Source organism: Crinia signifera, chromosome 11 (assembly GCF_055691185.1).
Source record: "Crinia signifera chromosome 11, ASM5569118v1, whole genome shotgun sequence".
In the NCBI taxonomy this organism is placed as follows: Eukaryota; Metazoa; Chordata; class Amphibia; order Anura; family Myobatrachidae; genus Crinia; species Crinia signifera.
The window spans coordinates 68,172,681-68,244,769 of NC_139227.1; the positions used below are offsets into that span (position 1 = coordinate 68,172,681).

General features: G+C 44.9%; 2 protein-coding genes across 4 annotated transcripts; one reads left to right on the top strand and one right to left on the bottom strand.

Moving 5' to 3' along the window:
• Nucleotides 1-11,009: 11,009 nt before the first annotated feature.
• C11H11orf98 (chromosome 11 C11orf98 homolog) lies at nucleotides 11,010-26,185 on the bottom strand. The gene is made up of 4 exons (XM_083165453.1): nucleotides 26,035-26,185; nucleotides 24,867-24,991; nucleotides 12,540-12,637; nucleotides 11,010-12,290 (listed from the first exon to the last, which is right to left on the bottom strand). The coding sequence occupies exons 1-4, from the start codon at nucleotides 26,071-26,073 to the stop codon at nucleotides 12,127-12,129; spliced, it is 426 nt and encodes a 141-aa protein (XP_083021579.1). The 5' UTR covers nucleotides 26,074-26,185; the 3' UTR covers nucleotides 11,010-12,126.
• CSKMT (citrate synthase lysine methyltransferase) lies at nucleotides 25,989-41,438 on the top strand. Of its 3 annotated transcripts, none has more exons than XM_083165451.1 (3): nucleotides 25,989-26,348; nucleotides 36,954-37,095; nucleotides 39,558-41,438. In XM_083165451.1, exons 2-3 carry the CDS (start codon nucleotides 37,005-37,007, stop codon nucleotides 40,208-40,210), a joined length of 744 nt encoding a protein of 247 aa, XP_083021577.1. In that variant the 5' UTR covers nucleotides 25,989-26,348; nucleotides 36,954-37,004; the 3' UTR covers nucleotides 40,211-41,438. The 3 variants fall into 3 exon arrangements, with proteins under 3 accessions (XP_083021577.1, XP_083021576.1, XP_083021578.1); XM_083165450.1 differs by having other exon boundaries at nucleotides 25,997-26,353; XM_083165452.1 differs by lacking the exon at nucleotides 25,989-26,348 and adding an exon at nucleotides 26,390-26,426.
• Nucleotides 41,439-72,089: the final 30,651 nt, after the last annotated feature.

The window sequence follows — 72,089 nt, forward strand, 5'->3', positions numbered from 1 at the left end:
CGCCACACTATCTAAAATCAGCTTCACGCCGACGTGGATGGTGGGGGTATGAAAAGGTCGTAGGTCACGTACTGCCATTGGCGTTGATAGTGGGGGTGGCGTGGGGATGCTTTTAACATTGTAAGCACCCATTATGCTGCTTATGCAATTAATAATCTTATAGGGGGACCATTTAACATTGAAAACACCCAACATCGCATCGCATTGCATACCATTGTATTGCTTATGGTATGCGATGCGATGGGCGCGTTGCTAAGAAACAAGTACCCAAATTATGCAGCAAACTGCGATGCACATTACATGTTATGCCACACACCAATGCCCATTACACATTTTTCCACACACCGCAATGCCCATTACACGTCTTGCCACACACCATGATGCCATTTACACATTTTTGACACACTGTAATGCCCATTACCCCACACACCGTGATGCCTATTATCAGGGTCTTATTAAAAATGGGCCTGATGGAGCTGTAGCTCCAGGCCCACACTACAAATAGGTCCATTTTTTAGTTGAGGGCCAGGGCTTTCCAACGAGACCGGCCCCGCGTCACTAGCCCCCCGGGAACCGAAGATACCGCAGGGCAAAGCTGGGACGTTTCCCCATAGGATAACATGGGACCCGCTAATTCCGACCCCCACCCAGTTCCAACGGCTGCCAGTTCCCCCTCCGGCTCAAGGTTCATCTCAGTTGAACCCAAATTGCTGGGCCTTCACTCTGATACCAGGCTGGTCCATATTGGTTAATTGGTTCCAGAGATATTGCGGGTAAACCGATTTTTTTTCATTTCTGAAATGTAATTTCTGGCTGTTCATGTTGTTTGAGGGCAGATTTCTCTGGAGCCAAATGGTTTTACAGGACCGAAATCATTCGAAGCCCACTCAAAAGTTCTTCAATATGATACTGGTATCATGTAAATGGATCAGTTGGTTCTGAAGATACAGCCAATTGATTAAAGGGGGGGAGGGGGTGGTTTTCTTTCCCCCTCACACTGGAAAATGCAAGGACTAGGCTGGTGTGAAAGGGGCCAGCGCGGGTAAGTCCCTGCATTTTCTGGTGTAAAAAGGGGTATTTTTTTCAAATAGCTGGGTCCTGCAGTGCTCTGAATACAGCCGGGCAGCCCCCTGTTCTCTGCCTGGCTGTCACTTCTGCCTGGCGGCGGCTACATGGGATTAAATGTTCATTGCCAAGGGGCAATGAGCATGTATTCCCCCTTGGTAATGAGCATGTAATCCCACATGGCAATGAGCATGGAACCCCTGGCAATGAGCTGTTACAATCTGCCTCTAGTGGATCTGTGTAAATGTGCAGTTAATATATTCTGTTTGCAGTTTGTATGTTTTCCCCTGGAAAAGTACCCCGGGTTTTGCTGATCCAGCTCCCTGGGTTTCATGCATACCCTGCTTCTTGAGTGTGGCTGCATGCAAGGCTATATAGTTAGGTTCTCAGCATGCAGACGCTGACGGTTATAGTTCCCAGTGCAGTTCAGTTTGTCTTGGTTCCTGCTCCAGAGTGTTCCCTTGTATCCAGCGTCCTGTGCCCAGCCTTGCTTGTCTTACAGAGTCTGTGTTCTGGTCCCATTCAGGGCTCCTGCCTGCCTGTTCCTGAGCTGCAGTCCCCTGAGTTCCTTCTGCTGTGATACCCAGATAAGTCAGGGGTTCTCCCTGCAGCTCTTCTTTTATTTAAATTGTACTGTACCATCTTTGCATTGTTGCAGCAGCTCGCACTGGGGGTCTGGTTTGCCCTCTAGGGGATCATTCCTTCCCTGTGTGAAGTAGTCAGGGGTTTGTTATGTATTTACCACCTTAGTGCATTGTTGCACCCATGGGGTTACTTTTCCCATGCATTGGTAGGCTGGGTGTGTACGCCATCTCACCCCACCTTGCCGTTTGTCCCACTTCCTGCGGGCCACCTTGTCCCACTGAAGACCAGGTGGCACCGTCTGGGGCTGGACCTAATTCAGCCCCACAAACGTGGCTGTTATTGGTGAAGCCTTATGAAGCATATTGTGAATTTTTGCTCAATCCGTTTGGTATAGTGTGTATTTTGGCTCAATCCATGTGGCAAAATTTGAATTTTGCCTTAATCTGTGTGGCTTAACGTGAATTTTGACTCAATCCATGTGCCATAGTGTGAATTTTGGCTCACTCCATGTGGCATAATGTGTAAGATGCAAGTACAGTATAAGAGGGTTACTAATGTGTTGCATGTTTTGTATAAGGGGTATATGGTGTGGTAAACTTAGGTGACCACATAAAAGGTGCTGAAATATTGTCTACCAAGTTTTGGCTTTCAGTGTTTTTTTTATGACTGGAGTGCTGCCTCACCCTGCAAGCATTTTAGGCATTCTGCGGGTGCACCTTTGAAGGGCAACCGGCAATATGTCTCCATGCATTCTGTGAGTGTTGGAATTTGTAATATATATTACAATCTACTAGTGTCCATCAAAGGGGAAGAGTCCCAGCTTTTGGAATATACCCTCAGAAAAAACTCTAAAGCTGGGTACACATATGTACAATCGTCGGGCCGTTCTTCCAATCTGGGGGCAAACGGTCGTTCGATTGTATAGGTGTGTACGCTGTCCCAATTGCTGCTGTGCGATCGATAAACGGCCAAAAACGCTCTTGGCCGTCCACGGTCGGTCGGTCGAAGGTTCTTTGCTGCTTAATATTTCATCCGACAGGACGGCTCCATATCGGAACAAAAGTGAAGTGTGTACGCACGTTCGATCGATATGCTTGACAGTTTGACAAAGCACGGTGGTATGCTGCATTATGAGAGACCCTGTAACCCTTTGCCTGCTGTTTTAACTAATGTGTTTTTAATGCCTCACTGCCCAACACTTTAGAGGCATCACTTTAAGACATTAATCAATGTTGAAGTTTTAATAGAGTGTGCTGGAAGCTCTTTGCAGAGCACCATAACACACTATTAAAACTTCAACATTGATTAATGTCTTAAAGTGATGCCTCTAAAGTGTTGGGCAGTGAGGCATTAAAAACACATTAGTTAAAACAGCAGGCAAAGGGTTACAGGGTCTCTCATATTTCTTCTTGCGATTGTTTGGACGGGAGTACATCGGACGTCGCAAGTAAAATTGTACATATGTGTACGTGCAGAACGGTCGTATGTTTTGGACGGCCGAACGTGTATTCGATTCGATCGAACGGTCGCAAGAAAAATGAAATTGTACATATGTGTACCCAGCTTTAGTCAGACAGAACCTGAAATATCTGACTGGGAAAAGCAATTAACAGGCTTGGATGGAGACCACTGCTTTGAAGTCAGATATTTCCGTTCCCAAGGGCCGATTTGTAAAATTCTTGCACCCATTGAAATAGGACACCCTCAGTTTTCAGCCTAGGACCCTTAGACTTCTGGGGGGGGGGGGTTCTGGGAACTCAGACCCCCCCCCCCCCCTGCGTGCGCCACTGTAAGTATATGTAAAGCTTCTATTTTTCCTCTTTTATGTGCCAGGTCCCTGCATATGGCAACCTTTTTGCCATTTTCCACCCTATACTAAACACTTTGCATTTTTCCTACGCCAGCCCCTTGCCTTTTCCAGGCATATATGATTAGTTGAAAGTATTTACACAAATAGAGACACACCCATGAGCAGACCATCCAACCAGAACACTGGTCACGCCCCCCACATTATAATGTGCTGGCCACTACCCCTATTATTGCGCATAATAGGCCCTTGATAATTTTCCGATCCAGGCCCATTTAGACCTTAATCTGGCACTGGTCATACCTCCCAACAACATGACCCTCTCCAGGAGGGACACAAAGCTCTATTTCTGGACTTCCCTCCTAATTTAAAATTACTGCCTTTTTTCCTCCCACTCCCTGCTTAATCCATTCCAGTCTGGCTTCCGCCACTCCACTCCACTGAAACTGCTCTCACTAAGGGCCACCTTTTACAAACAATATTTGCGGCTAAATTCCCGAAAACACCGGTTTTGGGGGAGGTTAGCCACAAATATTAAGTATCCCCCTAATGTACCAAAGGGAACCGCAGCAGGAATGTCTGATACCTGCTGCGACACGCCCCCCCCCCCCCCTGCATCGCCGCCGGCCTCCTCCCCCATAGGTTTCTATGGGGAATGCGAAGCTGCCCGATGTATCAACATCGGGCAGCCTGGCTAGGGATGGCCATTGTTGCCATTGCCATTGATGGCAATTCTGCAACAGGCCATCGATAGTGCTAAACTATGCAATGGATGACCATCGATATTTTTACATATCGATGGTCATCCATTGTGTTTGATTGATTGGCCTGTGGGCCAATCAAAACACGGGGGCGGGGCTTCACGGGTGTCAGGGGGCGGAGCTATGCTCAGTGTCCCGGCACTTTGAAAAAAATAAATAAAGCACAACACCGTTTTGCTGTTCCATCGATGGAGGGAAACCATCTGGTTCTCCCCCATCGATGGCAAAAGTATTCAACATCACCCATGAACCATCGATGATTTCGAATCATCGATGGTCGATGGCCATCCCTAAGCCTGACTTCGTATACCTGGGCTATCGCCATTCTGAAGTGGCTATAGCCCATTGTAGCTTATGGGCTATAGGATCGCACCGCTGCAGCAGCGGTGTGGTCATGGGGGATCAGCAATAACCGTGCATGCGCAAACCCCCCGGTTTCCGGCTGAGCCCAACTTTTTTCGGAACCCTGTCCCTGCGCTTGTGGGATGATACATCCCAGTGCTCATATCGCATTTTTACAATGCGATCCTGGGTGGTAATATTCCACTTTTGATATTGATAAATGGGACCCTAAAGTCTGCAATGATCTTCATGCTGCCAAAGCTAAAGGCCACTACTCTACTTAACCCTTCTGTTGCTTTTGACTCTGTTGACCACCCCTTCCTTCTCCGAATCCTTCACTCCCTTGGTCTGCGTGATACTGCTCTCTCTTGGCTATCTTCCTACCTCTCTGACCACTCCTTCTCTGTCTCTTGTCATGACTCCACCTCCCCTGCACTTCTACTGACAGTAGGTGTCCCCCAAGGCTCTGTTCTTGGTCATCTCCTTTTCTCTCTATATGTCATCGCTAGGTAAGCTCATTCACTCATTCGACTTCCAATATCACCTCTATGCTGATGATATTCAAATCTTTCTCAGCCCAATCCGTCAGAACCGGATGAAGTGGCCAAATCACACTAGCTGAGGGGTAGCGTGGAGCCATGGCACTCGGAGCAAGCTCATGCAGCGGTGCCACCACATCCCATATAAACACAAACATGCAGACATTGCCCTAACATATAAGAACAAGGAAATAAAAAATATACAATGGTCCCCACAGGGCAAAAAAAACACATTATGCCCAATAGGGAAAAAACATACATACATTAGCTTCCACATGGGGTAAACACACATTGGCCCCCACAGGGGAAAACACAATAGATAGATATTCAATGATTGTCCCACAGCACCATTAAAAAAAAAAGTACAGACCGGGCCAGTGGGTTGAAACTTGGTCCCCCGCCTTCCCTGGGGTCCTCAGTATCTCACCTTCATCTTCAGCCCTTATCATCTTCCTCAGTCACAGACATATCACCTTCCTCAGTCACAGACATATTACCTTCCTCAATCCCCAGCCCCATGCAGGGCTGCTATCAGAAATCATGGGGCCCAGGACTAACCAAATAGGCAGTCCCCCTCCCCCTGGTGGGTGGTGGGGTTAAAATAGGGGAGACCAGTAATGTATGGATATGGGAGGGCTGCAACTGGAAGGACACAGGACAAATATAACTGTACCTGGGTTTTCAAAACTTTTTTAGCTTGGGGGACCAAAATGGCTAGTTACGTCTCTGAGGTAAGTCCTTTCCTGCATCAATACGTTTTGACAATAGTACAGTCTTCCTTAAGGTGTATCCACATGTTCACTGTCAGTCCTTTTATACCTGATGTCCAGTGGTGGTTTTAACCTATGAGTTGCAGCACCCCCAGGTAAAATCTGCCACTAAAATCTGCCTAAATTGAAGCCAGATGCAGCCTGTGCGACTGCTCTGGCTTCAATGTGACTGGCTGTGACTTCCTATTGGAAGTCCGACCTGCCAGTCACTCAAGGCAATCCCATTGGGAGGTGTTCCCTCCCTCCGTGATTCCTCTCTGTGCGTAAATGCGCGGCAACCCCCAAAACGGGTTCTGCACATTTGCAGTGCCGTGGACGGTACTGCGCATGTGGCGGACCTGGCAACCTGAATAAGCCTCCGGGGGTTGCTGCAAAGGCAGCCCATGGAGGCTTGGGCCAGCGCATGTACAGTATGTATGAAATTACTGCGCATGTGATGGCCCCGTGCAGGGGACCGTATGGTGCGGGGAGCGTGGCTGTGGCAACGGAGGGCCGCATTGCGCCAGACCCCCTCCTCCAAAAGTGTAAGAGCCGCCACTGCTGATGTCACAGTGAGTTTTTGTGGGCCCGGCTTGCAGTCTTGTGGACACTCAGTAGTTGTAATTTACCTGCTTTTATGTAATGCTTGTGTATAAATGGAGGTAGCGTGAGAACCAGAAAAGAGAGATTGGCCTGATCCATAACAGGGACACAGAATTTATCACATCAGGGGTATTCCCCAGGAACCCCCGCAATGAGATATGGACTTTTGGGGCGCCTGATATGCAGGTCACAGCCCCCTGCTCAGGCTCTCTATCTGGACTGGTAATTAGGTGATCTATAGAAGTTATACAAGTCCTAATAACTGTGATTGCTGAAGAATAATCAGAGTATTGGTGATTGGAGCTGAATATTGATGAGATATATATCCAGAAGACAATCCGAAGGGACCGGACAGGAGCGGAAGACTCAAATAAATATAGTACGAGATGAGAAACCAGAATGAGCCGACTGGAGCTGAAGACTGAAGAAATATAAATGAGTAAACGGACTCAGCAGAAAGGAGTTGAAGGCTGAATAATTATAAATCCAGAGGAGTAACCAAATTAACTGGACTGGAGCTGGAGACTGAAGTAAATCCAGGGAAATGACCAGACTACACAGTTTTTTTAGTCCACTGCATGTCTTGTGTAATGTATTATGTCGATGTCCTCTAGCGGTCACAGCTATGTCCGCTTATTGTTCTTTATTATTATGTGCATGCAAATCCATCTGTGGATGCTGTCATGTGCACTAGGCTTCTCTGGACTTCCTAGTCTAATAAATTCTTTGTAGGAGAAGGAGAAAGATTTGCACGGTGGATGCACACCAAAGAGAGAAATATTTAAAGAAGAAAATGTTCGTTACGGTTTTAAAACTTAAACTTTTATTCATTACCGTATATACTCGAGTATAAGTCGACCCGAATATAAGCCGAGGCACCTAATTTCACAACAAAAAACTGGGAAAACTTATTGACTCAAGTGGGACCATCACTCGAGTATAAGCCGAGGGGGGCTTTTTCAGCATAAAAAATGGGTACTTGTTTCCTAGCACGGCCACAATCGCGGCCATCGGGGGTAATTTTTAGTGGCCTGCGACGCGACCGACGCGATGCCCCCGATTTTTCCATTGAAATGCATTGAAAAATCGGGTCGGTCGCGTCGTGTGCACCTAAAAATGCTTAAATGGTCCAGACGCGATGCCCACGATTTCCCCATAGGGAACAATGTTAAATGCCTCAATTTACCCGCGATGACCACGATTTCCCATAGGAAACAATGTTAAATGGATCAATTTACCCAAATCAGCATAGGGAAGAATGGTAAATGGGCCAGAAACCCCAAAAAAACCCACAGAGCAGTGGAATGTCCCCCCAAAAGTAGTTGACGCCACCCCGCCATCAACGTGAACCCGAAGCGTGGCGAGCGCAGCGAGCCCGCGGTACGCGTCCTCCGACCTTTTCATGCCCTACTATCCACGTCGGCGTGGAGTTGAGAATAGAATAGAGCCCGAAGCGTGGCGAGCGCAGCAAGCCCCGCGAGGGGACGCGGATACCTTCACAGGTAAACGCGTCCCTTCGCGGGCTTTACAGGTGTCCGCGTCGCCATGGACACCTGGGAAGCCCGCGAGGGGACGCGTATAACTGTGAAGGTATCCGCATCCCCTCGCCACACTATTTTATTCTCAACTCCACGCCGACGTGGATAGTAGGGCATGAAAAGGTCGGAGGACGCGTACCGCCGCCCCTCGCGGTCTCGCTGCGCTCGCCACGCTTCAGGTTCACGTTGATCGCGGGGTGGCGTATAGTACTTTTGGGGGGACATTTCTATGTTCAGGGGTGTTTTTGGCCCATTTACCATTGTTCCCTATGATAATTTGGGTAAATTGAGCCATTTCACATTGTTTCCTATGGGAAATCGTGGTAATCGCGGGTAAATTGAGCCATTTAACATTGTTCTCTATGGGGAAATCGCGGGCATCGCGTCTGGCCCATCGCACCCGATTTTTTTAGCGGCCGCGATGGCCCCGATTTTACCCCCGATGACCGCGATTATGATCGTTGTGGCCGTGCTAGGAAACAAGTACCAAAAAATGTTCTGAAAAAGTAGGCTTATACTCGAGTATATATGGTAATTCGGTACTTATGTAGTATCTGGGCGTCCGATTTTGTGATTGTATGCTTTACCTTAAGGCATACAATCAGATGCGATGCGATTCGATTTTGCATAGGATTCAATGTTAAGAAGGTCCTGTTCATTTCCCCACTATCCAAGTGGGCATCGAGTTGATTTTATATAGCGTGGCGAGCGCAGCGAGCCCCGCAAGGGGACGCATATTTCTTAAAAAGTATTCTGTATCCGCTCACCACAGGTTTATATCCAACTCCATGCCCACTTGGATAGTGGGGAAAGAAAAAGGACCCCCTTTTCCCCATTGAATTCTATGTTAAAATGGACTCAGACCATTTTAACATTGAATCCTATGGAAAAATCTTGACCATTGCATACAATTTGGTCGCATGCGATGCGATTTCTAAATCGGACGCCCAGATACTACATAAGTACCGGTAATTCAAATAAAAAAAAGAGAGGACACGGTCTTGTGCAAACACATAGGATTGCACAGGGTGACTTCCTTCTCTTGTGAAAATATTTTCAGAGGTTAAACATTTTTAGGCGTAATACACACAACATATAATGTGAGGTGCAAATGCACACAAGAAAGTATAGTGTTTTTAGGGACTAAAAGAGTTTCCCTTGGACTTGTTACAATTTGGCAGTGCTGTGTTTCTTTATATATTTTATGAATCTTTATTTTTCAGCACTATTTGGAGAAATACCCCTATGAGAGGAAATAATCTAGTATCCCTTCTTTGGGAATCAATCCCCACTTGCAATGGGTTTTATGCCAATAAATGGATTTTATTTGGTATTATGTGTTTGATTTTTAACACACTGAATCCAGTCACCTTTGGTTGGTGATAAGCAGGTAATTATTAGTATACCCAGATGGTTTTGTTTTATAGTGGGTGAATATACACTTTCTGCTAGTCTTCTCTTCCTAATTCTGTTATGATGGATCTGTTGCCATCTATTGGGTATTTTCAACAATTACATACAGGCATGCCTTCAAAAACTGTGCAGGAGTGGTACTTTTTTTTTTAATTTGCATTTGAATATACTTTAGATCGAAATTGCCTGTGTTCTCCTGTGTTGGGTAATTTTCACTCCCTCTCACTGAGCTACTCTTAGCTGGTATGTATTTACTTTACAGCATTCTTTGGGATTTAATCTCCACTTAAAATATGTTTTCTCTGTAACCAAATGTTGTTTTTAGTGTTATGCTTAATAATTAGTATTAAGATCTTCTGTGCTTTCCTATGCTGGATAGCTTTCACAGGGCCTTATTCTAGTCCCTTCTTTCTGACAAAATCCTTCTAAAGCCCTGTACACACACGCATCGATTTGCTTTTGATTCTATGTTAGATAATAATCGAATCTATTAGATCTGGCATTAGATCTTTCCATTCGTTTTGAAATTAGCTCTGTACTTTTGCATTACATATCGAAATTCAAAATCAAATTTGATATACATTCATGGTCCATTGTACACATTCGATTCCCTAGATCAAATTCGATATTTCCTTGGCCGCACAGTAGATTTCGCTGTTCAATTTTGTCAAAACTGGAGCGCGCATCAATTTGAATGTAGATCGAAAGTGACACAGAAACCATTCGTTTTGGCTTCTATAAGCAAAATCGAAAAAATGGGGGGGGGGGGGGGGGGGTTAATAGAGGAATGTGTACAGGGCTTTAGATGGACAAAACCATTTGCACTGCAGGTGGGGCAGATGTTACTTGTGCAGAGAGAATTACACTTAGCGACCATATTGCCAGCGATAAATGCTCGTATGTACACACCTTTAGATGTGAATAAATGAGCACTATTTAAAATTAAATCAATATAAATAGTATGGGTAAAGTTAGGCAAGAAATAAGATAAAAAAGATAAACGGAACTTTAAAGAGAGCTTTAAACATCAACCAATTATTTCCTTACATGTGCCATTCAACCATTTTATTTTTATCTTTTTTTAATTTTGTTTAAGTTTACCATTTTTTTTTTTTTTTTAATTTATTCACGTCTAACAACTGTATCCATTTGACCTGCTTTCTACTGCACATTGGGGCAGTGCTCTACCGTATTTTAGTATATGTGCAATTTTGAGGGGTCTTATACAAACAAAAAATGGTTCACACGTCAACACAATAAAAAAAAAAAAGTTTTAAAACAAAAAAATTTAGAGCATTGATTTCATGGATTGGAGGTGCGATTTTATGGTGACTTGAGTGGTTCGATTTTGCAGAGACAATTATTAGTAAATGTTCAAAGTAATCCAGTTATTTTGTGATTTGAACAATCTCAAAAAGCGGCAAACTGACTACTGAGTGTTCTATAAATAGGAGACAATTCTTAAGAATAAAGTCTTCCATTAAGTTGCAAGTAGCTTTACATTTTAAGAAACAGTTATTGGATTTGATACTTTTCAAATAACATCCTATAGCGATGTGCATAGTGTAAAGTCTTACGTCCTCATCAGTGATTGTCATCAAAGTAAATGGAAGTTTCAGGTTTATTTCTACATGCAAGGTAGAAAATACATTTCCCTTGATACTGGATTATATTAATACAATGCTTACATAGTATTCATCAGAAACTGGTGTCTTAGCTAAAAAAAAAAAAAAAAGCCCACATTTTAAAACCACCATTTTACATTCACACAACGCCAACAGCCCATTGATGTGACAGGCACCTACAGAGATACCAGCAGCGGCCACAGTACCTCCCTGCAGTTGCTGTGCTGACCATGCCTTATTTACAGCAGCCAGATGGAAGGAACCTTCTATGCCAGTGATGGCTAACCTTGACACTCCAGCTGTTTTTGAACTACAGCATGCCTTGCATCAGTTTTAGCATGGCCAAATAGTAAAACGGCAGCAGGGCATGCTGAGATATGTAGTTCAACAAGAGCTGGTTTGTCAAGGTTAGCCATCACTGTTCTATGCAGTTGCGGCCTGATTCAGACCTGTTTGCTGGGCTGCGAGTGTTCAGAGTCCAGCAAGCAGGTAGCCGCTGCCCCGCCAAATGTATGCCCCCGTATACAGCTGCGAATGCACACAGGGGGGAAATTATTCACCATCAAATAGTTTTCCCCCTGCTTGCAGCTCTGCAGAGGCCGTGGGGAGAAGGAGGCCGCTGATGACATCAGTAGTCCTCCCTACCAACGGCTGGGGAATACCAGCAATTTTTGGGACACTCCCAGAAAACGCCAGCAAGAAAGCCCCCAAGGTGACGATCACGAAGGCTTACCTACGATCGCTACCTTTAGGCAGACGGCTCACGCATGCGCACCAAGTACCAATACGGTGTTTGATAATCACTCGCTTGCGAATTTGCAGCCCAGTGAATGACCTCCTTAGTACACATCTACAAGGATTGTGTATACCAACCAGTTCATGGAGACGGTGTGTATAAGAAACAGGATCATATTTTAGTACATACAGACTTATGTACCCAAAGTCATATAGAAGAAAGAGGCTGCTGTCAACAGCATTTTTAAAGAGATAAGGCACTTTTAGAAGTAATGGACTGGACTGCATCAGGTCCTTTTCGTGGCTTCGAATTATACTACACTACAATTATATTGTCCGCATCTGCATTCATTTATTTCTGGTGTCAATTTGAGTCAGGGATTACAGAATCACCCTTGCTGGCGGTTTCGGCTGTCACCTCTTCCATCTCCACATCCTTCGGAGATTTCTTAGATTTTCTTTTCGGGACGTTGCTTTCAACTTCCATCGCAGCGACAGATAATTTTTTGGGTTTTAATGTGGGTGCCACTAAGAAAGAAAAAGATACAGATATGTAAGAAAAGGCTCAATTAACCATTATCTACAAACTGCTTTGCTGTATAGGTGACAAAACCCAGACAACACTATAGGATTGAAAAAGAAACAGCTACATAAATAGGACTGGAAAGAGCAGAGTACCAAAGAGTTAGTAACCGATCAGGCAGGAGGAAGTTAGGTACATTCTATACACAGGATATCACATATCTTCCAGAGTAGAATATACAAACACTGCATTACAATCCATTTGATCCTTTTCTTTTTGTATATGCTGGAGCTGCTTCACCAGTTTTCTCTTCTTTTTCCCAGAAAGTGTGATATTTGCTCTTGCACTGGAACTGGAAATAAGAAAAACAATAGAATTAGCTATAGAATGGTCATTAAATTAAACAAAAGGAAATAAGTATTCTGAAAACCATTACTTGGGTCTAAAGCAAAGCCAAAAATATAAAAAGGCTAATAAGTTGTATACATGGAACTGCTGGTAAAAAAGGGGAAACCTACTCTCCTACTGGGATAGTTTCACCAACAGCAGGGTTCTACACTATAAAAGCAGTAACCCAGGTAGGTGACAGTAACCGCTCTATATATGGAACACAATCTATTAAGCCAGGCCTGGGGAACCTGTGGCTTTTCAGCTGTTGTGAAACTACACGTCCCAGGCATGTCTTGCCACAGTTTTGCTATTACAGAGTGCCAAAACAATGGCAAGGCATGCTGGGACGTGCAGTTTCCCAACAGCTGGAGAGCCACAGGTTGGCTAGCCCTGTATTAAAGCAACAATTTTCAGTTCCACAACATCTTTGGCTGCTGGATCTAAAGGGCCAATAATATTAAATAGAATATAGGATTGCACAGGTTGAAAATGCTTCTGAGGCACCTGCAATGGCTTAGACAAGCACTGCTAGTAAGCTTAACCAATGTATTTAAAAGGAAAGTACATAAATTGCTTTTTATAGGGTTAGAGGATGGTACTTGTGTACTAGCACGGCGCCCATCGCAGACCATAAGGCATGCGATGGTATGCGATGCTATGGCACCCAATGTTATACAATTTAAAATTGTATACCATCGAATTGTATGGCATTGTATGTCATTCTATCGCAGATATTGTATAAGCACCCTAAAGGGTTTTCCCATGTTAAAAGTGGCCCCTATAAGTTAAACATGTTGGGTGCTTACTATGTTAAAAGCACCCTCACTATCAACGCCAACCCTAAGCGTGGCGAGTAGGGCGGAGTGAAAAAACTGAAATTGAGAAATTAAAAAAATCGGCTAGTGTGGAAAAGTTGTGACTTGACCTGAATAAGAAACGAGCAAAAGCTTTTTGATCTGAGTCAACATCTTCTGTTCTGGCAAGAGGCCTAAAGTTTCACTTTTTAGGTGAAAATGACGAAACCTATGAAGATGCTCCAATCTAGTTATAATTATGTCAGGATGTCTTAGAGTGGTTCATTAATATACTTTAGCATAGTAAAAAACAGTACGAGCTTGTCCTAGTGCAAAGTGACTGACTGGCGGGAGAAAAAATCCCTAATAATTGACCCATTTTCATGGTCACAATTGTGAATATTGTGTGTTTTCTCCTGAACGTGTTTATAATAGAAGAAGCACAAATACTCTAAATTGAATTTCATTGACACTGTGTGAAATATAACACTGCATAATAGCCCTTAATCAGACCAGATCCCAGTACAAATTTGTTCTCAAAATGGGCAAAACAAATGCTGCATTGCAGGTGGGGCAGATGTAACGTGCTGAGAGAGTTAAATTTGGGTGGGGTTTGTTGAAACTAAAATCTAAATTGCAGCAGCTATTTACCCTGCACAGAAACAAAATAACTCAACACAAATCTAAAGGTGGCCATACATCTACAGATCGATTGTCAGATCTGGCTGGTTGGAACAAATACCTGGTAATATCTGAATGACAGTTTTTGGCAGTTTTCCAGCATTTCAAAGCAAAGTGCTCTCATCCATTACCAGTATTTTGTTCCAAACAGACAGATCGGACAATAAATCTGTAGATGTATGGCCACATTAACTCCCTCTGCACATGTTACATCTGCCCCACCTGCAGCTGCATTACAGCATATAATTATGCCAAAGATAAGCCAATATATTAACAGTTAAATACATTAAAGTGCATTATGCTGTAATAAGTATTGCTGATCAATCCTGCCTAGCAGGGCCGTCTTTTTGTATGGGCTTAATGGACACTAGCCCAGGGGCCCCCGGCGTATAAGGGCTGTATGTTGATAGCTGAGGATCCCCTTTTTCCAGGGATACCAAAATTTAGAAAATCGGCCCTGGGGAACTGCAGATATCCAACTTCAAAGCAGCAGTCCACATCTGACCTGTTAATTACAATTTCCAGTCATATTTCTCAGGTTCTCTCTGACACTAGCAGCTTGTCTCTATCATGCCCAGAACCAGAATATCAGCCTTCCAGCAGCCGGTCCCTGCTCCAGCTCCAAACGTCTGGTGTAGTTTTATATTTTTGTCAATGGATTGCTCTGGCTCCTGATCTCTGATACCCAAGTTCCCAGCACCTCCTGAAAGTTGGGACTCTAGGTTTTTATACTAGGCTAAGAAATCTATTTCCAGATAATGGCGATATCTGCAGTCAAACAAGCTGCCCTTCCACCGGAAAATGACGAATATTAAGCCCACTCCATTATCCAACCGTCCCCTGTGTATAAAACACCCCCTACCTCCCTGGAAGTCATTTACAAGGGACCCTTCATACAGCTCAGTGCCCCCTTCCACACGTTAGTGTTCACCCTCCCACCACCTGTGCAGTAAAGGAGTAATTAGCAGAAGTTACTGCTCCAGGTCCTACATGTTGAATGGAAGATAGAGCACCCCCTGCCACCCGTGGGACATCAAAGCTGCTGCTGATACCACCCCTAGGAGGGGAGAATGGGTAAGGGCCCCAGTGCATTGCTTTGCCCAGGTGCCCACACTGCTGTTAAGACGGCCCTGCTGCCTAGAAATGAACACAGTGCTGGACACCACTCATAGAATGATTAACCTGTTATTTTTTGAATCAATGTTCTTGTTTTTTTTCCCCCCTTAACATTAGATTTATTTGTTTATTTACAGTTTCTTATATAGCTCAGCAGATTCCTTTATGCTTTACAATAGTAGACAGTGATAAAACAAATTGGGTAATGACAGACAGACTTGGGGGTTAGAGGGCCCTGCTGCAAGCTTACAATTTATTACATCATAATACACTTCAACGTATTTAACAGTTAATATATTGGCTTATCTTTGGCATAATTATATGCTGTAATGCAGCCCAATCATGTTCCCAGTATAGGGGATGCAACACTGTTTTTCTGTCAATAAACAGAAGTGATATGTGAAATGATACATTAGACAGTTTACACTGTTACTTGTAATACTTATTGTAACAGTTACTGTTTTTCAATAACAGACTGCAACAGTTATTTCTTATTTATATACACAGGATTGTCTATCTTTGTATATGCACTGCAAAGAGAGCAGCATAAATCCAATTTCATGTATTTCAGTGACACTGTGTGAAATATAACACTGCATAATGGCCCTTAATCAGACCTGATCGCAGTACAAATTTGTTCTCAAAATGGGCAAAAAAATGCTGGACTGCAGGTGGGGCAGATGTAACATGTGCAGAGAGATTTAAGGTGGCCATACATCTACAGATTTATTGTCCGATCTGTCTGGTTGGAACAAAATCCTGGTAAAAGATGAGAGCAAATGACAGTTGACCATTTGCTTTGAAATGCTGAAAAACTGTCATTCAGATATTACCAGCTGTTTGTTCCAACCGGCCCAATCTGACAATCGATCTGTAAATGTATGGCCACCTTTAGATTTGTGTGAGTTATTTCGTTTCTGTGCAAGGTAAATACCGGCTGCATTATTTTTACACTGTAATTTAGATTTCAGTTTCAACACACCCCACCCAAATTTAACTCTCTCAGCACGTTACATCTGCCCCACCTGCAATGCAGCATTTGTTTTGCCCATTTTGAGAACAAATTTGTACTGGGATCAGGTCTGATTAAGGGCTATTATGCAGTGTTATATTTCACACAGTGTCACCGAAATTCCATTTAGAGTATTTGTGCTTCTTCTATTATAAACACATTCAGGAGAAAACACACAATATTCACAATTGTGACCATGAAAATGGGTCAATTATTAGGGATTTTTTCTCCCACCAAAGTCATTCACTTTGCACTAGGACAAGCTCGTACTCGCTTTCTCTAACGTCCTAGGGTATACTGGGGTTTAGGTAGACAATGGGTATAGATGGGTCCAAAGGAGCCGGTGCACTTTAATAAAAATTAACATCCTGTGTGCTGGCTCCTCCCCTCTATGCCCCCTCCCACAGCCCAGTTTAGAAAAAAGTGCCCTACGGGCCGGTAGCACACTCTGGAGCTCCAGAGTTTTTTATGTTATTTTTTCTAATTTTATTTTTATTTTTGCAGCAAGCTGTGCTTACTGCTGTCCTGATGGAGGGACACGGCACCAACCTCTTACAGGGTTAATGGTCCGTGTCCTGCTGCCGGGGTTTGGTCCCGGACGGTGTTGTTACCGCAGTCATTAAGGACTGACGAGCACACCTTCAGCCCGCCGCCCCATCAGAGTGACGAAACAGCGGTAATAAGTCTCCCGCTAAGGGGATTCTTGTAGCCGCGGCGGCGTGTATTTTACACACAGACGCGCCATGTTGGGGGCGGAGCCTCCCGGAGAGCGCGAAAGAGCAGCAGCAGCCGGCGCCATTACCGCTTGCTGAGAGCACCGCGACGACGCAGACAGAGACCGTACAACAGACTGGTAACACAGTGGGGTTGTGGGGGTCCGTGGGTGCTTGTAAGTGCCACACTTTTGTCCTCTGTAGGACCAAACTGCGTTTATTGTTAGCCCGGGTGCCTGCCTAACGCCCAGCTAAGGGCTTGTGTGCTGGCTCTTCCTCTCTGTCCCTTCTCGTTGCTTGGGGAAGTTACAGTTGCTCTGTGGGTACGGTATAGTTATATAAAGGCAATATATACTTCCGACAGCATGGCAGGGAAGAAGTCTGTATGTCAGTCATGCCACGCAAAATTCACCCCCCTGGTGGAGGGGTCTCTTGTGTGTGAAAGCTGTATGCCACCTGAGCAGGGTACTAGCAGCCAGGAGCCTGCTTGGTTGGATTCTATTAAGGGAATGATGTCTTCTATCTCTTCTGAATTAGCTGTGGCTAGACAGGAGAGACATGACTTACAGAAGTCTGTGGCTGATCTTAGAGCCACACCTGCTGCTCAAAGACCACCTAAGCTTCTCCCTCAAAAGCGTTCTTTGCCTGCTCTGCTTGGTACAGACACTGATGATGAGGAATTAGAAGAGGATGAGGTAGATATTCCTGAGGTAGTGGAGGAATCCCACTCTCAAGGGGTGGATGCTCTCATTTTTGCTATTAGAGAGGTCCTTAATCTTCCTGACAAGGAAGAGGAACAGACAGAACTAATGTTTTTCTCTACAAAAGAAAAATCCTCTGCCACTTTTCCTGTCTCTACAGAGCTTAATAGAAAATTTCAACAGTCTTGGGCTCACCCAGAAAAGAGATTTCAGGTGCCTAAAAGGTTCTTATCTATTTTTCCTTTCCCTTCTGAGGATAGAAAGTTGTGGGAGACCCCACCAGCAGTGGATACATCTGTATCCAGGCTCTCTAAAAAGATAGTGCTCCCAGTCCCTGGGGCAGTCTCTTTAAAAGATCCAGCTGATAGAAAGCTGGAAACTACATTAAAGGCTATCTATGTGGCATCTGGGGCAACTCAGAGACCAGTTATTGCAGGTTGTTGGATAACCAAGGCCATTAGCAAATGGGCTGAGGCAATTCAGGCAGATTTACAAGAGGATAACCCTCAAGTGGATATGCTGACCCTTTTGAGACATATCCAGGAATCTGCAGATTTCTTATGTGAAGCGTTAAAAGAGATTGGCGTAGTGGCAGCTCAGACAAACACTATGTCTGTTTCCGCCCGCAGAGTCTTATGGTTGCGACAATGGGCGGCCGACCCAGAGTCTAAGAGGGGTGTAGAGGCCCTACCTTTCACCGGGGAGGCTCTATTCGGTGAAGAACTAAATAAGTGGATTTCACAGGCAACTGCTGGAAAGTCCACTTACTTGCCGTCTGCCCCTCCACCCCCGAGGAGAAATTATTCAGGCCCCTCCTTGCAGTCCTTTCGGACCGCGAGGTTCAGGTCCAGAGGCCGTGGAGCCTCAAATGCAGTCAGAGGCACAAGAGGCAAGTCCCGCAGAACCCAGTCAGCAGTTCTGCCCGAGCAGGCTCACACCTCCACTCAGGAAAAGCCCTCAGCATGACTGTTCCCTTCGTCAGGGGGGGGACATTCCAGTGGGAGCACGGTTACTTCATTTCAGTCCGGTTTGGCGGGCGTCGGGCCTGGACCCCTGGGTGCTAGAAATAGTAACTCAGGGATACAGAATAGAGTTTGCCTCTATCCCGCCTCAAAAATTCTTCAAGTCAGCCTTACCAGTTTCACAAGAATCTCAAAGGAACCTTCTGGAGGCGGTTCGGAAACTAATAGATCAGGCTGTAGTAATTCCGGTACCTACCCATCTCAGGGGGAAGGGATACTACTCCAACGTATTCGTCGTACCCAAACCAGACGGTTCGGTACGCCCTATACTGAATCTTCGGTTTCTGAACATGCATCTCAAGACTTTCAAGTTCAAGATGGAGTCCTTGAGGGCGGTCATTTCGGGATTGGAGGAAAGGGAGTTCTTGGTGTCGTTAGACATAAAGGATGCCTACCTTCACATCCCGATATGGCCGCCACATCAGGCCTATCTTCGCTTCACGATTCTAAACGACCACTACCAGTTCAGGGCTTTACCGTTTGGCCTGTCTACAGCCCCTCGGATATTCACGAAGGTCATGGCAGAGATGATGCTTCTACTCCGCCGGGCCGGAGTGAATATTGTGCCATACCTGGACGACCTTTTAATAAAGGCCCCTACCAGAGAGCTACTGGAGGAGAGTGTCAGCACCACCTCCAGGATCCTGTCAACCCACGGATGGATACTGAATCTAAAGAAGTCGCAGCTAGTACCATCTCAAAGACTTCTCTTCCTAGGGATGATACTAGATACGGTGGCGCAGAAGGTCTTCCTGCCAACGGAGAAGGTTTTGGCCATCCAAAGGATGGTGCGGTTGGTTCTGAAACCGCGCAGGATATCTGTCCACTCCTGCATACAACTACTCGGGAGGATGGTAGCAGCATACGAAGCGATTCCCTACGGACGCTTCCATGCGAGGATTTTCCAACTGGACCTCTTAACCAAGTGGACGGGTTCTCACCTCCACATGCACTCCCTGGTCACTCTGTCATCGGAGACAAGAGTCTCTCTTCTGTGGTGGCTGAAGTCATCCAACCTGCTAGAAGGAAGGAAGTTCGGATTTTACCCATGGGTACTCCTAACAACAGATGCCAGCTTGAAGGGTTGGGGAGCAGTAACTCAAGGAGTTCACTTCCAGGGGCTATGGTCAGAACAGGAGGCCTCTCTCCCCATAAACATCCTAGAACTAAGAGCAATACATCAGGCCTTACTACAGGCCTCAGATCTGTTGAGAGGAAAACCAGTTCAAGTCCAATCGGACAATGTCACGGCAGTGGCATATATAAATTGCCAAGGGGGCACAAAAAGCAGGTCTGCCATGAGAGAAGCGGCAAAAATTCTAAGGTGGGCGGAAAACCACGCAGAAGCCATATCGGCCATCTTCATTCCGGGAGTACAAAACTTACTAGCGGATTATCTCAGCAGACATACTCTACACCCAGGGGAGTGGAGTCTACACCCTCAGATATTTCAAATGCTGGTGGACAGGTGGGGGTGTCCTCAGGCAGATATGATGGCCTCACAGATGAACAAGAAACTGCCGAGATATTGCTCCCGAACGCGGGATCCTCTAGCAGTGTCGGTGGACGCACTGACGGCGCCATGGCCCTTCAGTTTCATTTACCTGTTTCCCCCCATCCCATTGATCCCGAGAATTCTCAAGAGGATAAAACGGGAAAGGGTCCTGGTGATCTTCATCGCCCCATATTGGCCGCGCAGGACCTGGTTTGCGGACCTTCTGTCCCTGTCTCTGGAAGACCCTTGGCCTCTGCCACATCGACCAGACCTTCTACAGCAAGGGCCGTTCATTTATCACGACTTACGTCGGCTAAATTTAATGGCGTGGAGATTGAAAGGGAAATCCTAGCAAGAAAAGGCATCCCAAGTGCTGTTATTCCGACTATGCTCCAGGCTAGAAAAATAGTCACTTCAAAGCATTACTACAGAATCTGGAAGCGGTATGTCTCTTGGTGCGAAAGCCATAGATTTTCTCCTTCGGAATTCAAATTGGGAAGATTCCTTAGATTTTTACAGGCTGGTGTTGATCTGGGCCTTAGGCTGGGATCCATCAAGGTCCAAATTTCTGCACTGTCTATATTTTTTCAGAGACAGTTGGCGACTCTCCCAGAGGTGCAGACCTTCATCAAGGGGGTCCTACACATACAACCACCCTTCAAAAGTCCGGTGGCGCCTTGGGATCTAAACCTAGTTTTGGAATTCCTTCAATCATCCTGGTTCGAGCCTTTGAAGACAGCAGAAATAAAGTTCCTTACATGGAAAACGGTTCTGTTATTGGCATTAGCATCTGGTAGAAGAGTCTCCGAGCTGAGCGCACTATCTTGCAGAAGCCCATACCTAGTCTTTCATGCAGACAGAGCTGAGTTGCGTACAGGGCCGAAGTTCCTCCCGAAGGTGGTCTCGGCTTTTCATATTAACCAGCCCATTGTGGTTCCATCGGTTACTACTGGTTCTTCCACCCCTAAAGCTTTGGATGTGGTTAGAGCTTTGAGGACTTACGTTTCTCGAACAGCTCGTACAAGAAAGTCTGATGCTCTCTTCATTCTATATGATGCTAGAAAGATAGGATGTCCAGCGACAAAGCAGTCCATCGCCAGATGGATTAGATTAACCATTCAGATGGCCTATTCGCAGGCCTCGATTCCTGCTCCTGCCTCCATATCCGCTCACTCTACCAGGTCGGTGAGTGCCTCGTGGGCGGCTGCTCGGGGGACTTCATTACTACAGTTGTGTAGGGCAGCCACCTGGTCGGGGAACAATACCTTTGTAAGGTTTTACAGTTTTGATACTCTGGCATCAGAGGATCTACAGTTTGGAAACTCAGTGTTACAGGGACCTCAGCACTCTCCCGCCCGTTGTGGGAGCTTTGGGACGTCCCCATTGTCTACCTAAACCCCAGTATACCCTAGGACGTTAGAGAAAAGGGGATTTTGATTACCTACCGGTAAATCCTTTTCTCGTAGTCCGTAGGGTATACTGGGCTCCCTCCTCTGTGCTTCGTTCTACTGTTTGGCGTGTTTGACTGACCAGTTTCGTCAGTGTTATGCTGTTGGTAGTTAAGGTTAAAGTTATTCCTCCTCTCATAGTATGACCGTCTCCTTCGGGCACAGTTTTCTAAACTGGGCTGTGGGAGGGGGCATAGAGGGGAGGAGCCAGCACACAGGATGTTAATTTTTATTTAAGTGCACCGGCTCCTTTGGACCCATCTATACCCATTGTCTACCTAAACCCCAGTATACCCTACGGACTACGAGAAAAGGATTTACCGGTAGGTAATCAAAATCCCCTTTTTACTATGCTAAGGTATATTAATGAACCACTCTAAGACATGCTGACATAATTTTAACTAGATCGGAGCATCTTCATAGGTTTCGTCATTTTCACCAAAAAAGTGAAACTTCAGGCCTCTTGCCAGAACAGAAGATGTTGACTCAGATCAAAATGCTTTTGCACGTTTCTTATTCAAGTCAAGTCACAACTTTTCCACACTAGCCGATTTTGAATTTCTCAATTTCAGTTTTTTCACTCCGCCCTAGTGGCGAGCCCGCGAGGGGCGGCGGTACGCGTCCTACGACCTTTTCATACCCCCACTATCCACGTCGGCGTGGAGTTGATTTTATATAGTGTGGCGAGCGCAGCGAGCCCCGCGAGGAGACACAGAATACATGTAAAGTAATACGTGTCCGCTTGCCACACTTCGGGCTCGCCACACTATATAAAATCAACTCCACGACAACGTGGATAGTGGGGGGTATGAAAAGGTCGTAGGATGCGTACCGCTGCGCTCGCCACGCTTCGGGTTCACGTTCATAGTGGGGGTGGCGTGGGGGTGCATTTAACATTGTAAGCCCCCATTAGGGTGCTTATACAATTAAACATCGTATAGGGTGCTTATACAATTAAACATCGTATAGGGTGCTTATACAATTAAACATCGTATAGGGTGCTTATACAATTAAACATCGTATAGGGTGCTTATACAATTAAACATCGTATAGGGTGCTTATACAATTAAACATCGTATAGGGTGCTTATACAATTAAACATTGTATAGGGGGCTTATACAATTAAACATTGTATAGGGGGCTTATACAATTTGAAATCGCATCGCTGTGCATCGGGTGTATGCCATGCGATACGATGCGATTATATGTCATGCGACCAAATATCGTGGGCGCCGTGCTAGTACACAAGTACCTAGAGGATAATTTGTCTGCTCCAGTAGCTAGGGTAGTGTTTCCCCAAACTCTGCCATGACAATCCAAGATTTAAGGATACCTCAGTCAATCTGCCGGACTCCAGCATGGATAGCCTTAAAACTTAAATGTTAATAGCAAAGTTTGGCAAACTCTGAGCTAGGGTCTTGCATCTGCCTCTTAATCAATCCATCTACACAGTCTCCTTCATTAATTCATAGTTTTTTTTTACTTAAATTATACATTTATGCCTAAACAATTACATTATGCATTTTTTATGTAGGACAAAGTTGCAACTTAAAAAGGTGACCGTACAAACACCCCAAACATACAGATAGGTAGCTGGATGATTAACTGCATAACAGGAGCATATATTCATACCGTAAGAAGAAGGGTTATCGTATCATTCACATAATATCACCGTATAGTGTTAGTATCACAACAATACCCAAAGGCGCCATTCGGGCACTGACCTATAAAGGCAGTACAGAATATAAAATGGAATATCACTCAGACTAACATGTACAATACCCTCCCATATAGTAGGAATCACTTAGTATAGGTTGCATGGTTAACTGCAGTGTCCAAACAGAATGAAAATAGATACCATGAATCCAGCTACCAAGTATAAAAATAATAATAATAATAATAATAACCAAAGCAAACCTACCTCATAACCCCCCACCCTGTCCAACCCACCCTCAACTTGGATGTACTTGGATCCCGTAAAACAACCTACTTCTAACTCATTACCTATTATGAACTATATGGCCTTTAGCTAAACCGCATTGAATCTGCACTAACATTAGGATATGGACAGGTCTATGGAGCTAATCTATACCCCCCAAAAATCTACCTTACTCCTCCCACCCTATCCACTCACTCACGACCGTACAGTTTTAAATACAGTAACTATCTGTAGGAACTCCTGCACAAGCCGTATAGCATAACACATGACTATATATAATAATGCAGTAGTCATGCAAATTGTTTCAGTGTGCAGTGCGGTGGCCAACATTGCAATCAGGTGTTAGATTCCAAACGTGTGCAGATGCTGTTAAGATGTGTACACAGTCATTTATCACTGGCAATATGGTTGATGAGCGGCAGGGTGTCATTTTCATCAGCGATCATCTCTGGTCGCTGATGAAAACGGGACACGGAGCAATATATTGCTGAGCGATATACTGCACCGTGTGTACACAGCCTAAGCTCCACTGTGGCAGGGGCTTATGTCAATAATGATATATTCTCTGTAAAAAAAGCTCTTATATGTATGTGATCTAAATAAGAGTTAATCCTACAGCCAGAGAGACTGGGGGCATGGGCAGCAGCTCACAGAGCCGCTGGCCATGCCCCCACAGCCATAAAATCGGGGTATGGCTTTGCAGGAGGGTCATTAGTATGGACCACACACCCTTGGCGCTAGGTCACGACCTCAAAATATCAGCCCATGCACAGCGTCCTACTTCTGCCAAAGTTGGGGGTAGGAGTTTGGACTGCACTGCAGCCCCACCTCAGGAGCCGCCACTGCTCGGGTGTAATGTTGGATTTACTCAGAGCTCTCCATAGCAGACTACCCTGTAACAGAAGGCAGAATTAGAGATAGCCATCAACACTATTGCCATCAATGTTTGCCATAGATGGCAATAGTGCAAACTTCCATTGATGGTAGCATACTATGTAATGTATGACCATCAATAGTTAAAACTAGCAATGGCCATCCCTTTTATTTGGCTGACTAGCATGCGGCCAATCAAAGCCTTGGAGGAGGGAAACCATCTGGTTCTACCACCATCGATTTCAAAACTATTCTACATCAGTCATAAACAAACGATGACTCTGAATCATCGATGGTCGATGGCCATCCCTAGGCAAAATGTGACGCTCTCCCTGTGCAATATACTCGGTGAAAGTCAAAGCCCCCCACATTACTTTAAGCTGTTCATATAACTTACCTTCTCTTCTTCAGGTGATGAACAGTTATTAATCCTTTGTCCACGACTGCACCAATTATTTTGTGTCTCTTACGTTTCTCCCGACTAATCACACGGCGGCGTTTAAAGAGATTTTTTTGTAAATCCTGTGGCAACAAATAAGATTTTATTTTACTACAGTAGGAACTGAATAAAAATAGTACAAAAAAAAAAAAAAAAAAAATAAAACATTAAGGATGGGAAATAAGAGACAAAGGGCTAAGAGCTCTGCTTTCTAGCTTATAATGAATGGAAACTAAAAAAAAAAAAAAAATTAAAGAAAGAGGAAAGAAATCAGGGATGTGTAACAATTTGTTTCTTTGGGTCAGCTTTGAATATACAGTATAGATCAGATTCTGACTTGGCAGTAAAGCAAGAAAGAACAAGTTTTTTTTTTTTTTTACACCAAAAATCCCAGATGCGACCTGGCTTTTGGAAGACGGAACCGAGCCGGGTCAGATCCGGGATTTACACTGCTGTGCCCACCCGCAGTGTAGACTTCCCGGCACTAGACATCTTCAAGCGCCGGGACCGCCGATCGCCGTGTTGGGGGCAGCCCAGCACCAACGTAAGGGGTATAACTGAGCACTTTGGTAAAGCCATGTGGCACTGCAGGTGGGGCAGATTTTGTCAAGTCAGAGCAGGCTGTTGCAGGCCACTGCAGGGGAGACCGTTGCAGTCAAGATTGACTGCAACATTTCCTCTGTATATAAAGGGAAGGTTGATACTGAAGGGGATGGGGCCTGGGGGTGCCACAAATTGATTAATTATAACACTGGCGTCTTCTGCTGCCCCTAGAACTGCAGTGCAAGCGTCCTGGGTCCAACCCTGGTAGTTACCACCAGTGTTGAAGTCCCAGGTCAGTCATCACGGGATTTTGTGATTCCACTAAAAAAAAAAACAGGATCAAAATGGAAAAAGGTGCTGCTAGTGGAAATGTTGCTTTTCAAAGCCAGTATAAAAGAAGCTCTAGCTTCGCCCCTTATAGTCAGCCTTCCTTGTCGTGTCTGCCGAATCAGATGCAGCGTGGAACATGCCATTCCGTCAATCAGTTCTACTACTAGTTCGTGATTAAATTCCTTGCCATAGTCATAGCGAATGATCTGTAACTGTCACCCTCCTCATCCGCGCCAACCCATTCCCCCAATACCGTTTTTGGCCGATTGATCTTTCCTCCGGGAGCCCCCATGCTGCAGCCACTTGCGTCCGTGTACGAGCAGCTTCCGCCCTAGTTCCAAGCCTCGCTCCCAAGTGTCTATTATATTACCCAATCATCTGCCTGGAGACGGCTAAGAGCGCGACCATAGAGAGGTGCACCATGGCGCACTGGCTCCCTCCTCTGGATGGGAAGTGTGATTACCATTACTAATACTATGGAATAAGCGGCGAAGTCGAACGAACTTGCGTAATGGTGGTGGCCACAACGCACAACGTAGGCTGCTGCTGATATCATACCGGTTGCTTGTAATGTAAGTACATACAGACTTCATCTCCCCCTCTTCTTACAGCTGGGAGCGAGATGGCGGACGTAACACCAGACAGGTAGTGCAGCAAGATTTTTAATCCGCTTAAAAGTAAATGGGCAGGGTCGGGGTGAAGGTGACAGCAAGTTGCAGAGACTGCAGTGTATGTCTACAGGTAGGACTGGGGAATCTAAACATTTTGTCTCCGGTATTGATGTGTTGCATACGCACAGCTTTTTGCACTAAAATGATGGTATGTAATATGTGGAGGTTGTGTTCTGATTTTGTGACATGAGAAAGTAGCCCAAAACTTTACAAAATCATGATTCTACAAAGTGTGAACAATAATCCTGGGTACACACCAGAACGATTTGGTCTTAATTCTCCCCATTTTTATGTGATTTCTACTGATTGTGTGAAAAAGAGCAGAATTGGGCATGTTTTCAATGCGATTTCGATCCGATGTGCATCCCAGCCGGTTGTTTGGTTGCTTTGGAGATTTATCCCAATCGGACAGTCTGGTTGTGAACTGTAATTTTTGACTAAAGTTTGTATGAAATGTAACAGCGCAACAAAGTTGTTTTTTTACTTCCATCAAACACTTGTTATGGAGCACAACAGATGCCACTGGTCTTCTATGACTACAAGAGTGGTCTGTGACAGCAGCAAAGCTTTGACCATCTTGGCTGCTTTTGGAGAGGAAGCACTGTTCTGAACCACTGTGTTTTAGTAGTTTTCTTAAATTTCATTGTGGGAGACATTACCTGGAGAACAAGAAGCGCTGCGGACAACCTATGTCTGCCATCAGTGAGGACATCATTGCTGCTATGCGAACCAGAGTTGAGGTGGACCCAGGGATTAAAGCAGAGGCAAAAGGGGTCGGTACTCCATGGCCCCCCTCTAGCTAGGGGCCCCCTGTGGTTGGCATGTATTTAAATAAATTTTTAGCTAAAGGTTTTGTGCATGGGAGTGGGGTAGTTCTGCAGCTTCAGGATGCGGTTAATTTCCCGGCAATCGGAATCCCGGCGTTCAAAATCTCGACGCTGGAATCCCGATCGCCGAAATCCAAAAATTAGCGTGGCGAGCACAGCGAGCCTGCAAAGGGGGGGGGGGGGGGGGGGGGCGATCCACGTCCTCCCCTTGTCGGGATTCCAGCGTCTGGATTTTGAACACCGGGATTCCGACCGCCGGGATTCCATACAGAATCCTGCAGCTTAACCCTATCTGACAATGATTAATGGTGGTGAGCATGGGGTGCCAAGGCACACTGACTGCACAGTCAACTCCCAGTGTGCAGTGCATTACTGGGAGTTGACTAAGTCCCATGACACTTTGCACAAGAGGGCAGAGGCTGAGAGGTTTGTGCTGAGTTCTGATTGGTGGAGCTCATTACATGCTTCTCAGGCCCATGGAGGACAGCAGCAGCCTAGTCATGGGAGGGTTTTTAATCAGAGGCAGCACTGGGACTGTGAGGTCTCCTACAGTCCTACAGAGTAAGGTGCAGAGGGACAAATACAGTATAAAGGCTTTTCATGTGGTGTGTGTGCGTGTGTGTGTATATGTGTGTGTGTGTGTATATGTATGTATGTATGTATGTATGTATGTGTATATAATATATATATATATATATATATATATATATATATATATATATATATATATATATATATATATATATATGTGTGTGTGTGTATATCTATCTATCTATCTATCTATCTATCTATCTATCTGTGGGCTAATCTTTGTATAAGTCAGCCGAGAGAGCACACACCAAAAAGTTCAGCAAAGATAAATGGTTTAATACATCACCATTATGGCATACAGCAGGTCGACGTTTCGGACTAAACACAGTCCTTTTTCGAGACAAGCAACGCTATAACACAACAGCTCAGCAACAGTGCAGGAGGCAATGTGATGTGCTGAGCCTGGGGCGCCCCTAATAAAGGTCATTAAATACATTCATTTTGAACAGCTGAAAACAGCCAAATGCATCATACAACAGGAGCCTATGTGGCTCAATTCAAAGTACCTCATATCGCTGAGAATCCCCCAAGCGCGCCGGTGGATATTGCAGACAATAAAGGGTGTCCTGTCAGGACAGCCGGACACCGGATATGACGTCGGTGCGGTCCACCGATCCGTCATTCCCCTCAGGCAGTGGAGCAGAGAGAGCGCTCAGCTCGGACGCACGCAACCCGTAAGTGATCAGTCACTTCCGCAAAATGCGTTCCAGACGGCTGTAAGCGCGTTCTAACTGAGTAGACTGCGCTATATGTAGACCAGTGTGTCGTTAAAGTGCTAGTGACGTATGTCACCAATAAACAATGCACATAAGCGGACCTCAGTACTAGTAATAAAGTGGGGCACGGAGGGTGAGGTGGAGAGGGGCTTGGATGGGGGATTATCAGCAAGCAGAGGTATATATAGTGTCACCTACACTTTAACACAAATCAGGACGGGGTTGGGGCTCAAACAGAGTTAGCCCCATATTATGGACCAATATAGAGGCGCATCCAGGCCACCCCAAAATAGCCATGAAAGAGCATGATGATCAATTCTTCAACAAATACATACATATAATAAGAAATCAGACAAACACAAAAACACATACATGAAGTATTTACATATGTACAATGGTATAACACCTGTCCAAAAATTTTTTTAGGACAGATAAAGAGTTGGTCAGTGCCTATCGGAAACTATTACCCAAAGCCAGCAATCGGTTATGTGGACAGAAAGCAATTTAGAGGATTATGCTCGTTGAGCCCACGCGGGGTCACTGTATTAAGTCGATGTATCCATCGTGCTTCAAGGCGACGTAACAGCAGATTCCTGTCACCCCCTCTGGTCGAGTTAGGTACATGGTCCACCAGAATGCAGCGTAGGGTTGATGTCTGGTGTCCCAGGGCCAGATAATGTTTGGCCACTGGCTTATCTGAAACTCCTGTGGATAGTGCAGTCCTAATCGAGTAGCGATGATTCGCCATGCGATCTCGAAAGGACCGTGTCGTCATGCCGACGTAGTATAGTGTGCATGGACATATTAACACATAAATCACGTGTGTGCTGGTGCACGTCAGCCTATGCTTGATTTTAATGCTGTTTCCATTGTGGGGATGTCGAATTGAAGTCCCACTGTTCATGGAGTGGCATGTCGTGCATCCTGCACATTGAAAGCAGCCCCCTCTCATGGTCATTGTAGCTTGACCTGTCCCAAGCGGTGGGTACAGCGTGGGTCTCATTAAGAGCTGTTGTAGATTTCGTCCACGCCGATAGGAATTCATAGGTGGTTTAGATTTCTGCAGTTTGAGAGCTGGGTCGCTGGCCACCAATGGCCAATGCTTTCTATAGATATCCTGTGTCATATATGCTGTGTGGTCGTAATTGCCCACGCGCACTAACTGGGTGGACATGTCAGACCTTGATGTTGTTTTGTCCACTGGAGTGGTGTGTCTCTCTTGGGCTTTGCCCAAGCAGCGTTCAATGGTGGAACGTGAATACCCACGGGTGAAAAAACGTTCACTCATCTCAAGGATCTGCACTTCTGCAGCCGTCGCAGAGGAGTTGGTTCGTAAGACACGGAGAAATTGGGAAATTGGTAGGCTTTCTTTGAGTCGCACAGGGTGCTGACTACTGGCTTCAAGAAGGGTATTTCGATCTGTCTTTTTCCTGAAAAGCGTGTAACCCAACTTGTTGTTCTCACGGAACACCGTTACATCAAGGAAATCAACCGATTGCTGGCTCTGGGTATATGTAAACCGAATAGGCTCAGGCACTGTGTTAAGCCAACCAACCATTGACAAAAACATATCTTGTGATCCCGACCAGACCAGAAATACATCGTCAATATAACGCAGGTAACATATGAGCTGTGATTGGAAGCCATATATATATATACAACTTCGGGCACTCCAGGACTTTTCAGCAATAATAAATAAATAAGTACAGATAGGTTTTTTTTTTTTTTTTTTGACGTTTCAAGCTTTACTAGCTTTTCCTCAGGCTAACAACAAAACAATACAATAAACTTACATTTATCACCTCTCACCTCACCGTGCAGACAGGTCTCTCCGCCTCCCCTTCGATCCGGACTGGGTCCCTTGCCGATGACGTCATTGCGCAATGGCGCCGTCGCGCTCAGTTCCCCGGCCGGGCACAGGGTTGCTATGGAGACCTGTTGAAACAAAATATTGACATATATGAATTTTAAAAGAAACACATCGGGACCTACTCATCAGCATATATGAGCAGAGGGACTTGTGTCCAGGATGCATCCGCACATGTTATGAAACCACAAACCCGCGTGGGGTGCATATATTATAATGAGCTGTATAAACGACATGGGTGCTAACATCAAAAAAACGGAACCTTAAATGATGTTCAAGCCCATCAAACATAGTGTAATCTATAACTCCAGACGGGCACCTTGAGACAGCATGAGGCATATGAAAAAGATATAAAAAATATGATTAAGAAAAAAGGGGGTTGTGAGGGAAATCTGCACTAAGTGGGGTTATTTAATTTTCAAATATATTCAAGGTGCGGATAATGGATTGGGGATATAACTGACTATAGTTAGGGAATACCTTCCAATATTCACATTACAAACAAGCTACTGCCTGTGGCCTAAGGCCTGATAAATGTAATGGTCACTGGTGCACCCCCGAGTTTATTATAAGTTTAACATAGGAAACAAAAAAGGAAAGAAACTCGGGTGGGGTGCACTCTTAATACCCCAATCGCAAAGTTGTTCAAAAGATACTCTATAATTAAAGAATTTTTATTGTGTGTTTTTTATTATTGCTGAGTGTTTATATAACCAAAACTTATTAAATAATATTTGGCCTGAAAATTAGTCCATAATTAATTGTTGATTAATAGTCAATAAATTTAAATCTGTCCTAGCGATTTATTCAATTTTTGCAGGATTTATCTTATTATGCGTACATATACTGAGTTATAAAAGCTGACCATCATATATCCTTATTGCCTCTATCCAAAAGGCAGTCTTAGTTTAGTCTCAATTGATATTGAGATAAGGATTGTAATCATAGATCAGCATAACTCAAAATTTCAGAAAAAGACAAAGCATAATAATAACTTTTAAATACGCATAAAAAATCATTCACTTAATGTGCAGTACTTTTTAATTACATAGATTATAATTTTTTAATTTTAAGCTTGATTCTCTCCCCTAGCTGCTATACAAGATACAATTTATTAATGCACTGGCTCTGTAGTCAAAATTGGCAACAAAACTGTTATATGATAAGACTACTGATGTACTTTGTAGCAAAGACCTTGTTTGATAAAAGAAGCAGATCACCGTATAGATCAAAGGCATATAAGTTATATATCATGAAACATGCAGCAGTTATCTGTAGTACGATTCACACGACAGCATACATACTTATATACAGATACAAGATGGTACAGTCCACAATGATGCGCCCACCTGGGTGCAGGTGAAAGAACGAACTGCTCAGTATGGTGCCAATAAATTCACCCTCAAATAGAATTAGACATGATGCTAACAGTACTGCACCCCCATTCCAAGCATTTGCACATTGATTAGTGCTCAGAACACCTGTTATATTAATTAAAGATGACTATTACACCTGATTGCGTTGCTTCTAAACAAATGACACAAAGACATACCATACACCAAGTCAGCGCCAATTTGCGGGTTTTTAAAGATATAACAATTAGCCGTTTATGCTTTAATTACAAAGGCACATACGTTTTTGGAAAGAAACAAAGCTGCTAAGTGTATAGCCAATTAGTAAAGGGACACACTGTGCAACATGGTCAATCACAGATGCGGGTTTAAGATATACTAGCACACCGTCTGTGTTGATAAGTGAAGCGGGGGAGAGCAATTAATAAAACAAACATTTGCAAGATATATAGCCATACACGTTGCCGCTTTGCCAGTAAGGGCGAATGCTCGAATTAGCATGCAGGGAAGAGAAACAAACTAATCACACAATGAATGAGTAACAAAGAAGAGAGAGGGACCTCTGCCCTGTGTGGAGTTAGGCCAGACGGCCAAGTCAGTGAAGCTCCACAGGGAGAGGAACCCTCTTTACCGATCCTGTAGTAAGTCGCGAGGTCTCCTGTAGCCGCACTCAGATGATAGTCAATTTTCGGGCAGGAGAACGCTCTGCCGGTCACGTGTGCACACGTGGTCGGCTTCTGTGACGCGCGTTTCGCCGGAGCTTGGTCACACAGGCAGCGTCAACGCTGCCTGTGTGACCAAGCTCCGGCGAAACGCGCGTCACAGAAGCTGAACACGTGTGCACACGTGACCGGCAGAGCGTTCTCCTGCCCGAAAATTGACTATCATCTGAGTGCGGCTACAGGAGACCTCGCGACTTACTACAGGATCGGTAAAGAGGGTTCCTCTCCCTGTGGAGCTTCACTGACTTGGCCATCTGGCCTGACTCCACACAGGGCAGAGGTCCCTCTCTCTTCTTTGTTACTCATTCATTGTGTGATTAGTTTGTTTCTCTTCCCTGCATGCTAATTCGAGCATTCGCCCTTACTGGCAAAGCGGCAACGTGTATGGCTATATATCTTGCAAATGTTTGTTTTATTAATTGCTCTCCCCCGCTTCACTTATACTAGCACACCGTCTGTGTTGATATCTTAAACCCGCATCTGTGATTGACCATGTTGCACAGTGTGTCCCTTTACTAATTGGCTATACACTTAGCAGCTTTGTTTCTTTCCAAAAACGTATGTGCCTTTGTAATTAAAGCATAAACGGCTAATTGTTATATCTTTAAAAACCCGCAAATTGGCGCTGACTTGGTGTATGGTATGTCTTTGTGTCATTTGTTTAGAAGCAACGCAATCAGGTGTAATAGTCATCTTTAATTAATATAACAGGTGTTCTGAGCACTAATCAATGTGCAAATGCTTGGAATGGGGGTGCAGTACTGTTAGCATCATGTCTAATTCTATTTGAGGGTGAATTTATTGGCACCATACTGAGCAGTTCGTTCTTTCACCTGCACCCAGGTGGGCGCATCATTGTGGACTGTACCATCTTGTATCTGTATATAAGTATGTATGCTGTCGTGTGAATCGTACTACAGATAACTGCTGCATGTTTCATGATATATAACTTATATGCCTTTGATCTATACTGTGATCTGCTTCTTTTATCAAACAAGGTCTTTGCTACAAAGTACATCAGTAGTCTTATCATATAACAGTTTTGTTGCCAATTTTGACTACAGAGCCAGTGCATTAATAAATTGTATCTTGTATAGCAGCTAGGGGAGAGAATCAAGCTTAAAATTAAAAAATTATAATCTATGTAATTAAAAAGTACTGCACATTAAGTGAATGATTTTTTATGCGTATTTAAAAGTTATTATTATGCTTTGTCTTTTTCTGAAATTTTGAGTTATGCTGATCTATGATTACAATCCTTATCTCAATATCAATTGAGACTAAACTAAGACTGCCTTTTGGATAGAGGCAATAAGGATATATGATGGTCAGCTTTTATAACTCAGTATATGTACGCATAATAAGATAAATCCTGCAAAAATTGAATAAATCGCTAGGACAGATTTAAATTTATTGATTATTAATCAACAATTAATTATTGACTAATTTTCAGGCCAAATATTATTTAATAAGTTTTGGTTATATAAACACTCAGCAATAATAAAAAACACACAATAAAAATTCTTTAATTATAGAGTATCTTTTGAACAACTTTGCGATTGGGGTATTAAGAGTGCACCCCACCCGAGTTTCTTTCCTTTTTTGTTTCCTATAAAAAATATGATAACAACAAATGTATAAGGTGCATCTGTCGACATCTGTTGTCGACAGCTGAAAAGATATATAGCAGTCTGAACTAAACATAGCCAAAGGTAAACTCATATGGTGCAAGGTAATATAGGCACTATGTAGGAAGAACAATTATGCAGCTACTGTATAGGAAACACTGCAGACTGCAATATTCATTAAGACCCGCTGGCTGCACCGTATTCAGACGGTGAATCCAGCGGGCCTCACGTTGAAGAAGGGACTTATCACGGTCACCAGCCCTGATCCTGAAGGGGATTTGGTCAATAATTTTATATCTCAGGGTTGACAGATTGTGCCCCAACTCCCTGAAGTGACGTGGAACGGGCTGTTCATTAGCAGCTGGTTTACCATCTATGGATTGTCTAATGGTAGACCTATGTGTACCCATACGTTCTTTAAAACTCCTTGTGGTCTTCCCCACATAGAGAAGACCACAAGGACAACGAATGATGTAGTGTTCATTCTAGCACCCGCTATCTGTGAAAACCCATGCAGTTCCTCTTCCCTGCCTGTGGTGTCGCTGTCTGCTTTAGTGCTTCTAGCATAGTGTGGTCTGTATATCAGCACTAATATGCAAACCAGAACTGTGCTAGAAACACCACAGCAGACAGTGACACCCCAAGCAGGGAAGAGGAACTGCATGAGTTTTCAAAGATAGCGGGTGCTAGAATGAACACTATGATGTATATGACATGGGTACTAGAACATGTGAGGACCTGTCTGATAGGTACTCTATCTGTACTTAGACCCTGTGTCTGATTTATTATTGCTGAAAAGTCCTGGAGTGCCTGAAGTTGCTCACCTGCATGTTGCTTGGTTACCCTAAGTGTTCAGTGCACCGAGGCACGTTAAAGTTCAGCTCTCCCTGTGAGTGCCTGTTACCCTGGATATATATATATATATATATATATATATATATATATATATATATATATCCCCTGCAATTACCCATTGGCTAATTTTATACTGCCTTTACTCTGTGTTTTGACAGAGTAATATTTTTCCATGCAGTTTGCGACTATTATTGACAAGTGCAAGGTCTAAAGTGCCCCGGGCCCCCCGAAGGCTTAATCTGGCACTGGGTGGACCACATGGTGTCTGTGGCCCATTTAAAGAAGGAATTAGGCATATCATCAGGATCCATCCGCTTGATACTCTACAAAAAGATTGGTCTGATCAAGGTTTCTGCACGCTGGATGCCCCATAAAATAACTGGATAGCAGAAGGAGGCTTGTGTGACTCAGTGCTGGCAACATGCTAGCCAGGTTTGATGTTGGTCATTCAAACTCAGTCTGTGAAATAAATAGTGAGTAAGTTTAATTTATATAGCGCACTTTCTCCAACAGGACTCAAGGCGCTTTACAGACATTAATAAACAATGCACATAATACAGAGGATGTTGGTAGTACAGTCACAGACAAAAGAAACCCTTGAGCACACAGTAAGCATAATGCAGGCTCGGTGCAGCATTTTGGATAATAACTTCCATGGGTTGTGTACTCTGCCCTGACAAGGTACCAGGTGCGGCAGCCATTTTAGGCGCTCTGCGTAGGATTACCCTGGGTGGAATAGATTACCCCTAAAATAAATTACCTAAAATAGGTGATTTCATTGTATACTCAGGTCCATGAATTTTTCATCAAATAATCAGTGGTTTTGAAAATTGGATCTACAGCTTCGACCCCAAGACCAAACGTCATCTGAGTGGACCCAGGTTAAAGGTGCACCACCATAGAAGTTCTGACATGAGTTCAGTGTGACCAAGCAGATGGTGGCTGGTCATGTAGTTGCTGGTCACCAGAAGCGCATGATCACTGGTGACTGGTATGCCAACCAGTGCTGAAAGCAATTTACAGGCAATGTTATGGAACTCATGCTGCCCTTCTCCATTGCAACAATTCTACTGCCTACAAGCCCAAGTAAGTGGTGGATTTTCTGTCCCATGAAGGCATCCAGGAGCTTGTTCATCCACCATACAGTCCAGACCTTGCCCCCTTTGTTCCCACAAATCAAGAGCAAGATGCCTGGGTTTCATTTTAAGTCCCCAGAAGCTGCAGGGGAGACCTTCATCGAGCATGTAGAAGACAGACTTTGAAAATGTATTATTCACTTTATTTATAAATATCAGGTTTTTTTTTAGTGCGTCATAGAAAAATAGAATGTGACGCCAGATAACAACCATTTAGCCCAATTAGTCTGCCCCTTTTTTAACCATATTGTTACCTCAAACCCTATTTGGTCCTTCTTTCTTTGAAAGGATATCCTTTTGTCTATCACTTACCACCTCTGATGGGAGTCTATTCTACTTGTCCACTACCCTTTCTGTGAAGTCATTTTTCCTCAGATTTCCCCTGAACCTCCCTCCCCCAGTGTTAATGCCTGTCCTCGTGTTCTAATACTTCTCTTCATTTAAAGAAAGTTTCCCTCCTGGACCTTGTTAAAACCTTTAATATATTTCAAAGTTTCTATCCTGTCCCCCCTTTCCCTTGTTTGCTCTAAATAATACATATTCAGATATTTTAGAATTTCTGGGTAAATTTTATATTTTAGGCCATGCACCATTTTAGGCGTCCTTCTGTGTATCATCTCTAATTTATTATATCCTTCTGGAGATATGGCCTCCATAACTGTACACCGTATTCTAAATGAGTTTGTACCAATTACTTATACAGTGGCATTATTACGTCTTTCTTCTAGATAGTGGGAGCTTTGGTCAGTGACCATCGTTTTGGGAATAACATCATTTGTAAGATATTGCATTATTGCATTTTTACAGATCTGAATTGGAGTACATATAATACGCAGGGCAGCATCTACTCCATTCCTCATGCTCAGGCCTTCTAGATTCCGGTTTTCAATTCTGCATCAATGTCTGGTGCATACATGTGGGAGAAATGCTGGCACTACAAGGAAAGGAGGTTGGTATATTTCTTTTTATCTTTGGTCTGAGATTTTGTGGCTACACACGTGATCATAATTACTGGAGGGAAACGATGCTTGGACCTGTATGGGGTGCAATCAAAAAGCTATTTCCTGAGGGATAATCCACATTGTTTTAGTGTGCAGAGCTATGTCACTAATTGGATTGGTGCGTAGTCTCTCTTGCTGCATAGTTGTGTATGAAGTATGTAGCAATCTGCTATGAACCATTCTGCTCTGCAGTAGAAGTGCACAGGTGTTTTTGCTCATAAATGTTCAACTCTGTCTTATGCATTTATAAGCCTATATATAATACTAGAATTCTGGATAGAATACGTACAGATGACCGGCAGTCAGAAAGCCAATGCCGGTATCTTGATAGAGGGAATCCCGACATGGGGTCCAGTAAATATACTTTCCTTCCCCCTGCTGCTAATAAACCTAACTCTCTCCCAATCCAGAACACACACACAGACTACCCTTAGCTCTGCCTGCTAGTGCCTAACACTAACCTTCCTACCAAACAGCCTAACCCCTATTGTAAGCATCTAACCCTCCCTCCCCACAGTCTAAGCCTATCCCCAATTACCACCACCACCTCAGCCAGGCCTTAAGTCCAACCCCCCACCCCGCTAGTGCCTAAACCACACAACCACTAACCTGGCCTAATGCGAACTAATGCCAGAAGTCGGGATTCTGGTGTCTGCCTCTTCATCAATGTCAAGATTCCTGTGCCGGTATTGCGGTCGCAAGTCGGAACGTAGGCTCTTGTATCCTGTCTGCTGGGATGTTGACAACCGCATACTTTCTTGACCTGTCTCTCTCCAGGCAATAGTACAGACAGCATTATACATGAGTGAGGAGCAAGCCTGGATAGTCTCCCAAGTGTTTAAAATTCAAATAACATAAATAAAAGTAGTTGTAGTCCCATAATTTGCTATTGATTTTAGCCATATTATTTATTTTGTACATTTAACCTCTTGTGACAAATGTGGGGTCATGAAAGCCCCTAGTATATATATTTTTACCCATCAGCCAGAACATTAAAACCTAAGTTAGCGGCAGATCATTTAAGTCCTGTTGCAATGTGGGGGCTCTATAGCTGCTTTTCCAGCACATTCCACAGATGCTCAATCAGACTGATATTTGGAGGCCAAGTCAATACCTTGAACTTTGTCATGTTCCTTACACCACAAATTAATGTGTGTTATGTGTCAAAGTAACATCAACATGAATCCGAGCATCTGTGGAATGTGTATGAAGAAGGACCCACTTTGCACCTTACAGGATTAGAATGATTTGCTGCTGCTAACCTCTTCGTCCCAGGTACCGCATGACACCTTTTCCTGGTTTCAGACTGACTATACCAGCTGTAGGGGTAGATGTATCAAGCCTTGGAGAGCGATAACATGGTGTATTTCCTGAAATTAGCCAATCCGCTTTTAAGTTTCCTTTCAAAGACTGCTAAATAAATGATAGAAGCTTATTGGTTGCTTTGGACAACTTCATATTATCACATTTCAATGGTTTGGTACATCCTCCCCCTAGTGCAGTGGTTCCCAACTTTGGTCCTCAAGTACCCCCAACAGTGCACGTTTCCTAGGTCTCCACACAGAATCACAAGTGCTATAATTAGCTCCACCTGTGATCTTTTTAAATGTGCCTGAATAATGAGCGCACCTGCCGGGTGACCTGGAAAATGTGCACTGTTGGGGGTACTTGAGGACCAGGGTTGGGAACCACTGCCCTAGTGTATATGTGTTAAACCGATGATTAAGCCAGTTATGTTATAATATTTGGTACTTGTTTAGTTTCCCGGCGGCAGCATAGCCGGCCGCTACTTCCGGGTTCGGCGCTCGGAAAACTATCTAAAATAAAGTCCATGGCAACGTGAATTGGTTCATACCCCCACTATCCACGTTGGCATGGTGTTGATTTTAGATAGCGTGGCGAGCCACCGAGCCCGTAGCGTGGGCGAGCGAAGCGAGCCCCGCAAGGGGACACAGATGCTGCTGCAACTGAGACGCTGCCGCCGTGAAACTGAACAAGTACCTAATATTTGAATAATGGCCGATACGCTGGCATTTTTAGCTGATATTTTGAGGATCTATCTCTCTCACAGCAACGTTGGCACTCAAAGGGTTTAATGGTATAGGCTGGGGTTGAGCAAGTGACTACACAGAGCAGCCCCCAAGGTTCCGAGAGCGAGTCCACCTATGAAAGTGTTCTAGGTAGTAGCGCACAGAGGCTGATGGTGTGTCTGAGGCCACAATGTATGAGGACATATCTGTTTTGCACCACATTTCCTTTATGATCAATAATGCTAACATGCTCTATCCCCTAGTAATAAAGGTAATTATGCCACATGGTCAGTCAGAATATTGGCACATAGAAGTGATGTTTATTAATGTACAGCAATCAAATCCAAACCCTAATTCTATCCCATGTAATCATCTTACAGACAGTCTCCGGCACAATATGGGTGATCGCATGACTTGGGATAGCATTTACTCAAGCAAATCCAGCAATGGCCCTTCACACTTTGACTGGTTCTGCCCTTATAAAGACCTAAAACACTTTCTGCTCTCTCTCATCCATGAAATGGTGCCTGAAAACTACGCAGGACCGCCGCTACATGTGCTGGATGTGGGTTGTGGCACATCAGATGTTGGACTCGGCCTATTCCAAGACTCGCACCTTCCATTGCGGATAACCTGCATAGATCGCTCAGCCCCTGCAATTCTCACTATGAGAAACAGTCTCGTGAAAAGAGAACCTCTTATTTCCAAACACAGTGAGACTTGTCTGGAGTATGTTGAAGGTGATGTCACTGATCTCCACGACTTTCCCTCTGGTAGCGTGTCGCTTGTACTGGATAAAGGTACCTCTGACGCTCTCTTGCGCTCAGGTAGAGAGCAAGCAGGAAGACTGCTACAGGAGGCCCTGCGAGTTCTGCAGGAGGGAGGCAAATTGGTTCAGCTGACCGATGAAGATCCGGATGCTAGGCTCCCATTTTTGGAACAAGCTGGAGTAGGTCCATCTGTAACATTTCATGACCTTGGGGATAAGAAAGGCATGTCCTACTTCGCTTATATTGTGACACGATCCTCATGAGAGAACCTAGCTAATCCCTTTTAGTGTGCACCAATGTTACTCACTGAATGCTTGAGAATTATTAGTGTGGCTTTCCAGACCTAAATCAATGTAAGCTAAATTATATCATTTTGCAAAGTTCTGTCTGTAATGAGACTATGGGCCAAGGCCCTTATTCAGATCTGATCGCAGTACAAATTTGTTCTCAAAATGGGCAAAACCATGTGCACTGCAGGTGGGGCAGTAACATGTGCAGAGAGAGTTCAATTTGGATGGGGTGTGTTGAAACTGAAATCTAAATTGCAGTGTAAAAATAATGCAGCCAGTATTTACCCTGCACAGAAACAAAATAACTCACACAAATCTAACACTCTCTGCACATATTGCCTCTCCCCACCTGCAGTGCACATGGTTTTGCCCATTTTGAGAACACATTTGCACTGCGATCAGATCTGAATAGGGACCCAAATGTAATGTGTGAGAATCAGAGAGTGAGAGATTTTGGTAGAGGTTTCTCATTGTTTTTCTAGGTCAAATCATTTACACTGAAAAAAACAGGTGGATTTTGCCATGTAATTGATTGACGCTTTAGAAAAATTTAAAGACTCTCCCAAAATCTATCGCTTTCTGAAACACACCCTATTACATTTAACCCTGTGGGTGGTATCCAATTAGTCACCGTAATTTACTGTGGCTAACTAACAGTACTTGCCTGGGGCAATCCTATTAGTTCCCATGATGGCACTTTGCAGGGATATGTTTTTAGTTGCTGAGGCAGGTGCAACCCAATCCGGATAAGTAATCATAGCATCCGTGAAAAGAAACAGACTTCTGTATTTCCATGCGAGAATGGGTATAGAGCACCAGGCAAAAACCATGATAAATCCCTGTTTTTTTTTCCCCATGGAACCAATTAGTGCTGCTAATAGGATACCCCTATGTCTATAAGCTATTTTTTTTTGTCTTTTATTATTTACTTTTTTCTTTATGCCAGCAAACCCCTCTTGATCATCTATCAGTCACCATCGCTCCTAATCGCACATCTTGTAGGGCAGCATAAAACTGTGCAGCATTGGACAGTGAGAGATCCATAGAAACAGAACCAGTACCAATTAGTCTGGTGAAGGGGTACATAAGTGAGATTAGACAAAAGATAGATAGGGTCCGGTGTGTATAAGAGTATGTGATTTATGTAATGATGTTTATATTGATATTCAAATAAATGCACAGTAACTTATTTACCACAGAACATGACTTGATCATTGTTTCCAGGAATCTGTTTGTGCAGCACTTAATCTGTCTCATCACAATTGTATCATCCAAAATACACCTACATATGTAGAGTCTTGTTTGCTTCAATTATCCATTAAATCTTGAGCTTGGAGAACATGAGATGTGCCATCAGCAGGTTATAGAGGACACATTACCACCACATCCAGGTCACCAACTGATAATAGATGATATAGTCATCTATAGTCCATTTCTAAGGACTGCATAAACACAATGGCCAATGTGGATAAGCCTGCAACTCCTGTCAAGCCGTATGTGTTTCTGCAAGTCCAGAAGAAAAGCTATATAAAACATAAGTGCCTCAGAGGGTTATGCGTGTGAAACTTAAACATGATAGGCTTGCCTGAAGAGGTGAGTTTTCAGGGAACACTTGAAAGTCTGGAGGCTAGTGGGGAGTCTTATTGTGCATGGAAGGGCATTCCATAGGATGGGAGCAGCCCGATGAAAGTCCTGTAAAAATGAATGGGAGCTAGAAGAGAGAAGCAGATCTTGTGCAGAGCGCAGTGGTTGAGATGGGAGATATTTTGTGATAAGTGCAGAGATATATGCTGGTGCAGTATGGTTAATAGCTTTATATGCAAGTAGAAGTGTTTTATATTGGATACGGTAAGGTACAGGTAACCAATGGAGGGACTGGCAGAGCGAATCAGCAGACTATGAGCGTCTTGCAAGGAAGATCAGCCTAGCAGCAGCATTTAAAATGGATTGATTATTAGAGCATACACACGGTGAGATATGCACTATTTTTCTATTCAATTTGCTTATAGAAGCAAAATCGAATAGAAATTTGAATGGGCATCGAATGGTTTTTCTACATTCGTTGCAAATTCAATCCCTATGCGCGCTCCCCTGTAGTGTAAATTTAATAGAATAATAGTTTTGGCAGCCAAGAATATATAGTGGAAATCTAATGTGTTCACTGCAGCATTCGATTCAATGTCCATCTCCTGCCTGAAGCCAGTGTTAATCTAATAGCAAATCAAATGGAAAATCAAATATAAAATAGTGGAAATAAAAAAGGAGTAGAAAAAACTTCAGAGCAGGTCGAATAGTCCATCTCTTATAGAAATCGAATCGAAAACAGAATCGAACCGTGTGTACGCACCATTACTCTTATACCCCTTTCACATCGCACTTTTAAAACGGTATATTGCCGTTTTTTTCCCATTTTAAAACGTTTAAGGCTGCAATGTGAAAGTGCCAAAGTTGATTTACCGGTTAAAGTTAACTGGTATTTCAACACGGTTAAAAGAGTCCTACACGTTTTAAAGCCGTTTTTTTAGGCCGTGTGAATGGCTCTATTTCAATAGCTTGAAACGTGTCCCTTGGGGGTTAAACGGGTTGAATGTTTGAATGGTATTAAATGATTTTTAAAACGGTTTTCACCTGCAATGTGAAAGGTCTCAAGGCTCAGACCCGTTTTAAAGTCCCATTTAAGAATAGCGTGTCATTACCCATTTCTGCAATGTGAAAGCAGTATTAGCTTCCTCATTTCAACAACTTCCCTATTTCTATATCAGACAGAGAGGATAAAAACATTCATCTTTTTCTATATTACTAAAATTATCATTGTGTCTTGTCATGCTTCTCTACCTCCCCTCCATTTCTCTACCTCCTTCTTTTTTTAAGAACCCACACACACACACTATTTTTTTCCTCTTCTCCTTTGCTGATATATTCTTCAGGGTACTTGTTTAGTTTCAGGGCTGCAGTTATGTAGTTTACGTAGTGCTGTTTTGAGAATACCAATACAGCACTATGCTGCCTACATAAACTACATAACTGCTTCTGTAGCCCTGAAACTAAACAATGGTTAATATTCCCACTATCCACGTCGGCGTGGAGTTGATTTTATAAAGTGTGGCGAGCACAGCGCGTGGCGAGGGGACGTGGATACGCGTCCCCTCGCTGTGCTCGCCACACTTTAGAAAATCAATTCCCCGCCTGCGGGGATCAGTAAGTATACAACGAAGTACCCATCCTGCTCCCTCTGCCACCCTCCACCCTGCTCCCAGTGTAGTTTCACGCTGTGAAACTAAACAAGTACCTTCTTCAGTGCTAAGTACAACTGGCCTCTTGTTCTATTGGTTCTTGGTCCGTATTCTATACAGCTTATGACCGCTACCATCTTATATCCACTTTATACCATAGGCTTCTCTGTGAGTTATTCAGCTCTTTTTACATTCTTCTCTTTCCGCAACATACTTTCCTTACAGCTTTTGTTAGGTACTCTGATTTTTTTTCAGTATATGAGTTAACATATGTATCCTTATTGTATCTTACTTTTTATTTCTTAAATATATCCATTTGTCAGGCACTAATTCCAGTAGCAATGCTTCCATATTTCTTCAAGAAGGTAAAGACAGAACATTTTAGGGTGCTTTGGGTAGATCATACTAGACATTAGTGTTCATTCTAGCACCCGCCATCTTTGAAAACCCATGCAGTTACGGTACTTATGTATTAGCAGGGTGCCCACTAAGCAAATTGCTTAGTGGGCGATTCTGCGTAAGAAAATTGCATCGCATGCGTTCAATGCGATGCGATTTTCCTATGTAATTTATTCACTGCTTTCTCCCCTCGGGCGGTGCGATACAATCGCATCGCACCTCCCGCAAAATCGCATGTGATTTTATAGGGTGTGTCACGGACCCACCGGTCGCCTGCTCCGATGCGGCAATCGGAGCAGCTCCGGCCGTGACTGGGGTTCACTTTGGACACTCGGGTTTCTTTGAGGTACATTGCCACCAGCCAAAACCTGATTTTAGCGCTTTGAAACTGTGCAAGGAGCGGCTTGGCTCACACGTGACCACACAATACAGTATAAAAATGGTAACGTAACGTTTCTCTTCTTTGGCTTACAGATCCTAAGAACACAGAACCAGAACTGGGAATGATATGATTTATTCCTAGAAATACTACAGAGCTTTAGTGAAAAAAATGGTTACAAGATATTACAATGATTTTAAAAGTACACACAAGATAAATGCAATTCAGAAATAATAGGGAATAAAAAGAAATGACAGAACTGTATCTTACCCCTAAGTACAAATCCTGACGTGGGGGGGTCTCTACAAGAAATCTCTGGTCCCTTACAGCCCGTGTGCTGTACCCCCAAGTAGTGACAGTGACCTATTTGCCAAGAGGGACAGTTATACTTGCAGACTCCCTCATCCCTCCCACCCTTGGGATTTGACCCTTTCCATGCTGACTAGGGAATGTAGCGATCTTCTACAGTACATGCAGAATTCCTCTGCTGTTTTCAAAGGGATTGATAACTGGCAGGCTTCACTGATAAGAGGTCTAACTGGGTGGGGGAGACTGTCCTCTCTTCTGGGCCATGGTTTATAAGGGGTCTCAGATCTTTATCTGGCATCCTACCTTCAAAGGATTTCTACAGATGGTCAATCTGAGGGAATACAGACCTCAAACTCCCAGGGTCACCTACAGTTTACCCACATAATACAAGACATGTCCTGATTCCAAACATAATAATCACAGGAGACATAACTTTACAAACAATATCCGACATACATTGATCGAACAGATAATCATAACAGGAGGCATACTTTATTTTGATCGATCACCTGATCTGATCATTACACCTCCCCCTTTTAAAATGGTGCACAAAGGCGGTGACCCACGTCACCGTCTCATAAGTGCTCTATTAACTACATACTCTGGATGGGTAGCAGTGGTTTCCGTGCTGAGACAGACTGCCACTGATTCTGCTGGATCTGTACTAACACTTCTCTATACTTGGCCTCTGTCATGGCACCACCTGATGCCATAGCCGTGGCTAGGGTGGGCAATGGGCCTAGTTCCTGCCCCTCTCCCAGGAGATGGCAAACTACAAGCACACAGGTGTCCTTGAACCCATAGTCTGTGAGCACACTGATATAGGGGGTTATTCTAGTTCATTCTTTCTGACAAAATCCTTCTTAGATGGACAAAAGCATGTGCACTGCGGGTGGGGCAGATGTAACTTGTGCAGAGAGAATTAGATTTGGGTGGGGTTTTTCTTCAAAGTGAGATCTATATTGCAGTGTAAAAATAATGCAGTCAGTATTTTCCCTGCACAGAAACAAAATAACTCACCCAAATCTAATTCTATCTGCACATGTTACATCTGCCCCCCTGCAGTGCACATGGTTTTGTTCATTTAAGAAGGATTTTGTCAGAAAGAATGAACTAGAATAAACCCCATAGTGGAAGCTGTGTCCCCTTGTGCCATCCTGGCTGGCATTGACACAGCCCACCACAGCTGTGCATCGGACTCCTGGGCACAGATTCTCCCCTGCAGCTGGCAGTTTGGCTTGACTCACTGAGATCAGTACCAGACAATTCCGCCACACCCCAAACGGGCATTCCCCTGTGGTGTAGGCAGTCCAGAACCTCTGCTTAGCTACGGCAGCCTTAAGGTGACTTTGGGCCAATGCTAGCAGGGATTGTAATGTTCCTTGGAACAACATAAGGTAAACCATAACTATGATGGACATCATTTCAGCCATGGCCCTAATCTTGTAACCCTCGTCCCCTGGGACTCGTAACTCAGCACGTTTAACTATACCACAGGTGCATACCTCCCAACTTCTGTCTGTATGAAATAGGGACACACGCGCGAGCGTCCGAAAAGGGGGTGGGGCGTATGCAAATGAGGGTGCGGCTTATGCTAATTAGCCGCGACCTCATTTTCATACGAGAATAGACGCTGTGCGCATGCGCACAGCGTCTATTCTACTAGATTGGGGGTCTCCCAACTGTCACCCCCCCGCAGCGGGACAATGCCTGCCGCGGGTGGGACAGCGGGACAGGACCCGAAAATCGGGACTGTCCCTCCAAAATCGTGACAGTTGGGAGGTATGCAGGTGTGGGGCATTCTCCCAGCACTACATACAAATTTTAACACATCTTCCTCCCAGTACCTCTCCTGAGCTGACTGGCCACCCCTCCCCTTCACTGGGTGGAAGGTCCACTCACTCAACACCTCATACCTTATGCTTGTGTGAGGAGATTCGCTCTCTGTGTCTGTGTGTAAATTGTAAAGGGGGGCACGTTTCTGCAAGGGGGAATACCAGCAGGTCATTGTCCCCTGTCTTGGACACATCACAGTCCAGTCCTGCAGAGGTTAACGGAGCTGAGATTAACCCTTCCACTCTGGGTGGGGAAGCTGTTGCTGTTACTGTCTCAGTAACTGGCTTGTCTTCCACTTGGTCCTCTCTTATGCCAATTACAACTTCTCCCACATTGACACACAATACTTTTTCACTGTCTATACCCTGATCTGGAAAAAAAAAAAAAAAAAAAATTGCCCAAAGGGCAAATCAGGCGCAAAAATTAATTAATAATATATGTTCAAATAATAATTGATGCACAGCTTAAAATAAATGCTGCTCCCAGTAAAAGGACAAAGTCCTTCTTAGCGAGAACAAGAATTATAACAAAGAAAGAGAGCGCACTGTGTTGATCAATTGTAAATTTTTACTGAACAATTAGAAATACATTTAATATAATATAAAAAAATGATATGTGAAATTAAAATATAAATGAATAAACAGACAATATATTTAAAATATATGCATGAAGCACTATGAATTCATTAAAAAACCTTCCGACTGTGATCTGCCAGATTTGTTACTTTATGCCTTGAGTTGAAACAGTTCTCATGGAATCAATAAAGTTCCTTTTAATGAATTGAACTGGAATAGTGTCGATAGCTATCGGTGGGGGAATGCTCCTTATTTGTAGTGAAAAAGGGTAAAAGTTATATTACCAGGTATCTCCTGCAGGTAGGTGAGATGGTAGAATGAGATCCCGATGGACTCCCGCTACTACCGGTGTTGCTCCGATGGTGAGGGAGCCGGTACCGGGAGCAGGTGCCTAAGGTGGAACTCAGCGGGTCTGCTAACAACCGACACGGCCCCGATGGAAAGGGAGCCAGCGACGGGAGCTGACAGGCTGAAGACTGAGTCAGCGTCCGGACGGTCAGATGTAGAAAACGTCTCTGCGCACCTGTGCAGGGAATAAGCCGACGCGGCCCCGATGTGCAGGGAGCCAGCGCCGGGAGCTGACACGGTTGGAGAGGAGGATACGTCCGGACGGTCAGATGTAATGAGCGTCTTGATACACCTGTGCAGGGGACACCGGAGAGGAGAGCCTTAAGCTTGTTGGTGGGAGCAGTCCAGCAATATGTAGCACAAAAGGAGGTCAATTCAGGCAATCTGGAAAAGGATCACGATCGGAATTTAAGCAGAGTCTTGACGCGTTTCTCCGTCCTTCTATTGCTGACGGTTTCATCTGATGAAACCGTCAGCAATAGAAGGACGGAGAAACGCGTCAAGACTCTGCTTAAATTCCGATCGTGATCCTTTTCCAGATTGCCTGAATTGACCTCCTTTTGTGCTACATATTGCTGGACTGCTCCCACCAACAAGCTTAAGGCTCTCCTCTCCGGTGTCCCCTGCACAGGTGTATCAAGACGCTCATTACATCTGACCGTCCGGACGTATCCTCCTCTCCAACCGTGTCAGCTCCCGGCGCTGGCTCCCTGCACATCGGGGCCGCGTCGGCTTATTCCCTGCACAGGTGCGCAGAGACGTTTTCTACATCTGACCGTCCGGACGCTGACTCAGTCTTCAGCCTGTCAGCTCCCGTCGCTGGCTCCCTTTCCATCGGGGCCGTGTCGGTTGTTAGCAGACCCGCTGAGTTCCACCTTAGGCACCTGCTCCCGGTACCGGCTCCCTCACCATCGGAGCAACACCGGTAGTAGCGGGAGTCCATCGGGATCTCATTCTACCATCTCACCTACCTGCAGGAGATACCTGGTAATATAACTTTTACCCTTTTTCACTACAAATAAGGAGCATTCCCCCACCGATAGCTATCGACACTATTCCAGTTCAATTCATTAAAAGGAACTTTATTGATTCCATGAGAACTGTTTCAACTCAAGGCATAAAGTAACAAATCTGGCAGATCACAGTCGGAAGGTTTTTTAATGAATTCATAGTGCTTCATGCATATATTTTAAATATATTGTCTGTTTATTCATTTATATTTTAATTTCACATATCATTTTTTTATATTATATTAAATGTATTTCTAATTGTTCAGTAAAAATTTACAATTGATCAACACAGTGCGCTCTCTTTCTTTGTTATAATTCTTATACCCTGATCTGAGCTATTCACTTCTACGGGAGGGGAGGGGGGTGAAGGGGGATCTTTTGCTAGTGAGCCACCTTCTACACAGGCAGTGATTAACTCACAGCTTTCCTGGGTTGTGATTACAGGGAGTGTCTTTACATCTTCTGCAACCCCCAACACTAATACATTTACTGCATTCTCTGACAAGGATACTGCACACACTTCTGCAACCCTCTCACCTATTTTTGCATTAATTTCGTTTGGCTCAGCAGGGGTTACCAGAGCATCCATTACCAACATAACACTCATTTTTCAAACCACATACATTTATACTGCTGCTTTGTTGTTCAGCAGGGATCACCTGGGGAAAAACAGGATTAGGGAATAGCATTGCAGTATTAATAACATCATTATCAATTTGATATGCAGCATGCCTCCTCCCCAAATCAGCCCCCCAAATCACAGTATTAGATACAGGGTCCTTGTTTCTGACATCCCTGGGGCTTCTTCCACCTCCCCAGTCCAGATATCCCTGAGCACCTCAGGGTGTACCCCACCCCCACATCTCTCTGCCACAGTCTCAGGAATAAAGTTCTCGGGACTCCCTAGAACGTGCTCATTGAGAGGGAAGCTTGCTGACTAAAGTGAAGCTTGATTACTTAAGTGACTTGTGAGTTGGAAACTGAAGCAGGTGAGTTAGAACACTGAAAAAGGTGAGTTTGAACACAGTCTAAATCTTCATATTCTATTTTATTGTAATATATTCATCTTCTTTCTATCCTATTGTAACCTGTTGCTCAATTTTGACATTTAATTCAGTTTATCTATATTTTTTCCAACATTGTATTTCATTTTACTCATTCACTATTATTTTCTCTTATCTTTGCCACACATTTATTGCACTCTGTTTCCCTCTTCACGCCTGCTCACATTTACCTCACTTCTGACCTTCTCTGTTCCCTTTATCCTCTCACTTGTTGTTTCATACTTAACTGGATTACTCAATCAACCTGATTTTACCCACTTGTCTCCTCTCTGACAGTAGTTCCTTGCCTGTTACCTTCTCTCTCACTGTTTTCTACCACATCCTCGCAAATCTACTACAGACACCGTCTGTCCCCCCAAATCCCTCTGTCTGCTTTCACTAACCTACCCTCTCACCTCTGGTCCTCATGGCTGTTAATCTCTCAACTTCACTTTCTCCAACCACTCCTCCCCCCTCCCATACCATACGTATCCTGACCACTCGCCCCAGCACCCCCACCCTCCCAACGACCCCCCCTCGCTTCTGCAATCCCAAAAACCTTATCCACATAAATACACAACCCTCCCCCTCTTTCCTGTGCACTATGGAATGCCAGATCCATCTGCAACAAACTCCCTGCCATCCATGACCTATTCATCTCTAGAGCATTTCACCTCCTTGCTATCACCGAGACCTGGCTCTCCTCCTCTGATTCTGTCTCTCCAGCTGCTCTCTCCCACGGTGGCCTCTCTTTCTCTCACACTCCCAGGCCTGACGGTCGCCAAGGTGGCGGCGTGGGTTTTCTCCTCTCAGCCTCATGCACCTACAGTGTCATTCACCCTGAACCCTCTCTCCTTTTCTCCTCCTTTGAGTCTCACTCTATCCATCTATACTACCCCTACCACCTCCGTGTCGCTGCAATCTACCGCCCCCCTGGCCCTATCTCCCAATTTCTTGACAACTTCGCCGCCTGGCTTCCACACTTCCTCTCCTCTGACCTGCCATCTGTCATTCTTGGTGACTTTAACATCCCCTTGGATAACCCCGCTGATCCTGGCACCTCCAAACTCCTCTCTCTCTGCTCCTCTCTTGGCCTATCTCAGTGGACTACCTCTCCCACCCACATCCAAGGACACTCCCTCGATCTCGTCTTCTCTCGCTCTTGTTCCCTTACTAACTACACTATCTCAGCTTTTCCTCTTTCTGACCATCACCTCATCTCCTTCTCCCTCACTGCTTCCCCCTCTCCCACCCCCCCTCCCAAGAGCATTGTCTCACGGCATAACGTCAACACACTTGATCTTGCTGCCTTCTCAAACACGCTGTGTCCTCTTCTCGCCCCAATCGCCCTCATGTCCTGCCCGAACCTCGCCACCTCCCTCTATAATGACACCCTATCTTCGGCACTGGACTCTGCCTGCCCTCCCTCCTCTATCCCCCTTCGATGCTCCAACCCCCAACCGTGGCACTCGCCTATCACCCGATTCCTTAAAAAGTGCTCTCGCACTGCTGAGCGCTTCTGGAAGAAATCACGCTCCCTTGCGGATTATCTCCATTTCAAATTCATTCTTTCCTCCTTCAGCTCTGCCCTTGCTCTGGCCAAGGAATCCTACTTTAAGTCCCTCATCCTTTCCCAATCATCCAATCCCCGCAGGCTCTTCGCCACCTTCAATTCCTTGCTCTCCCCCCCTCCTCCAGCTCTTCCGTCCTCCATCGTAGCCGCTGATTTTGCTACCTACTTTTCAACCAAAATCTCCTCTCTCAGGACTGCCATCACTGCTGCCATGACCTCACCCTCTCCCTCCTCCCCTCCTACATCTCCATTCCCTCCTTCCAACCCCTGTCCTCATTTTACCCCACCACTGCTGCTGAAGTCCACTCTATCCTTCAATCCGCTTCTCCCTCCACCTGCCCGCTCGATCCTATCCCCTCCAATATTATCCGTCGTCTCAGTCTGTCAGTCTGCTCTCACCTGGCTCACCTCTTTAATCTTTCCCTATCCTCTGGGATCTTCCCTTCCTCCTTCAAACACGCTCTTGTCTCCCCAATTCTCAAAAAAACAAATCGGGACCCCAACTCTCCATCCAACTACAGGCCCATCTCCCTCCTCCCTTTTGCCTCCAAGCTCCTAGAACGTCTGACCTATAATCGTCTCCTAAGCCACCTTACTGCTAACTCCATTCTAGACCCTCTCCAATCCGGGTTCCGCCCTTTACATTCCACTGAAACTGCCCTGACCAAAGTCACTAACGATTTACTATCGGCTAAATCCAAAGGCCTCTTCTCTATCCTCATCCAGCTTGATCTGTCGGCAGCCTTTGACACTGTTGACCACCCTCTCCTGCTCAACACCCTCCGCTCCTTTGGAATCACTGGCACGGTCTTCTCCTGGTTCACCTCATACCTCTCCGATCGCTCCTTCTCCGTCTCCACTCCGAGCTCCTCCTCTCCTACTACCCCGCAGCCAGTCGGTGTTCCCCAAGGGTCAGTCCTTGGCCCTCTCCTCTTCTCCCTCTACACCACCTCTCTGGGCACCCTCATCAGCTCCTATGGTTTTCATTACCACCTTTATGCTGATGATACCCTAATCTATCTCTCCTCCCCCGAACTATCCTCATCACTCCTGTCCAAGGTCTCCGAATGCCTCACGGCCATCTCAGCCTGGATGACCCAACGCTTCCTGAAACTAAACATGGCTAAAACTGAACTTCTAATCTTCCATCCCCCGAACATCCCCTCTTCTCCCACTATTTTCATCAGCATTGGTGAAACCGAGATCACCTCCACCGACCAAACGCGCTGCCTCGGTGTCATCATTGACTCCTCCCTCTCTTTCACCCCCCACATTCGTGCTCTCTCACAGTCTTGCCGCTTTCACCTACGCAACATCTCACGCATCAGACCATTCCTCTACACTGACGCGACCAAAATTCTCATTCACTCTCTTGTCATCTCCCGCCTTGACTACTGCAACATCCTTCTCTCTGGGCTACCTCTCACCCGCCTCGCACATCTCCAAACCATTCTTAACGCTGCTGCTAGGCTCATCTTCCTCTCCCGCCGCTCTACCTCCGCCTCCCCCCTCTGTCTATCTCTTCACTGGCTCCCCATTCCTTTCCGAGTTCTCTTTAAACTCCTCACCACCACCTACAAGGCTCTCTCCTCCTCCACCGCTCCTTACCTCTCTTCACTGATCTCTATCCACACTTTTATTTCTACCAGCTATACCCCTATTTATACTGTATTTTTCAACACACCCTGTACGTTACCCTGTCATTTGTTTTTTGTTTGCTATGTACGGCGCTGCGGACACTTTGCGGCGCCTTATAAATAAACGTACTACTACTAGTGCTTAATGCACGTCAGCACCAGAGTCTAGTAGACCAACCGCTACGTGAGTTCCTACCGCATCCACGTGCAGGTTACCTTGGGGCGGTTCTCAGCAGCAACCAAGGACTCGCATCAGGATCCCAGCCTAGAAACTCAGCACGATACATGCTGAAAACATTGCGCTCATCATTTCGTGCATACTGTAGGTGAGCCACTTCATCATCTCCCTGCTGGAATTGTTGGGGCAGGAGATACCTTGCAGCTGACATTCTGTAGTGAGTTCTTCTGGGCTCATAAGGCTAAATGGATAATCATCACCATATGGGTTAGAATACTCACTGGGCTCTTCTGGTGCTGTAGGGAATTGGTACTCTGCAGTCTCCCTGACTGCCACACATTCTACAGTCTCCCTCGTGCAAGCAGAGATGTCAGCTCTCATTCTATGAGATGCAATGAGATTTACGCACCCCCCCACTATCCACGCCACCCCGAAGCGTGGTCTTCCAGACATTTTCATGCCCCCACTATCCACGTCGGCGTGGAGTTGATTTTATATAGTGTGGCAAGCCACCGAGCCCGAAGCGTGGCGAGCGCACGCAGAATACTTGTAAAGTAATCCGCGTGCGTTCGCCACACTTCGGGCTCGATGGCTTGCTGCACTCGCTGCCCCTCGCCACGCTTCGGGGTGGCGTGGATAGTGGGGGGTCCGTAAATCTCATTGCATCTCATAGAAATGTATAGTAAAGTAAATGGCATTGCACCCTATAAAATCGCATCCGACTTTGCGGGAGGTGCGATGGTATCGCATTGCACTGCCCAAGGGTAGAAAGCAGTGAATAAATTAAATAGGAAAATCGCATCGCATGCAAAACCCGCTTGCAATTCAATTTTCCTATGGTACCGTACGTATGCAAATAGGGCACCCTGCTAATACATAAGTACTGCAGTTCCTCATCCCTGCCTTAGGTGTCGCTGTCTGCTGTGGTGTTTCTAGCACAGGTCTGGTTTGCATATCAGTGCTGATATACAGATCACACTGTGCTCGAAGCACTACTGCAGACAGTGACACCCCAGGCAGGGAAGAGGAACTGCATGGGTTTTCAAAGATGGCGAGTGCTAGAATGAACATTAGACATAACTATCTTTAGCATTGCTTTGGCCCATTTTGGAATTTGCAATAAATACTTGATCTCCAGAGTTTAACTTAGCGGGCTCTAACAGCTTGGTTTTTAAAGCAGTAATTCAGCTGTTGCTAGTGGTTTTTCTGATGGTGTAGTTCAGACCATGCTTACTGCTCCAAAACCTGTTTCAGACAATATTTACCACAGTGTTTGGAAGCTCTGGATTTGATCTAGAGATGGAAGATGGAAGCAAAATTTAACTTATTGCTGCAAGAGGCATCTGAAGGAAAAAGAACCAGCATCTGATCACCACTGCCACCATCGCCCTAAGCTTACCCAGAATGGCTGCCTCCTGCAAGCTTGTGAGGCCACTCTCGAAAATGAAGCCAACACTTCCCTATTTACTATAAATGCTGGCAGCATCGCCCCTCCCTTTAACATCCACTGCATGTCAATCACTGCAAGCAAACTCTCAGGAGAGCTGCATGTGCACAGAAGGCAAACCATCTATGATTTATGCATTGCTATTGGCAACATCTCCACCAAAACTTTCACTTTAGTAATTATACCTGACAAGACAAAGTGAGAGGGGAACCTAAAAAATGGTGGTGAGATCGGGAGGATGACTTGACAGAGATGAGCTTAGATATGCAGTGATAGGTGTGGTTTTAGGCTTTGTAATTAAGTGGAAGGATTGGGAGCCAGTGAAGCAGGATACAGATGGTAGTATCCAAAGTCCATCAAAAGGAAAATGTGTCAAGCTGCAATATTAGATAGATAGAAATGTGGACCAGTGAGTAGGGAGTGGGAGGTCATTTAAGAGGAGATTGGCTGTAAATGATGAAACCGTGAATGAGAATTTTGGATACTTGGGAGAGAGGAAGGCCAGGATTGTAGAGATGACCTGGAATTTGAATAGCACTGGTACATAGAGGAGGAAATGGGTTAGAGGTTGGGGGAGCAGAGGTAGGTCTGAGTGATCATATTGGAGACTGAAAGTGCTGAATTGAGATTTTCAATGGAGGAGGTGGAGCAGAAGAGAAAAGGGGGGCAAAAATTATTTCCGTATTTTTCGCTCCATAAGACGCACCTGACCATAAGATGCACCTAGTTTTTAGAGGAGGAAAACAGGAAAAAAATATTCTGAACCAAATAGTGTAATAAAATATTTAATAAACTATAACAGAATAACATTTGAACCATGTAAAGTGAACAGCAGTCAACAGTGGCATTAAGAACCAGCCAACATTCATAGTACCTCAGACAAGCCCAGCCGTTGAATGGAGAGTAATGCACATGCGCACTGCTGTCCCCGCTGTCTACTAGGAAACGCCGCCTACTACAAACTCTTCTCAATCAGCATGGCGATAACACAGCCAGCAACAGCACTCATTCCTCACTTGCAGCCTTCCCTCTTCCACTGTACGATCTCCTCCTTCTTGGCCAGGATCCGCTTCTCCACACTGCCACCATTGAATTGTAAGTTTCCTGCCTGGATCCGCTCTCCTTCCATGCAGTCCCTGCTTTCATGCACTCTTTTTTTGCAGTATTCGCTCCATAAGACGCACACACTTTCCCCCCACACACTTTTTTGTGCATCTTCTGGAGCGAAAAATACGGTAATTGGAGGACACCTACTAGCTATGTATAGGAGGGAGAGCTGGAGACTGAGCAATTGGTTGGATAGGTAGGAGTTTGTTCATTTATTTACAGTTTCTTATATAGCGCAGCAGATTCCGTTGCGCTTTACAATGGTAGACAGAGATAAAACAAACTGGGTAACAACAGACAGACTTGGAGGTAGGAGGGCCCTGCTGCAAGCTTACAATCTATAGGAACATAGGAGGGAAACACAAGGACAGGCACCAGTAATAGCATAGCAGTCCCACCAAGTTGCAAGTCCAGAAGAAAAGCTACCGTATATAATACATAAGTGCCTCAGAGGGTTATGCGTGTGGTACCTAAATATGATAGGCTTGCCTGAAGAAGTGAGTTTTCAGGGAACGCTTGAATGTTTGGAGGCTAGTGGTGAGTCTTATTGAGCATGGAAGGGCATTCCATAGGGTGGGAGGAGCCCGATGAAAGTCCTGTAATAGTGAATGGGAGCTGGTGATCCATATAGAAGAGAGATGCAGAGCGGAGTGGTCGATTTGGAAGATATTTTGTGATAAGTAAAGAGATATATGCTGGTGCAATATGGTTAATGGCTTTATATGTAGGAGTTAAACTAGGACTATATTATCCATAAGGCTGACTAGGCTGAAGCCTAAGGGGCCCTCATTTCTTTTTAATTAGACACTTTCCGCATCCTAGTGCTCCAGCCCCTATTTATGTGAGTTACAAGGGGCCCAATTAAAACCTGATCATTACTGAGCGAGCCAGCGATGAAGTAGACTCTCACCATCAAATGATTTTCCTACTGGTCACTCATCGCAGAGCAGTCAGAGACTAACTCAGTGGTGCAATTAAATCAGTCTGATCGAGACTGGAGCTGATGTCATAAACACTCCCCTTAAACGCTTGTCCACGCCTGGGTTATCCTAAGCATGTCTAGCAATTTTTATGTCAAGTCTGTGTTTTCCTGGGCACTCTCAGTAAACGCCAAGTTACCACCTCCAGAAGCCAGCTTCCTGTCAATCACCTTATGAACAGCTAGTGAAGGAAAAAAGTAGCAGGATTTCTTTGCAACCAGGCATCGCACACTGCAGCCCAGACGCATGCACTGTGTATTGATAATTGTCCGGCAGCGTGAATTCACAATGCAGCGAACAGGTTTGAATTGTGTCCACTGTGCAGGCTGACTGAGGTAACCCAAACCCCTTGTGTCCTCACCCCCTTACTTTAGGTTATGAGAAAGGGTATTACCTCTAACCAGTGACAGGCTGTATCTTCCACTTTTACTGTGCTGCTCTCCCTGACTAATGTAAAAATAACTTTGAAAGCATACATTCCACCTATACAAATATACATGTACACTTTGAAAAACATTACTTCAAATGCAGTATGGATGGTGTTATGCTCAGCACTGGGGTCATGGATTCGATTCCCACCATGGCCCCACCAAATGTGGTGTTTGTATACTCTCCCCATACTTGGGTGGGTTTCCACCTGGTACTCCGGTTTCCTCCCACCCTCCAAAAATATTCTGGTAGGTTAATTGGCTCCCAACAAATTAACCCTAGAATATATGTAAGTATAAGGAATATAGATTGTAAGCTCCACTGGGGCAGGGACTGATGTGAATGTTCAAATATTCTCTGTAAAGTGCTGCGGAGTATGTGTGCGCTATATAAATAACTGGTAATAAATAAATGCTGTCCTCAAGGCACCTTAGCGGTCCAGATACTAAGGATATCCATGTTTGTACATAGATGGTATAATCAAATGGACAGTGCCACTAATTAAGTCACCTGTACTTAGGATTTCCGGGATTCTCCCGGATCTGGTGGCAACCCTCAAGGAGGCTTTTTCAGTTTCCCGGATTCTCCCGGAATTCGGGTGTTTGAAAAAGCCTCCATACACCATCTCTCTCCCTTTGTGCTGCCGCCGCCACATACAGATAATTTCTGTGGGGAAGCAGTGCGGTCGGAGTGTGAGGGGCAGCCCAGCTGACTCATGCTTGGCGTAGTGTGCGCAGTGCAGCGTGCGCTCCCATAGTATGTCCGGCCGCCGTGACTCATCCGCAGCTGCAACCACGTCCCGCTCTCCCCTCACAGCCAGCTGCAGTTATGGTGGACAGGCAGCACTAGCGAGAGTGACCCGGACGGAGCCAGCAGCAGCTCAGCCGCCATGCAGACCTCATCCTCGGCCACTTCTTCTTCCGGGAAGTCGGGCATCGTCATTTCGCCTTTCCGCCTAGAGGAGCTGACGAACCGCCTGAATAAGGTGCTGAAGACCTACAAGCTGAAGTGCAAGGTGCTGCAGGAGGAGAACCGGAACCTGTGCAAAGCCAGCATCACCATTGTGAGTAGCCCCTTCCACTGTGGGCTTCCCAGGTGTTGTTGGATTACAATTCCAAGTATGTCCTGCTGCAAGGGCATTCGCACAGGTGACCAGCTACTTGTGAATTACAGGTGCCAGTATGCTATGCCTGAGATATCTGTATGAGAGTAGATGTGGGTGCTTTTGTGGAACTACAAGTCCCGCACTTCAAGGGGGTTCATTCGCTGAGTGAGGTTTGGTGGACTCGTAAGGCTGCAAATTCGCAGCGATAGTGTGGAGACCACGCCCACTTTTCAAAGTAGGACACGCCCCATTTCACGAGCCCACGACCACTTTCATTACTTGCTAGAGGGGGATCTCCAGGAAAATGATGAGCAAGGTAGCAACCCTACCTGTACTGTACTTAAACATGGATATGCTTAAAAACCTGGCTTGCATACCCTCCAACTGTACCGATTTAGCCGGTACAGTACCGTTTTTTAATGGTCTGTACCGGCTAAATCTAACTGTACCGAATGTACAGATTTTTTTTGTAGTCAGTACCTCTGGGAGTTGTAGTTTTCGAAACGGTCATCAACATCCAATCAGAGTGAGGATGAAGCAAGTTTCAAGCGGAGCAATGTGATTGATGTTATGCAATCGACTTGACCAATGAGGGCTGTGTTGGGAAGAGTGATCTGCGCTGCGGCCAATGATGCGGCTAGTTGTAGGCTGTGTGCGTGCGGAGACTTGGTGACAGACAGTAGCCTCTCGCATGACTCGCACACTGTGACTGTGCGCCCGATCTTCCGGGTGTCGCTGTCTGTGCAGGCGGCTATGGTGCTGTGCAGGCGGCTATGGTGCTGTGCAGGCGGCTATGGTGCTGTGCGCCCGCTCTTCCGGGTGTCACTGTCTGTGCAGGCGGCTATGGCACTGTGCAGGCGGCTATGACTGCGCCCGCTCTTCCGGGTTTCGCTGTCTGTACAGACGCTGGATGAGATGCCCGTGCCCTGCGCCAGTTTCTCGATACCTTGGCGTACTAGCGGCTTCCTGGTTTGGTGTGAGGGCCGGCCCGCACCTAATGTGCGGTGACCAGGTCTGGGTGCTGGGGAGTGAAGGAGGACCGGGAAATGGGCAGGTGAATCCTCCCCGGGGTGAGGGCGGCATGGTGAGCAGGGGATACGGGAATGGGGCAGCTAGGCAAGCAGCATGGAATGAAAAAAAAAAAAAAATGCACAGTAGTACACATTTGGAAAGGGGGTGTGACCACGCCCACTTTAACTGTGGTCACGCCTACTTCACACATGGCCACACCCCCTTCCCGAATGTGTACCGATTTCTGCCCTTCAGATGTTGGAGGGTATGGGCTTGTCATGGCACCTCAAAGGCAGTTTGCAAATCCCTATATTTTGCCCGAAATGAAATCAGTGGGCCTTCACCAAACCACTACAGATGTTCCCAAACACGGTCCTCATTTAATTTGATTTAACCATCTCTGGTCAGCCATGGATCAGCTTAAAAGGTGGCGTGTTATGGTGCCTTGGACCGAGTTTGTGAACAACTGAAGAAGAGGCAAAAAGGCCCTTGTTTGCGCAGACTACTAGGCTAGTAGATCCCCTTCATATATATGCAGGACTTGCCACTAGAAGAAGGCAAACGTTCCTTTCGGCAGCTAGGATAGTAACAACTTCTCTCTGGGTAAGACAGACCGGTGTGTTTCCGGTAAAGAAGGTCGCTGTATATATCACATACGCTGACATCCATTTCCGCCGCGCTGCCCCACTTCCGGCGTCTTAGCCATGTCCTCTACAGGGGAACCCGCAGGCTCTTCTACAGGGGGAAAAGGAGCTTCTCTTCGTCCTGCTTACAGCGAGGGCTGTTGGGGCTGCAGGTTAATCTCTGGCTGCGGCCTGATCGGAGCAAGCGGCTATATCTACTACCATGCCCGAAAGTCTCTGAGAGGAGGCAACCCCCCCTTAGGAACCGTAGTTCAGATCGTGTTTGCTATGGGTAAGATGGGGACTGAGCCCCAGAGGACGGGAGGATTGAGAGTAGAACGGAGGTAGTGTCTGGGGTGGGCACTGGTTGTGAGATCCAATCAGCGCAAGTGATGTGGGCACAATGAGATCTAATCAGGGGTGGCGGTGGATCACTCGCATACCGCCCAACATGACCCTCTCCCGGAGAGACACAATGTTCTGTTTCTGGACTTCCCTCTTAATGTATGTTTGCCAGCACCTGTGTTGAACAGGTTAATGGATAAGAGAGGTTTTTCAACACAGGTGACTGCCATCATTCATTCAGAGGAAAGTTTGAGTGAGATGTAGGCTATGTCCACGTGGATAATCCTGAAAAACGTCGCATTTTTGCTTGTGTTGACGTTTTGTCCCTGCGGACGTAAGCTGGCATGTCAACCTAATTTGTATCGACCACATACACATATAATCATGGGCAATGGTGGGGACAGTGCAGCAAAAATGTAGTTATTGTAGGTTGGGTTACATTTCTCATATGCACCAAGCTCTGGGATGCGATACAAATTTTTGAAGGAAAAATATAGCTTTTCAATTAGTACCCCCTAATAGAAGTGGGTGAGCCAGACCCTGGTGTTCCCTGCCAGCTTGCAGATACTTTGGCATTTTCCATTCAGTGTAGTCTCTTGAATACAGCATCCAAGAGCATGTAGAATAAATCAGATCAGCAATGTTTTTGCTCTGAATGCCGCAGACCTGGTCAGTAATAAAATATATTGGATTGACCCCATAATGCTATTGAAATATGACAATTATAAAGGGATGGTCAATAAATTCAGCACAATACATTTAGGGTGATATCCTATTAGCAGCGGGGCTTCACCCCAGCTAATTGTTTGGGCCGGTGCTATCAACTTAGCCCCAATGCTGGAATGCCTTCTCCACGATAAGCAGACACCAGGACTCAGATCACATGTGTCTTTGCCCCATTATCGCAATCTGGATACTGCTATAATGACCCCATTGGTCCTTAATTGTGATATTCGGCTGGTTTTATTGCCCGAAAATACATTGGGGCTAATATTAATTGGCCTTTGTCTTTCTAAACCAGGCATTCCCAACATCTGTCCTCAAGGAACATTAACAGTAACTGAGGTTGGGAATGTCTGGGCAGTATATAAGATTATCTGCAGGATTAAAGGTATCGCTCTACTTTATGAAGATTCTGTAGTGGCTCGATGTGTTTGCAATGGCGAGGTGCACTTCTTACTAGTATTGCTGGTTGAAGTATCCTAGGGTTCACGGTAGGCTGTTTTAGCAGTTCAAAATGCACCCTTCCCCTCTAGCAGCAGCCTGCCAGAAAAGCCTGCCACCCAACCCCGCCGGTGCACTCTGGGGAAGCTCAGCATTGCTGTAGAGGCGTCAACAGTGACATCAGTGGGCCTAGCCCTCCCCCCTCATACTGCCCTCGAATCCCAGCACCCTGCCCATACCTCATCCTAGAAGGATCACTATATCTGATTGGTTCCTAACTGTTGTTCTGGGTTCAGAGCTATGTGTTATGCTCTAAGCTTGATTCCGCTTTCAGCCTACATGGTCTAGCGGTGCACCGCAGCTGTATCCGAAGTAGTGGCGTTTCCGCTCTCTTTGAGGTATTTTCTGTTTCTTCAAATGCTCAGTCTTGATACAGCCCAGTGTGTGCTAGAAGCACCAGAGCAGACACACACTCCAGCCAGGAAAGAGGAAATGCACAGGCTGTGACAGGTGCAGGATGCTATAACGATCACTAGCTTTTGTACTTACTACTTAGGGGCCTGTGACCTGACATCGCAGACTCCTAGGGTCTCATAGTAACTGCCCTACCTTTATTTGCCATGTTCAGTAACACAATAGCAGTGTGAGATGTTAATATCTGTCTTTGTGTTCTTCTCGTACAGGTTTGGTGTCTTGGGGAATCGTTATTATTGCAAATCCAGTTGGAAGGCTAATACCGAGTAAGTAGTGATTGGCGATCAGTGCGACATGGCCTGTTGGAGCTGCACGATCCAGGGAAGACGTCAGATAGCCGAAGAAATCCAAACATTTACATGTAATCTAGGACTTTAATATGTGTAATGTATAAGTCACTTCTGCTGGAAACAAGTGTTTCATACAGGACCGGTTGTTATTACAGTGCATGAAGATATTTAGTTTATGGCCAAAGATTATATGGAAACATTCTAGAAGTGGAACTAAACTCTGAGCTTGTGACAGTTGCAGCTTCTCAGCTCATCACAGAGGATGAAGTACGTGGGAGAGATGAATGGATTTCCATACAGTGCCTCTATGTGAATACCAATAAAATCCCATGTTCTCCTGTACGTCTCTTGATTTGCATTTTGTTTCAATCGGAACAATAGAAACCTAAATGGCTCATTGGGCAGGTGTAGCACTTGTACAAATACATAGGTTGGTCTGCAGACAATGTACTAAATAAATACATGAAAAGGCTGGTTGTGTGTAAATTAACACAGTGACTCCTTCATATTCAGGCTTTACAGGTGAAAACACTTTAGTTATTGAGCATGGATAGGCAAAAATCCTCTAGGGGAAGTACAGGCACTGAAAGGGGTCCAATTACCAAGCTGCTGTGTTGGGTGGGGGAGTCACTCCCACTGATAAAGACAAACAGACCTAGCCTGGCTGGGACCAGTAGGTGCATGAAAACACCGACCAATATCCCGTCGGTATGCTGCAAGTTATCAGAATTTCTGGATATTTTTACCTGAATGCGGTTAATGGGCCTGATTCATGGATGGGTAGGCTATGTTGATTGCTCAATGAGGATGTGCAGTTATGCAAAAATAACTGGCCACCCTGAGCAGTACAGAGACGTGCATTGGAGCCATTGCAAAGGCGTACGCAATCGCAGCACGTGTCCATCAATAATTGGTAGCTGTAGTAAGTCCATAGCAACCTGAACTGAGATGCTGAAGCCAAGCTATATGTTTCAGGGTTTACACATGTACCTGACAACGCTCCAAAAATGGCTGCGATACTCCTGTCAGTGCCCCCCACTCTGTGGGAAGGTTAGCACTGCGAGCGGCACCAATATTAGACTTTGGCGCAGTGGCAATGTGAAACATATGTTTCACATTGCCACTGCGCCAAAGTCTAATATTGTTGCCGGGGAGGATTCACTGCACAGGGTGAATTATTTCATCGAATACCTGCCATATTCTGTCTTGTGCAATAAATGGTACGATTCTCTTAGTCCAGTGATGGCTGACCTTCACTTTCCAGCTGTTGTTGAACTACACATCCCATGCTGGGATGTGCAGTTCAACAACAGCTGGAGTGCCAAGGGTAGCCATCACTGTCTTAGTCCTTTTCAAGCAATAATCTTTTTGTTTGGAAAAGCAGCAATGTGGATGTAGACACAAAAACACAACTCTCTAAATGTTGAGAAAAATAAATGTTCTGGAAACAGAACAGCCTAGTGTAATGCACTTCCCAGGCCAGAGTAGTGTCTGCATTCCTTCCAGCCCAGAGTAATGCTCTCACCGTTCCCGGGGTAATATCTGCACCCCTCCCATTTGAGAATATATTCACCCACCTTGACTTTGAGATGACAGTACACCATTCCGTTGCCTGCGGCAACTTGATCAATAATTTGTGTGATGGGTAGAAGGTCAGAGATTGTGGCTTTGACAGTGGGATCATCCCAGCCCTTGCTGTGCCAGTCTGACCCTGTATTTGTTAAAACTTTTGCAATGGGCTTCTGAGTTGTTTGCAGAGATGAATCTGTCTCAAATGTTCAAAACCGTGCTGCACTGCAGGTTAGCCATGTGTAACGTGTGAAGAACGAGTTAGAATTTGATAGGGTGGGTTCAAACTAAAATCAAAATTGCAGTGTAAAATTAAAGCTGCTCATATTCACCCTGCACAGAAACAAAAGAACTCCCCAAAATCTAACTGCACATGATACATCTGCCCCATCTGCAGTGCAGCATGGTTTTGTCTGTTTGAAAAGGATTTTGTATTTGCAAACAAATCTGAATAATGCCTAATGTTGGGATGGACTTCCCAAGCAATATTTGATTCCCATTGTCGGCAGAATGCCACGAGTGTGCTTATATACTTCAATATCCAAAGGTATATTGATTGTGCCGACCTGTTGACCTTTTTCATGTGTCGACCAATAGTGGTGGACCTTATTAGTGTCGTCCTGCTGACCATATCCCATTGGAAGCATATAACTAAAGTCCAGTAATGGAAATAATAAAATATCCTAGATCCAAGACAGCATGGATTCACTGGCGGAGATCGTGCCAAACAAACCTTATTGCTTTTATAAACTCAGTGACTAAAATAATAGACAAGGGGGGAGCTGGAGATGCAGCTTACCTAGACTTCTGTAGTCAGGCATTTGACACTGTCCCATATCACACACTGCTAAATAATTATTGAAAGCTGGGGATCGGATTCTAAATCCGTTAAATGGAGAAGAACCTGGTAGAAGGATACAAACCGTTGAAGTAAATTGAGCTAATTCTAAAGGGTGAAATGTTCCTACAGGCGTACTCCAGGGCTTTGTGCTTTTGGGTTACGGTAAAGATGATAGACTGTCTAGATTGACAGTAACTAGGGTCGACATCCTAGGTCGACATTTACAGAAGGTCAACACAAGCTTTAGGTCGACATGATTTTTTCAGGACACATCTGTACTCTGCTCTAATACAGGCGTATGTTCAGCTCAGCCGTGCCCAGAGTATCATGTATTCAGGAGATAAAGGTATATTTAGGTAAATGCTATTGCAAAAATAAGCCTTTAATACTGAAGATAAGTGATACAATACTGCCCTCTTGTGGCTGTAGAAGAGAAGTATGATATATAAAAGAAATTTGTGGAAAGGAAACTTTCAGGAATCATCTATCATGGGGTGGATCCAGAACAATATGACAGTGGGGGGGGGGGGGGGGGGGCCTTGGGGTATGCAACGTAGGTGTGTGCGTGGTCTCACAACAGGGGGTATCTGTATGATGATGAGAGGGCGATGTCTTGAACTTAGTCATGCAGGGGAGAGGCAGTGGATGGTGGGGAGAGGTACAGTATAGGACGATGATAAGGCAGTTTGTGACACCAGGGAATGGGTGACGGGTAGGTTGTGGGTGACCCCAATAAATGGGTGACGTGGAGACAGTGGGTGCCCCAAGACATGGGTTATGGCAGTGGTTCCTAAACTGTGCCGTGGCACCCTAGGGTGCCTTGGGGAACTTGAAGGGGTGCCCTGGATTGGTGGTCCATGTAGGGCAGGTGACAGGGGGGTCAAGGGGGACACTCATACTGGGCCCGAAGGGTTTGAGGGACTCAGGGGCTGTAAGCATGGCTGTCTAGTTATTTGTCTGGCTACCCGTACTAATTAGTTTAGTGACATCACGCATCGCACCAAACCACATGATGCACAATACTGTGCCCTCCCATCTGTTCTTTCCTTATTATATTGCATAGTGAATATTAATTATCTGTTTATTTCTAATAATAAAAAAATACATTCAATATGCAATGTGATAAAAATCTGCATGCAGTGTTGGGGGCCCCCCAGAGATATCAGTGTTCCGGGCCCCCAGATTTCTATTGCCGGCCCTGGAGCCATGTCTATGAAAAATGATAGTATTTGCCTACACACACAATGCCCACAGTAGTAGTGTTGGTTATGCTTACACAAGCAATGCTGACATGCTAATTTATGAAACTTACTATCTAATAAAAGAAAATATAGATGTCTTGGCAGCTCCGCATGTTCCTGGACAGACTCCCACTCAGGACTTTGGCCTGCTTATCACAACAATTATCTAACCGGGGCACATTTACCACAAAATGCATTTAGAATGTGGTTGTCGTGTGAATATACTGTTCTATGGCAATGTAGCATATCACTTGCAGTTACAATTCTAGGGGTTGGGACAGAACTTTGAGGAAACCCTGTCCCAGGGAATGGATTGAAGCTGGGCTTGTATCACTTTGCTTATGTGCTTAGGCCGGGGAAGCGTAATGCACATTTGCGGCCATCAAGGAGAGATCCAAATGATCCAGTCTGCAAAAAAAATGCTGTAGCATAGCCCGCAGACAAATATTTGCTTATAGCTCATTTATATTAACAAACTGAATATTGTATTTCTATTGTACTTCTACTTGTTATTGTCTAACATTGTAGTTTTACTGTGTAATATCAACATTAACCAACAGAGTGCACCATAACCTTTGTTTACCTCAAAGGCCTGCAGAATCTCCCATTCATATACAGACGAGTGTGGAGCAAGTCTTCACAGTGAAAGTGACAGCAAAATAAGTAAGCCATGAGAGAAGCCATCTTGTCTGCTATGAAATTTAGCCTAGTTTTAGACCTTAAAATAATGATAAGCTCTACAAGTAACAGAAATGTGTGTTCAGAGATAAGGTTGGGGGAACAGAGAAACAACATCTAGAGGAAAAGGGGGAGGCGGGAGGATGGCTGAAAGACATATTTTCAGGAGAATAATATCAGTCTCTTATCAGGAGTAATTCCTGTTGATTTATGTGTAGTCTCTGTAAATGACGTATAAACTGTATATGCATGCATCTTTTGTCCTATATAAATCCCAGGAGGAATAAACTAGGGTCAGACTTATTTTGGACTCACAAATATGTGTGTGTGTGTGTGTGTGTGTGTGTGTGTGTGTGTGTGTGTGTTTTATTGGTCTCCCAATTGATTGGATCTGCAGAGTAGACTGTGAAGGACGTTAATAGAGGACAGGTGTCTCCGTCAACAGTAATTTCCACCCAGTGTAGTTTTCTCAAAGGTTGCCCGCAGAGCTGGAAAATGTTATACTGCTGCACATGGTATATAAATATTGCTGCATCAAGTGATATTACACTAAAATACACATCAGGGCGGCAGAAACCGAGAGGTGCCATTGTAGGGCATGTGTAGTAGCAGGGGCGTAACTACAATTGTGTGGGCCCCATAGCAAAATTTTGAAAGGGCCCCCCTCCACCATGTCACTAAATGGAGAGAGTGAATGAAAAAAGTCTGGGATGTATTAAAAAAGAAATGCTGTAAAAAACCCAGCAAATTCTAATGTACTAAAGCCCACTTCGCTGGGGCTCCGCTCTAGAGGGCTTTATCTGGCTTTACCCCTCAGATCCTATTGGCTTCTCTCTGCAGCGCTGCCAGAGGGATCCATCACGGATCTCTCCCAGCATGCCCCGCGACCAGTGCCATTAGCAGAGTGACTCCCGGATCTCAGACTCCGAAGTCCATGGACAGCGCCGCATCGCAAAGGGCAGCCCTTAACGCAAGAGCTGTCCTTTGCGTTACTAATCGCATATGTTAGTGCATAAGCGATTAGTATGGATGTGGTAGCCAGCAGAGGGGGGCGGCAGATGCATAGAATACCCAGAGTGTTGAGAGAGGGAGGGGGGCAGGGGAGAGAATAAAAAAGAGAGAAAAGGGGATGGTTTGAGATTGAAAAAAGGGCGGGGGAGAATGAGAGGGAAGAGAGATGAGACAGAGAGTGGGAGTGAGAGAAAGAAAGAGGCAGCATGGGGGTAGAGGAGAGGCAAGGGAGGGGAGGGCAGCAGGGTGCAGGATGCCTGGCTCCCGCAGCTGCGAGTCGCATGCGCTGGGGTAGCAGCAGCTGGTTTCCTTGGTCCCGGCACGGTGGCACCTTTTAACTAATGCTGGTGCCGTGGAAGGGACGGGCAAGGCGGCAGCTATCGCCCGAGTGGGAATATTTAAAAAAATGTCAAAAGGGTGCAGGGGATAGAGCTGCAATTCTGGGTGCCACACTATAAAAAAGACATTGCAGAAATAGAAAAAATCCAAAGAAGAGCAACAAAGCTTATAAGAGGGATGGAAGTCCTAACCAATGAGGAGAGACTATTGAAACTGGGGCTATTTACATTAGAAAAACGAAGATTGAGGGGTGACATGATTAACATGTTTAAATACATCAGGGGACAATATAAGGAATTGTCACAGACCCTGTTTGCTGAGAGGATAGAAACTAGGACCAGGGGGCATGAGTATAGATTGGAAGAGAAAAGATTTCGTACAGTTGGAAGAAGAAGTTTGGAACTCTCTTCCAAAGGAGGTGGTGTTGGCATCGACAATAAATTAGTTCAAGTCAAGGTTGGACGAACACTTATTGGCTAAAAATATCCAGGGCTACTCACAATAAATCAGGGGAACAATTGTAATAACTAAATATAATGATATCTAGGGTGAGATTTAATAGGATGAGAGATTCAGAAAGTGAAAGTGAGAGATTTGGTCAGAAATCTCCAGTTTTTTTAAAGCGGCAATCATTTACACTGCAAAACCAGTTTCATTTTGCAGTGCAAATGATTGCCGCTTTAAAAAAACTGGAGATTTCTTACCAAATCTCTCACTTTCTGAATCTCTCATCCCATTAAATCTCACCCCTAGGGTGAATTAGCTTAATTAGGTTGAACTTGATGGATGAAAGTCTTTATTCAGCCTTACCTACTATGTAACTATGTAAAACATAGTACATATTCCACGGTAGGTATACAGCTTGCGATGCCGATGCCAGCCACTGCAGTGTTGGTATTGCAAGAAAAAATAGACTGCAGACAGCACAACTTTGACTAGAAAGTGTACATTCTAGTGCAGGGGTCCTCAATCTATTTTGCTCTGGGACCCCATCAGACAATAAAAATAATTACAGGACCCCAGCAAGTTACTACAGAAGGTCATCACATCACATGTGTAGGCAACAATGCTGCATGGCAGCATTGTGGAGGCTCAGAATGATGGGAGGAGTCTAAAATAACAGACAATCGGACAGATTTTTTTGACTCCTTGAATGACTGACATTAGAAAAGTCATCAGCTTGATGGTCAGCAACATGGAGTCGTGGCCCCATCCTGAGAAGGTCGGGACCCACTCTGTGGTCAGGACCCACAGTTTGAGAACTGCTGATATAGTGCTACGTGTATTTAAGTAAGCTATTTCTAGTATTGTCAAAATGGTCCATAGCAATAATTGTAGAGTGGGTATAGTCAAGTTCAGTGGTCCTGGATTTCGTGGCGTTTAACAGAAATCACATTGGAAATAAAAATTGGAAATAGACAAAATGGCACCTAAAGCATTCACCCACTTCTCTCAAGCTGTCTGGTCAAATCCTATGGATTTTAAGAATTAGTTTAAAAGCGCTTGAGTATGATAAAATGTGCATGTACAAGATGAGTAAAAATGTGCTGTGCCGTTAAGAATAAAATTAAGACAAATGCTTAGAGCTCTTTATGAGTAGGAGAATAAATGATCTAAAATTAATGGTTATAGCAATGTTTTAAATTAATAAAAGATGTTTAGAGAGCGCCACACAATTTTGAAAAATTATTACAGTTTATTGTAAAAATACACATAAAAATAAATATAAAAAATACACACAATTAAAATTAATAATAATCTATCTCCTTGGAAATGTACAATTGTACTAATATATGAAACTCAAAATGTATAAAAAAGTCACAATAAATGACCAAAAGTATAATTGATAATGTCCGGCTCCAAATCACTCAATTTGTAAGGATATATACTAGGATTTCCAATTTTCCTAAACACACAACCCTGTGCGCACCAGGGTTTGTGTATTGATTGAAAAAAGAAAATAAAAATAATTAGTCCTCCAAATTTCCTTTTGAAAAGGTAAATGTATGGCAATTTTGTCAGTGCCAAAAGAACTTATTGCTTTAACTGGTAAAAATACCAGGACACCCTGAGAGTTGGATGGGTGTCTTAATCACCATAGGAGACAGACTGCACAATGAAACTGGCCGCAATGTTCCTTTATGTGTAAATGTAGAAAATACTTATTTGCCGCAGAGGGAAGGTTTTCGATAGGTGAGCTCGCTACGACCCGCTCAGGCTCTAGCTATATGTGGCGAGCCTCTGCTGTGGGTAGTGCGGGGAGCAAGCCTCACTAACCTGTTGGTGTTTGTGACAGGACCTTCTTCTCCAGTATTTAACGGCTTGCAGACACTTTAAGTAGGTGGCGGCTGTGCATTGTAGGAGATGCAGTCGTTCCCAGGGATGTCAGGATGTGATGAGTGAGGGCTCTAGATAAATGTAGGTCACAATGTGACAGTCCTTGACGCGTTTCTCCGCAACCGATAACGGCGGTTTCTTCAGAAGGATTGTGGTACACACTTTTTAAACCTGTGTTGAAAGTCAAATTACCGGGTCGACATGCTTGACCCAGGAATTTGCCTAGAAGTGAGAACGGGGGTCTGTACTGCAGTCCCCGGCATATAAATGCTGGGTAACAGCCGTGTTCACACTGGCTGGTGTGAACAAGGTAAATTTGCAAGGTATAATCTGGTTGCAACTGCAAGAGCTTAATTTCTTCCAATATCACCTGCTTAATTATATGGCATTAACCCCTAAATGGGCTTGTCACACGCCGCCGCAGTGGTACACGGCAGGTACTGTACTCACCCGCCCGTGTCCGCCACCGGCTGGCGTGTATCGGCTTCCATGTCAGGTGAAGCGGCAGGCAGAGGTCCGGCAGTGTTGGAGGGCAGCATAGGAATCTGCAGCATGGTACCGCTCTAAGGCTATAGACGCCGGGAGACCAACGCCGCCATCTTGCTTGAGGGCAAACATGGGAATTGGACCAGGTCAGGTATTCTCACCTGTTTCACTGTGACAGCCAATGGCAGCCGCCCTCTATGCATATAGGGGATCTGCCTAGGTAGCTCAGTGTCAGTGCAAAAAGTCTTCTCTGCCGTGCACTTCCTGGAAGGCTCCTGACTCATTGTGCCCTTGCTATTTCCCGCTGTGTCCGTCAGCTTGCTATTGGTCACGCTGGTCGCCAGCTTCTCTCTGGTACTCTTGGGTGCTACCTCCTGGATTCGAAGCTCTGGTCCCGCTCCTGGAACTTCCAAGACTCCGTCTTCAGCATCCGCAGGTCTCAGCCATTCCTCATAATTCCTCCATCTCCTGAGGAAGCCGCTGATCGCAAGAATAGGCGGAGAAACGCGTAGAGGGATACGGGGAACGTTCTGGCAGCACCAAGACCGGTACCAGTGTTTCTTCCTTGATAGGACGGCAGCAATCTGGATTAAGTACCAGCGGTCGGGGAACATCATTGGGGACTGGCAGCCGAACCCCCATCTGCAAGTATTTACTAACCAACTAAAAACCACTAATATGTGCACATGAGTGGGGACTGTGACTTTTATTATCATCAAGTTGGATACAAAAATCTGCAAATACTAACTTGTCACAAGGACAGCATGCATGCATCTAACCCTTCTAATTTAGTATAATACAGGGGAATTGTATGTTTCATGTGTGTGAGTCTTGTCTTTGTTGCTGGCCACAACAGTATTAACACTGTATTTTAATAAAATTTTTATATTATTTTGCACAAGCGCTGCTCAAATCCCTTTTTTTCGTTTGTTCTTTCACTTTGAAGGGGTCTAGGTATCCCCCTTGTAGAGCAGCTGCAGTGCATTATAATTACCAATCAGCGCTCAAAAACTGTGTTTGTTCTTGTTATCTATTCCTCATAATTCTTTCAGTCACCGGATCCACTATTGTTCCCATCTTTCCACTTCTTTATCAGGACATTCCTCCTCATTGTTATCTGGATATTCCTCATCATTGCTATCAGGACATTCATCCTTGCTATTTACTATTATTTTGTCTGTCTTTTTCTCAAAGAAGTATTTGAGTCCCTGTATGACATCATTTATTAAACCTGCTCGTTTTAACCCTACTGCTGCTGCCTCGTCTCCAGTCCCTGAACACCACACGACCCCATCAGAACCTTTAATCGTGACAGGGCTCTGTCCGGCATTCTCCATAGAGGCCCTGAATTTCAAAAGGAGGCAGACAGTGGTTACTAGCGGTCAGCACAGCTGCCCAACAATCTATTCTTAAGGTGTGGATACACTAAAAACACAACTAAGGGGGTTATTCAGACCTGATCACATGGCTGCTACTTGGCAGAACCCTATAACCAGGTATACGCTGACCCGCCAGAGTGCCATCCCGCCCCGTGCAAGCCTGTAATACAGTAAGTTTGCAAAAATGTAGCTGCCCTGCGAAGTAGCTGCAAATCGTTTTTTCAATCTCGCCATGGAACGATTTCTCCACTGTTTGCAGTCTGTGTATAGCCCAGGACCTACTCGGTGGCTGTCATAGAAACAAGCTGTTCCGCTTCAGGAGCTTCCCCAGAAAATACCTGGGCATGCCTGATTTTCCCTGACACTCCCAGAAAACGTCCGGTTACCACCCACAAACGCCGGCTTCCTGGCAGTCAACTTGCGTACGGCCAGTGACCAAAAATGTAGCAGTATTTTATAGCAGAACGGCCTCTCGC

Coding starts and splice junctions, on each gene's coding strand:
- C11H11orf98 (XM_083165453.1), bottom strand. CDS start 26,073: ATGGGGGCTCCCGGAGGAAAGATCAATCGGCCAAAAACG. Junction 24,992..26,034: donor AGATCAATCGGCCAAAAACG/GTATTGGGGGAA, acceptor TTGTTGCCACAG/GATTTACAAAAAAATCTCTT. Junction 12,291..12,539: donor AGAAAAGGATCAAATGGATT/GTAATGCAGTGT, acceptor TTTCTTTCTTAG/TGGCACCCACATTAAAACCC.
- CSKMT (XM_083165451.1), top strand. CDS start 37,005: ATGCTCAGGCCTTCTAGATTCCGGTTTTCAATTCTGCATCAATGTCTG. Junction 37,096..39,557: donor TGGCACTACAAGGAAAGGAG/GTTGGTATATTT, acceptor ATCATCTTACAG/ACAGTCTCCGGCACAATATG.